Source organism: Sorex araneus, chromosome 6 (assembly GCF_027595985.1).
Source record: "Sorex araneus isolate mSorAra2 chromosome 6, mSorAra2.pri, whole genome shotgun sequence".
Taxonomy (NCBI): Eukaryota; Metazoa; Chordata; class Mammalia; order Eulipotyphla; family Soricidae; genus Sorex; species Sorex araneus.
The window spans coordinates 4,819,187-4,888,013 of record NC_073307.1 but is presented as its reverse complement, the minus strand read 5'-3'; the positions used below and the strand labels follow the sequence as shown (position 1 = coordinate 4,888,013).

The following is a 68,827-nucleotide window of genomic DNA, read 5'->3' as shown; positions in this document are numbered from 1 at the left end:
GTAGCTTTATTGGGGGTAACGGGGGACAGTGTTGGCCCACCCCGACTGGACAACACGCAGCGGGGGGGCTGCACCAGGCAAGCGCCTTCCCCTGCGCCATCCCCGTCTGGCTGACCCCTTCCAACCTGGCCTCCTCCCTGGGATCCCCTGTCCTACTGGGTCTTACTTGGGGGCCCCTGTTGACGCAAACGTCCTTGACTGCCGCTTCGGAATGCCCCTTCTTCCTCCCAAGCCGCCCCCCGTTTGTCTGACGCCTGGCTGGGAGGTAAGTTCCCAAGACGGGAAACGCTCAGGAAAAAAAATGACCAAAGGAGAAGAGGGAGGAAAGACAGGGGGGAAGGCGAGGAGGGAGCGTCAACACTGCACGCGTAGCTGAGGAACGACACATCACTATGGTTACGCTACAGCTGATGCGGCTCGGACACAAGCGTTTAAAAATCCAAGTTGGCATCTCGCGTGTTGGCGTTTCTCCTCCGTGGTACTGGAGAGCTCGGATGAGAACGCCTGCAGGCTCTCACCTCCGGGGCGTGAGCAGGGCGGCGGGGTGCTGGCCCATGGCGGCCCCAGGATGCCATCGCCAGTCCCGTGGCACTTGTCCTGTCCACACCGCTGCCCGGCCGAGCGTGGCCAGGACACCGGGGCGTCGTAAAGTCCATGAGCACCTCAGACTGCACAGGGGGTTGGCCCGAGTCTCAGACCCCCAGTGGCGGAGAGACCAAGTCCACACACGATAATGCAAAAGTAAAGGAACTTTATGGCTACCTCGAGCCAGGGTCCGAGTCTCACCAACGCAGTGGAGTCTTGACAAGGACCCTGACTCCAAGTCACAAGCCTTTACATAGGCTTCAGAGTTAAGAGCGGTTTATATACTGGGTTATTATTTTTTTTTCTTTTTGGGTCACACCTGGCAGTGCACAGAGGTTACTCCTGGCTCTGCACTTAAGAATTACTCCTGGCGGTGCTCAGGGGATCATAATGGGATGCTGGGAATCGAACCCGGGTTGGCCTTGAGCAAGGCAAACGACCTCCCCGCTGTGCTATCGCTCCAGCCCCAGATATACTGCGTTATTTTTAGCATTGGCCTGATTACCAAATCAGTGGTCAGCAACCAGACAGCAGGACCAGTCACAGCTGGGGGTCCCTTCCAAGAAGGCTGCGGCGACCCTTAGGACCGGCCAAATCCAACCGCCCGGTTCCTTACCGAGGCGAATTACTCAATCGGGAGTTTACCAGAGACTGCAAGTCCTGCCCCGGGGAAACAGAAACGGAGGCCCAGCCGAGACGTAACGTTAGCTGCAGCCTGTCATGGCATCAAGCTCAAGCTCGCTCTCACCGGGGAAGTTCTGATGCCCCTTCAGCTCTGCCTCCCCAGCTCTGGCCTCGGGGCGAGCGGCGAGGAAATAGATTTGAAGATGAAACGCTTCCCCAGCAAGCTGAGAAAACTACTCTAAGGCAGAGGCCAGCGGCCCCGGACGTCTGAAACGGGACGATTGCCAAGCCCCAGAGACACGGAAGCTTTCATCTGTATGACCACACGTGTGGTCGCTAAAGCAGTCAGATGGTCCCACGGAGTCTGTTCGCTGCCAAGACCCACGCCGTGCGCTGCCTCTTCTCCCTGCGTCTCCCCAGGTCTTCCAAGGGCCTGACAAGTCCTGCAAACCGCGTGACGGACGGACCAGGGGATCTCTCTGCCAAACCCATTGCCCACGGCTGCCTGGGAGGGACTCTCAGCGTGCAGTTGTTGTTGTTTTGGACAGATGCACAAGTGAACAGATCAACTCGCCTGGAGGCGGGCTGGGAGTCCACACTGCAGCCTCCTATAGCAGGGAAAGACAGAGGAGCAGCAGGACTTGGGAATTCTCTAGTAGCTGCTCAGTGAATGAGGTGAATGATGGGGAAGAGAACTTCTTGCCACACTGACCCCCGGTGACACATATTTATTCAAAACCCCGAGGCCAAATCGGCCAGATTCTATGCGTGTCTGATGTTTTTATTATAATACATATCGGGGCCCGAGCGATAGACCAGCGGGGAGGGTGTTTGCCTTGCGTGCTGTGATCGGGCTTTGATCCCCGACATCCCAGAGGGTCCCCCGAGCACCACCAGGAGTAATTCCTGAGTGCAGAGCCAGGAGGAACCACTGAGCTTCACCAGGTGTGACCCAAAAGCCAAAGAAAAAAGAAAAAAAAATCTATCCGGGGTCCTGCAGGAAGTATTTCTGCAGATCTCTACACTGATATCACACCGATACGTAAGAGGAAAAGACCAGATTTGATGAGATGCAAAGACGAAATTGCACGGCTGTCAGTTCTAGAATAAAGGGACCAGCGAAGGCGGGGCTGGGGTGTCGAGGGACGAGGGGCTCACACCCATCCTGCCTGGAGGAGGGGTTCTCTCAGGCGAAGTTCTTTCTGGAGCGGACCCTACGTCTGGCGATCCACTTCCTTCTTTTTTTTTTAATTGAATAACCATGAGATACAGTTACAATTCTTACAAAGCTTTCCTATTTGAGTTTCAGTCATACAATGATTGGGCATCCATCCCTCCACCAGTACACATTCTCCCCCACCAGTGTCCTCAGTTTCCCCCCTCTCCCTCCCCCTGTCTCTGTGGCAGACAATTTCCCCCACACTCTCTCTCTACTTTGGGGCATTATGGTTTGCAGTACAGATACTGAGAGGCCATCACATTTGGTCCTTTATCTACTTTCAGCACACGTCCCTTATCCTGATTGATCCCTCCAACCATCACCGACTTAGTGACCCCTTCTCTGTCCCAGCTGCCTTCTCCCCAGCTCATGAGGGGGGCTGCCAACCATGGAGCAATCTTCCTGGCCCTTGTCTCTACTGTCCTTGGGTATCTGTATCATATTATGTTATTTTACATTCCACAAATGAGTGCAGTTGTTCTGGCGATCCCCTTTCTTGCTGACTGTGTAACTGTCTCCCGGGGCCTCGGGGCACTGTTGACTTTATCTCCACAAGCACCTGAAGGAAAATCCCTTCTCTGGATAGCCAGGGGGCCCACAGGAACATCTGGGTGGGGAAAGAAATCTGTGTTTGGAGACAGGACAGAAATAAAGGGGCTTCAGGGTCCGAGAGTCCCAGGGGAAGACACGGGGTACTTGCCTTGCATACAGCCTGCCTGGGTTCTATCCCCAGCATCCCATAAGGTCCTCTGAGCCCACCAGGAGTAATTCCTGAGCACAGACCCAGGAGTAACCCCTAAGTATCGCTGGGTATGTCCACACACACAAGGGGAGGGGGAGTAAAACAAGGAAGGGCAGAATACCTCAGTAGCACCTCAGGCACTTTTTATTAAGGTGGGGGGGGATGTCTTACCAGTATACACACATATATACACATACATGCATACATATGTATTTTGAATCACAGTGAGATACACAGTTACAAAGTTGTTCATGATGGGTTTCATTGTATAATGTCCCAGTGTCCATCCCTTCACCAGTGCACATTCCCCACCACCACTGTCCTATTTTCCCTCTCCCACGCACCTCCCCCCCACTCTCTCTCTCTCTCTCTCTCTATGTCTCTCTATCTCTCACTCTGTTTCTCTCTTTCTGTCTCTCTGTCTCTGTCTCTCTCTGTCTCCTTTTGCACCTTATGGCCTGCAGCACAGACACTGAAAGGTTACCAGGTACAGCCCTTTCCTCGGGCACTTTGCATGCTGCCTAAGTCTCAGCTTTATTCAGTTCTTCCCAAACCACATATTCTCTGGTTCATTCATTTATTCATTCATTCATTTATCCAATAGATATTCATTCGAATTATTTAATTTATTCATTCGATAGGTATTTACCTGAATACCTAGCTGCTCATCCTAACAGTAATAGGCACATAATCAATTCTTGACTATCAAGCCACTCCATGTATGAACATCTCTGGACTGACTATTTCCCTGCATGCTTTAGTTTATGAATCAGTGAAGTGAGTATAATGAGCCTTTGCTTCATAGACACATGATCAGTAAATATAACTCAGACATGGACTGTGCTAAGAAGAATGCTGGGAAACTCGTAAGCTCTCAGTAAACACTTCTTATTAATAAAAGGCCATATGGGTGTTATACTAGGAATGCTAATTTTTGGAAATGACCAATTATTTCCATTACTTACCCGAATCTCACACACACACACACACACACACGCACACACATGCACATGTGCGTGCAGAATGCAGTTTGGGATCATTTGATATCAGGTCAGCTCAGGTTTCCCAGAATTCACCATTTCTGAGTCTCTTTTTCCTTTTCCGTCAATCGTGAATTTTCATCCCTTTCCTTTCGCCACTCGAAACTCCCTGGCTTGGCTGAGAGCTTCCCCCCCCCCCCCCCACCAACTCGTCGATCCCGGTCATGAGCCCCTGTGTCTCGAGCACAGTTGGAGACAATTTTAACAGAGCATGCTCGAGAGGTTTCCTTTCTCTTCCCTCCACTCTCCGTTTCATCCCACGTGACTTCCTAGTCTGCAGAACGGTGGCGCGGGTTAGAAATGACAGTTTCATCCCAAGGTGATGAATAGACTTCAATTCATGGCGGGGCCCTAAACTGATGACTCTCGCAGGACTCAAGACAAGACTGACTTATGCCTGAGCTCTGTCTACAATTTCTTCAAATCTTCCTGTCTCCGTTCGCCACCACAGAGAATGGAAATCTCATCAAATTCCTGCGACCCCACAGGGTGTTATAAAGGTTAATGAGGCGATTTTCCAGCAGTTCTCTGAGTGCTGAGAGGGGGTGACTATTATTATTGCAGGATTATTGAGGTCTTTCCATGCTTACAAATGGCAGGCGATCTCCTTAAGCTCTAAGATAAGAAGACTTAGTTTTGTTTTTTTTTTTTTGTTTTTTTTTTTTGCTTTTTGGGTCACACCTGGCGATGCACAGGGGTTACTCCTGGCTCTGCACTCAGGAATTACCCCTGGCGGTGCTCAGGGGACCATATGGGATGCTGGGATTCGAACCCGGGTTGGCCGCGTGCAAGGCAAACGCCCTACCTGCTTTGCTATCACTCCAGCCCCAGAAGACTTAGTTTTAATTGTTCAAATTTTAGTGCACTCACTGACTTTCATCCTTTGGGTTTTATTGAGCATGTTATTAATATTTCGATGAGGTGAATTTCTGAAAGGCTTATGCCAATTAGAATATGTGTGTGTATAATGCAAATACGTATGTGTATTTATGAGTACATGCATAAATGCATCCATTTCTATACCACAACAATAATTCTATTATGCAAAAAAAAAAATCAGGCTGGAGAGATAGTGTAGTGGGTAAGATGCTTGCCTTGCACATGGTCGACCTGGCTTTGATCCCCAGCATCCACATGTTTCCCTGAGCACCTCCAGGAGTGGTTCCTGAGTGGGGAGCCAGGGGTGACCCATGAGATGAATCACTCTGTGTGGCCCCGAAACAAACAAACAGAAAAGTCTTTCCAGGGATAGAGCAATAATACAGCAGGTAGGGCATTTGCCTTGCACGCGGCCGACGCAGTTTCGATTCCCAGCATCCCATAAGGTCCTCCCAGCACTGCCAAGAGTAATTCTTTTATATATATATATAGATAGATATAGATAGATAGATAGATAGATAGATAGATATTTTATTGATTCACCATGTGGAAAGTTACAAGGCTTTCAGGCTTAAGTCTCAGTTACACGATGCTCAAACACCCATCCCTTCACCAGTGCACATATTCTACCACCAAGAACCACAGTAAACTTCCCCCCCAACCCCCTACCCCCCACCTCCCCAGCCCTCCACCCCACCTGTGTAGCTGATAAATTTCACTTTACTTTCTCTTTACTTTGATTACATTCAATATTTCAACAAAAAAACTCACTATTATTGCTTGGAGTTCCTCCTGCCCGCACCCCCCCCCCCCGCAAAGTCAGACCTGCTGGAAAGGAAGCATTTGATAATTTGTTTTCCATTGCTGAGAATGAAGAGATGTGAGGTCGTGTGGCCACAATAGCGGCCTCCAGGTTGAGTGCAGAGCCAGGAGTAACCCCTGAGTGTCACCAGGTGTGACCCAAAGAGAAAAAAAAGGAAAGATAAGAAACGTCTTTCCTGGGGCTAGAGACCGTCCAGCCCCTAGGGCACTCCCTGCTTGCTGCTGACCCCTGTCCAACCTCCTGCATCCACATCCCCCCCCGCCCCAGCACCACAGCGTCAAGCTCGAGAACAGGGTCAGGGACAGCCCCTGACTGTCCCGGTGTGCCCCCCTCCCGGCCCAAACCCAGACAAACCTTTCCCTGTGTGAGTTTCTGAAACAGGAGCACCTTGAGAAAGGACCCTTCGCCGGCACAGCACCTTTGCTGCATCCCCGGGCCCCGCGTCCCCGAGTGTCCTGGCCCAGCTGGACTCAGGCCTGCCGTGCCCGCCGCCTCCTTCCCGGGAGCCCCCCGACTGGTCAGCCTCCTCCTGTCCCAGGAACTGTCCTTCCGGGCCTCTGGGTGCCCCCCTCTCGCTGGGGACCTCCCTCCTCCCCCACTCACTTGGTGGGCTCGTTTCTAGCTTTGCTGAAGAAAATCAGAGCACTCAAAAAAGAGCAACGCCAATCTCTCATCCCCATGGGGGGTCTCCTTCTCTCCTCCTCCTGGAAAGTGAAGTACACACTGAGCGGACACGTCATTTCCTGGGCTCTTCCCTCACCTAACTAGGGCATCTCTCTCTCTCTCTCTCTCTCTCTCTCTCTCTCTCTCTCTCTCTCTCTCTCTCTCTTTCTCTTTATATTTCTTTATCTATCTCTCCCTCCCACCTCCCTCCCTCATTCTCTCCCTCCCTCTCTCTTCCTCTCTCTGTCTCTCTCTGTCTCTCTGTCTCTTTCTGTCTCTCTGTCTCTGTCTCTCTTTCTCTCTCTGTCTCTCTCTGTGTCTCTTTCTCTCTCTCTTATATTTCTTTATCTATCTCTCTCCCTCCCACCTCCCTCCCTCATTCTCTCCCTCCCTCTCTCTTCCTCTCTCTGTCTCTCTCTGTCTCTCTGTCTCTTTCTGTCTCTCTGTCTCTGTCTCTCTTTCTCTCTCTGTCTCTCTCTGTGTCTCTTTCTCTCTCTCTTTATATTTCTTTATCTATCTCTCTCCCTCCCACCTCCCTCCCTCATTCTCTCCCTCCCTCTCTCTTTCTCTCTGTTTCTTTCTGTTTCTCTGACTCTCTGTCTCTCTCTTTCTGTCTGTCTGTCTGTCTGTCTGTCTGTCTCTCTCTCTCTCTCTCTCTCTCTCTGTCTCTCTCTCCCCCTCCCTTCTCTGCCTTCTTCTCCGTCTCGCCCCAGGCCCCTTCCTTCTTCATGGCGCCCAGTCCCGAATAGGCGGCAGTTACCTTACCCCTGTGATTGCCCGCCCCATGCCCGGGTGTCTGCAAAAGCTCTTGCAAAATGCCCTCCCGACAGCAGCCAGCTGGGCCGCCCAGCTATGTCCGTTGGCATTGCCCTTCGGCGTCTAACACCCCATGTTCTCCTGCCCTTCTGTCCCCTCCGGGCCCCGTGCTGGCGGTGTAGGGACGCAAACCCAGCAAGGCAGGTGCTGTGCCACCGCCAGGCGTGCCGGCCCGTCCTGCAGCCAAGCGGGATCTGTCCTAACGGGCCCTCGTGCCCTCTCCTGTCGCTCTCCCTGGCTCCCGGCCCTCGCGCCCATTTCTGGGCCAGAGCAGGAGCACCGTGGGAAGGGCCTTTGCCTGCAACGCAGCCCACCCGGCACCCCATGGGGTCCCCCAACCCTGCCAGGAGGAAGCGCTGAGCACTGACAGGTGTGCCCCAACCCCAGCAGACCGACCACGCTCTGATTTTGGAACAGATGTTTGCTGTCACCGGCCCCTGTGAGACACGGCCAGGGCTGGGCTCCCCTGGACTCGGCCATCCCGGCAGCGATCTGACAAGCAGGTTTGGCCGACTCTGAGCTCCCCCAAGCACACTGGGGACACGTCTCTCCGCAGGAACTAACGTGGACACAGTGGGCCTCGCAGCTCCTCTCAGCAGTCCCTTGCTGTGGCCTCTGTGTCATGCCCTGCAGGTCACACCTGCCGGGCGGGCGGGCGGACACGCCCCTGCATCTCAGCTCACCCCAGGCCCCAAACTCTGCTGCACAGCCTGAGAGTTTGACCGCGAGAACTGCTCCACTTGGGGCTGGAGCAATAGCACAGCGGGGAGGGCATTTGCCTTGCACGCGGCAGAGCCAGGTTTGATCCCGGCATCCCATATGGTCCCCGAGCACCGCCAGGAGTAACTCCTGAGGAACCCCTGGGCATCGCCGGGTGTGACCCAAAAAGAAAAAAAAAAACACAAAAAACCTCCTTCAGGCTTTTGGACCCGGCTGTGGAAGGAGCATGATGGAGGGGCCCGAGGGGGCGCCCTCGGACCCCAAGCAGCCCACTGAACTAATTCCGGCATGGGACCAGAGACCCCACGGCGTGCTGAAGCTGTGGGACCCGGGCATCCCCCAATTCTTTTAACCTGTCTCTCTCTCAACTCCTCCCTCCTGAACACAGCGCAGGGGCCGCGGTTTTCCTGAGCGCAAAACGGAGACGCCGAGCCTCTCTCTAGGTTTCTCCATCTTATGAGCACCATAAAAGGGTAAAAGTTTATAGTGATGTTATTTCTGGTTGTACTTTCCCTGGACTTTATACAGAAACCCAAAACCGCGCGGCCGCGGCAGCGGCCGCGCGACTTAATGTCATCTTAGTATGAGCAATATGTAATGGTTCCTTTCTAATGGGGCGGACTTTTGTGGGAGATCCTAATAGTAAGTCTGTTGCTGAAATATTAAAGGCAATCAAAGTGGTAGCCATCTCACTAGACTGAACTAAGCTATATCCCCACGCCGGCTGAGAAGAAATTTTCTTCTTTCTCGGGAAGAAACGCGGTGTGTCATCAACTACAGTGTGATGCCCATTAAGCAAACAGACCTGGTGGCGTGGGAATGGGATATAAGGGGAAAAATTATGTACAAGGAACAGCGGGACGCTGGTGGAATCTCGAGCCGGAGCCAACACCAGCGCAAGACCGTCGGTTCCAGAGACTGCTTGCAGATACTCTACTAGACTATCAACTAAGCCAGAGCCCCACGCCTGCTGATGACGGGAAATAACCATCCTTTTCGGTTTTTTTTTCCCTTGTCAGGCAGCGTGGCGATTACTAAAACAGGCGTGAACTCGGTGGCGCGGGGCAAGGGGGAAAAAGAAAAACTATGTAACAAACAGCGGGACTTAATATCTCTATATTCTTAGCAATGGAGAACTATCAAATGCCTCCTTGGCAATAGGACTGCTTTTCTTTTTTGGGGGAAACCCCAACAATGGTAGTGAGTTGTATGTTGAAACATGGAATGTAATCGAAATAAGGCGTAAACGAAGTGAAACATGTCATGTGCAAGGGTTGGGACTGGGGAGGTGGGAGGGGGCGGCAGGTATACTGGGGGGGTTGGTGATGGAAGATGGGCACTGGTGAAGTGAAGGGTGTTTGAGAACTGTATAACCGACATAATCCTGAGAACTATGTAACCCTCCACATGGTGATTCAATAAAATTAAAAAAAAAAAAAAAAAAAAAAAACCTCCTTCAGGGGCTGGAGTGATAGCACAGCGGGGAGGGCATTTGCCTTGCACGCGGCCGACCCGGGTTCAAATCCCAGCATCCCATATGGTCCCCTGAGCACCGCCAGGAGTGATTCCTGAGTGCATGAGCCAGGAGTGACCCCTGTGCATTGCTGGGTGTGACCCAAAAAGCAAAAAAAAAAACCAAAAAAAACAAAAAAAACACACCTCCTTCACTCTCCTTCCTAACACTCCACTCTCGGGCAGCACCTGCTCGCTGGGTCTGGCCAGGGGCTGAGGGCAGAGCCAGGCAGTGTCAGGGATGGAGCCGGACAGTGCCGAGGACGGAGTTGGGCGGTGTTGGGGAGGGGCGGGCTGTGCTGGGATCCACCCCAGCGCCTCACACTGTGCTCAGTCTCCAGAGTTTCACACAATGAGACCAACATCGCTGAGGGCTGGAAGCACAACCCCACCCCCCACCAGGGAGGGAAAAGCCCCTTGCCCAGGGTGCGAGCTGGCCTCACTGCCCGGGCACCTGCTGCCCGGAAGATGAGCCCCTCGGAAGCCCGCCCTCCCCATGGATGCCAGGGCTGGCGGGAGCTGCCTCAGGGTCTCCGAGCCTGTGTCCGGCCACTGCCCGCTGACGCAGGCCTGCAGAGAGCGCCAGGAGGAGGCAGGGCCACAGGACGGGTCGAGAAAAGACTGGTGCGAGGCAGGGCTTAGATAGGAGCAGAGTTAGTGACAGTGGTGATGGGGTCGGAGACCAGGGACGGTGACGCCCAGGGTCCCTCTCAGCTATGCTTGGCCATGCTGGTCAGTGGCCCAGTGCCAGGGCCCCGGGTCACTGTGGGATTTTCTCTCTCCGTCTTCTAAAGTACTTGGGGTTTGCGTTAGCCGCCCTGGGCCGAGCTTCGGCTCCCAGGGGCAGATGCTGGGTTTGGTTCTGGTTTGGGTGCTCGGGGGCGACTCTGGCTCTGCACTCCTGGCGGTGCCACGGGCTTCTCAGGCCACCCCAGAGGGGCCTGGGGGTCTCCAGGGCTGCGCCTGGAGTGCTCAGGCGACCCTCGTGGGCCAGGGGCAGAACCGGGTCTGGTGCGTGTAGGACAAGCTCCTTAACCCTCCCCGCGCCATCTCTGGCAAGGGGGCCGGTGGTGGAGCTAGATTTCCACCCGGGATCTTCCTCTCACAACCATGTGTGAACTGAGATGGACAGACAGCGACTCTCTGAGCCGTGTTGCAGCTCTGGCCTCTCAGCTATGTGCCAGGGCACGATTTCTAAAAGATGGTTTGCGTGCAGACAGGAATCTCTCTTTATCTGATTCCCTTCCACTTCATGGAGAGGTGCTCGCGCCTCGGCGGTGGATGCTGATAGGCCAAGACCAGCTTCGGGTTCCTAGCAGGTGAGTTCAGTAAGAGTCAGGGAGACTTTGCTTACTTCTCACTTGGGGTGTGCGTGTGTGTGTGTGTGTGTGTGTGTGTGTGTGTGTGTGTGTATCTGTGTCTGTGTCTGTGTTCAGTAAGAGTGAGGAAGACTTTGCATACTTCTCACTTGGGGGGTGTGTGTGTGTCTGTGTGTGTGTTTAGTAAGAGTGAAGAAGACTTTGCATACTACTCACTTGGTGTGTGTGTGTGTGTGTGTGTGTGTGTGTGTGTTTAGTAAGAGTGAAGAAGACTTTGCATATTTCTCACTTGGGGTGTGTGTGTATATGTGTTCAGTACGAGTGAGGAAGACTTTGCATACTACTCACTTGGTGTGTGTGTGTGTGTGTGTGTGTGTGTGTGTGTGTGTGTGTGTTTTCTATGTAGCAGCTGAAAACCTCCAGAACCCAACCACCGCCACACTCAAGGCCACTCCCCACGTGCTCGGGCCGAGCCTCACCCGTGAGGGAACCTTTTCCTGGACTGCGACACTTCACAGGACACGCCCTACCCATACTCCAAGAGCACTGCACCACCTTTGATGGGATTCAAAGTAGGAGGCAACCAAGCTTAGAGGGAAATATTGTATTACTTCGATTCTGCTTTGGGGCAGGGGTTGGGGTTCAGGATGGAAACTCCTGAAACAGGGTGGTGGGAAGGTGTCATGGTGGGATTGGTGTTTGGATATTAAATGTAATCAAATATTGTGAGCTACTTTATAAAATAAGAAGATTAAGAAAAAGAAGAAGAGTTCCCTCATGCTCCATTCCCCGTTGCTAACAGCTCACCTCCCAGCGAAAGCCTGCCCCGCCGCCCGGTGGTCCAGCCCAGAGATGGGCGGGCTCCGGAAGCCACAAAAGGAGCCGAGGTGCTCGCCCGGAACTCCCCCCATGGAATTTGTATGTAGGAATAAGCCAACATGCTCTCAAAGAAAAATTACGAAAGCTTCACACCAGCCCACGAAGACCGTGCTAAATGCCCAGAAATAAGCGGAACCAGGCGTGTGTCTTTCGTGGACTTCAAAGCATTCTTCAGGGGGCGCTTCCAGTTGAGTCCCCCACGTAAATGAGGCTCCCGGGATAGACCACACTCATGGCTGTTTCCCAGATGAAAGTGAGTGAGAGTGCTTGTTCCAACAGGTGAACGTGTCGCCAGAACCCACGTTCTGTGCAGACACCCCTACTCGTCAGAGCCTGGGCTCAAGCGAGTTCCCATCCAGTGGGGGAGTCGGGTGGCTCATGTGAAGTGGAGGAGAAAGACGGTCACTTCCTCCCCGTCCGCCTTCTGCCATCCAGGACCCAGGGTTACTGGATTCTTGTCACACTTCGCAGAAAAGAATTTCAGGAGTAGACAAGCAGTGAAGGGAAAGAGATTTTATTTGGAGGGTTTTTGAAGGGAAGGAGGGGGGGGGAGAGAGAGAGAGAGAGAGAGAGAGAGAGAGAGAAACGTGCTCAAGAGAGAACCCGGGCTTCTCCAAGGGTGAATAACGCCCCTGCACACACCCCAGCATTAGACAGAAAAGCATGAAAGTCCACATGTCAAGAGGGGAGATGCGGGCGACACATGTGCTCAGCCACATGGGCACAAGCAACAAGTGGGCTCAGGTAGCATATGCACGAGCTCCTTCGGTCACGGTGGCCTCTATAGGATTCTTCCAACCTGCCCCCACGTGGGGCTTCTGCCTTGGTCAAAGTCTGTTCGTTGCTAAGGAGGTAGCCTGAAGGGGGGTAGGGGTGTCCAGACTCCTGAGGGTCCGTTGCTGGCGCCAGGTGAGGGTCTCATCAGGTCTTGGTTCCTGTTTTCTGCAAGGTTGGCCTTGGCAACCTCAGAGCTATAACTTCCCGGGACATTCACTGCCATCCCCTGGGGCGGGGGCGTCCCTCTCTGCCGCCTGCCAACATCAAGTGGACTGGCCTGCCAGGGCCCCGGGGCTGCTCTTCCTCTGAGGACGAACCAGGGCCCGTTCCTGGACCTTCCGTCCCGATTCTGTGACAGCAAATGACGGCTCTGCCCTGATCCATTTTCTCATCAGACCTGCTCGCAGATTGCTCCGAGCATAAGTGAGGAAGAAGCTCGGTCCGGAGGGGAGACGGACATGACAGGCTTGTCCTGCCCGCGGCCGCGCCAGTGGCCACGGGCCCGAGCCAGGAGTGGCCCCTAAACAGAGAAATGTGCCCATAATCCCAAGCACTGGCTGTTTTCAGCGCCTACCATTTGGTGACAGTGTGACAGTGTGACAGTGCTTCCCGGGGCGAGGGGTCCTCTGAGGGCTGGAGAGCAGAGTGGAGGGGGGTGACAGCAGGGCTGGTGAGTCAGCGCTTTTCTTACGTCCGGCTCAGAAATGCTAATTGATGTGCACAGAGGACTCCTGGCAGCTCCGAATGACAAGAAGGACAATGGGCCTTCCTGAACCGGGTATTTCCTTATTCTTGTTTCACTTCAGCAAAACCTGGTTCCAGGACATTTTAAGGGGTGATGAGGGGACAAAGGAGGGCCAGAGAGTGGAGGGGGTCAGGTATCTGCCCGCTCGCGTCACCCAGGCCGGGCCCCTCTCCCTGCCCAGGGTCCACTGAGCAGAGCCAGGACTGGCGCCTGGCCTCTCTCTCCGGCCCATTTTCAGACTGTTCTTAAGTAGGACTGTTAAACTACCTGTAATGACAGTGACACTTCACTGTAGCAATGTAGCACTGTTGTCCCGTTGTTCATCAATTTGCTCGAGCGGGCACCAGTAATGTCTCATTGTGAGACTTGTTACTGCTTTTGGCATATTGAATACGCCACAGGGAGCTTGCCAGGCTCTGCTGTGTGGGCGGGATACTCTCGGTAGCTCTCCAAGAGGAATGGAGGAACCAAACCCCGTTTGACCATGTGCAAAGCAAACACCCTACCCACTGTGCTATTGCTCCAGTCCCTTAGCTCCCTAAGGGATTTTATTTATTTTCAATAGTGAAGTGACACTTCATAAAATAATAATATTGGAAAGCCATAAAAGACTTGGAGAAAAACAGAAATTAAGTTTCAGAAACAATTAGATTTTTTTTTTGCTTTTTGGGCCACACCTGTGCAGGGTTCCTCCTGGTTGTGCACTCAGGACTCATTCCTGGCAGTGCTCCGGGGACCATGTGGGATGCCGGATTTGCCAGGTGTCCTCCCCACTGTCCTATTGCTCCGGCCTCACATCCAGATCTTTCTAGTTTTCAGGTTTGAAGTCGCGTTTACTTGGCGTGGGGTGGGGGAGGGATACTAGTGTTAAAGCCCGAGAGACAGCGAGTGGGTAAGGTGCCGCCTTCCTCGCAGCTGACCCGGATTCAACCTCTGGCACCATATAAGGTCCCCCAAGCCCTGCTAGGATTGATTCCTGAGCACAGGGCCGGGAGTAAGCCCTGAGCACTGCTGGGTGTGGCCCCAAACCCCTCCCCAAAAGATATATTCGTGTTAGTGTCTCTGTGTAGACAAAAATCACTGAACATATAGATTAACCTTCCCATGGCTCTTGTGCCACATTCCAATGCCATCAGCCTTAGTCAGATGCACCGCCCAGCCCGGGGTCCTGGAGGACATCTCGAGTCCAGGGGACTGGACACAGCAGCTCCACCAATGAGCTGGTCACTCTTCAAGTCACGTGATTCGGACCTCACACCCCACGCATTCACTCTGCCTCGCTGACAAACGTCTTCCTGGCAAGATGGTTGTCGCTGTGTGGACCCTTCCCGTAGCTCTGGCCAGCCTCAGCCCCGTGCCATCCCCCGAGTGCCAGCAGGACCGGGCCAGGCTGGGCCCAGGGCAGGGCAGTGCCAACGTGGCCGCCTATTGGTTTGTCAAGGGCTCCCTCTGCTGGGAAGTGGCGTAATTGCAGACTGATAAGAAAACCCCAGAAATCAGAAACGGAATTGAAAAAGTGAGATGAGACCACTGAATACCACCCTTTCATTTTGTGAATTAAGGAACTTCCTACAAAACACGTATATGCAGAACTGCAGGAGGGTCGAGCCCAGGGAGACAGCGGTGTTACCGCTCACGTGGTTGGTCTGGAAGTACAGATAAGACATGGAGTAGGAAATGTGATAAGGTGCACTGTCGCACGGTCACACTGTTGTCCCCTTTGCTCATCGATTTGCTCGAGCGGGCACCAGTAACGTCTCCATTGTGAGACTTGTTGTTACTGCTTTTGGCATATCCAATACGCCAGGTAGTGTATTGGATATGCCAAATAAGTAGAGAGCCAGGTAGCTTGCCAGGCTCTGCCATGCAGGCAGGATACTCTCGGTAGCTTCCTGGGCTCTCCGAGAGAGACGAAGGAATCGAACCCAGGTCAGCCGCATGCAAGACAAACGCCCTACCCACGGTGCTAGTCATCTACATACTGAAGCTGCCTTCTGGTTTAAAATTGCTCCCTTTGTTTTGGCTCTTTTTTGGGTCTCACCTGGTGATGCTCAGGGGTCACTCCAGGCTCCGCACTCAGGAATTACTCCTGGCGGTGCTCCGGGGAACCATATGGGATGCTGGGGATCAAACCCGGGTGGGCCACATGCAAGGCAAACGCCCTCCCCGCTGTGCTATGGCTCCAGCCTTTAACACTGCCCCCTTCTTCCCTCAGGGAAACGGGGAGCCGAGGCCGGCAGACCAGGGTCACACTCAGCTCTCACCCTGTCCTGTTCCAGTGCTCAGACTTAGCTCTGGATTCAAGCTCTTCGGGCTGGAGCGACAGCACAGCGGTTGGGCATTCGCCTCTCACTCGGCCGACCTGAGTTCGATTCCTCCGCCCCTCTCGGAGAGCCCGGCAGGCTACCGAGAGTATCGAGCCCACACGGCAGAGCCTGGATTCAAGCTCTTCGTCCTGAAAGCAGGAGCTTGCGCTGAAGATTCTGGAACAACTCTGCAAGGGCCCCAGGGAGGCGCAGGCAGTGGCCAGCCCGAGGCTAGAATGACGAGAGCTCCTAGCAAGCCAACTACTCCGACACCAACAGCAAGTTGCTCCAGTGTTCACGCCAGGTGCGTAGAATCACACTGAACCTGGGAGAGACCAAGTGCCCGGTGAGGCCATAGCGGTAGCAGTGGGCTTGGCGCCTGCTGCGCGTGGGGCCGACCTGGGTTCAATCCCCGGCACCCCATGCGGTCCCGAGTCCACCTGGAGTGACCCCTGAGAGCCGAGGCAGGGAGAAGCCCAGGGCACTGCTGGGTACGGCCCCAAACCGAAGAAAAAAAATAGTGCTTATGATTGGATTTTTATTTCTTCAACGTTGAGAACTTAACATTGGTCCCAGACCCAAGATGGGGCCGCGCTCCTAGAGGTTACCCTTGCCCGGACCCTGAACTTCTTTTTTTTTTTTTTTTTTTTTTTTTTTAATTTTTTATTGTGGAAAGTTACAAAGTTACAAAGTTTTCAGGTTTAAATCTCAGTTATACAATGCTCGAATACCCATCCCTTCACCAGTGCTCATATTCCACCACCAAGAATCCCAGTATAGCTCCACCCCGCCCCCTCACACCCCAAACACCCCCACGCCCCTAGCCCCCCCACCCTAAGCCCCCCCTGCCTGTGTAACTAATAAATTTCACTTTACTTTCACTTTGATTGCATACAATATTTCAACAAAACTCACTATTATTGTTTGGAGAGTCTCTCCCCTAAAGTCAGACCTGCTGAAAAGGAAGCATTAGGTAATTTGTTTTCCATTGCTGAGGATGAAGAAGTGTGAGGTCGAGTGACCACACTTAGCGGCCTCTCAGTTTTGGGTTTCTGTAATTTAGTATTTTAGTAACTAAGTCCAGAGAGATATCTGCCAGAAGTTGCATCGTTGCCAACTTGTACTTCTCAGTTACATTATATTCCCTGAACTTCTGATGCTCGGTCACTCTTCAGTCTGAGGGGGGAGACTGGTCAGTCAGTGGCCTGAGCACAGACTCCATCTGCAGGAGGCCCGGGTTCGATCCCTGGCACCAAACAGGTGCTTGAGCACTGCCGAGAGTCTCTGGGCAGAGCTGGGTGTCTCCCCAGCGCCAGAGGATGTAGGACCAACTGCTAAAGGTGGTGAGAAACCTTCAGAGCTTCAGAACAAACTCGTCTTCCACACCGGTCACCCCTGGAGTGCAGACCAGGAACTTTTGAGTTTTCTTCGTGGCATTTACTGGTCTATGACATTTGATAGATCTATTTTATCTTTTGACTACCTGGTTTGCCTGCAAGAACAGAAGCCCTCTGACCTCCCTACGGGGTCCTGCTCACCCTCTGGCCCAGAGCTGCCTGCCCCAACGAGCACTCAAAGTTCTAGAGACGCACCTTACTCTAATTTGGCGACGGGGCCAGAGCAATAGCAGTGGGTCGGGCGCTCACCCAGGCTGGGACTGATCTCCAGAACCCTGGGGTCCCCGGCACCCGAAAAGAACCCTGGGCACACCCAGTGTAGCCCCCAGCAAAGCCAAAAAGAAAAAAGACATTGAGAAAAACAAATAAAACTTCATGACTAGCCACATTTAGAGAAAGAAAATACCTGCGGGGGAAATACTGTATTCTAAACTTAAGGTCTCAGACAAAGAACTGAGTCACGAGGGAAATAAAGCACAAAGCGCCATGGAAAACCCCAAGGCCTGGCGAGAAGTTACGGGGAAACCAGGTGGGTCTAGATGTGCTTTTGACTTGGGGCCACACCTGGTGCTCGGGGATTACTCTTAACTCGGTGCTCAGGAATCACTCCTGGCAGGGCTCGGGGACCATCTGGGATGCCAGGGATCAAGCCCAGGCGGCTTCGTGCACTGCAATGCCCGACCCCGGAACCATCTCTCCGGCCTGGGGACGCTTTTCCACGTGCTCCAAACAAAACGCCCCAAAGAACCCGCAGCCCAAAGGCCAGTGTCAAGGACTCCCCTCACGAGCAGCCGCCTCCCGAGGCACCTGCCCACAGCCCCGAGCCCTGGCCAGGTACCTGCCAGGGCCCCGAGCCCCGGGCGCAGGGACACTGGCCTGTCACAGGCTGGAGCCGAGTGTGAGACCGAGCGACGCCATCAGGCGGTGGGACGGAAACAGACAGAGGAGGGATTAGTCAGCAAAAGTTCTTTATTTCTGCTCCTTTCGGGCCGGGACTGTTCCAGAGTGCTCTGCACACAGCCCCAGGGGGCGCTGCCCCCACGGCTCAGGGGGCGCGGGTGGGCGTCTGGCCTCTGCTGTAGAACTCGTCTCCCAGAATCAGAAACAGCGTCTCCAAAAGAGCAGGGGGGGTTGTTAAAAAACCATCACTTTATTCAATAGTACAGTCGCAGAATCAAGTGTGATTTCTTAAAAAAGGGGAAACCACGAACAGCGTGGGCTGCGGGCACGGCCGGCGGGGGCCGTGACGACGGTGGCCCGACCCAGCCCCGCCAGCCGCTGCCTGCGCCCCGCTGCCCTCGCCAGGTGCTTCTCCGCTTCCGTCCCCGCCGCGTGTAGGTAGAAGACTGGGGCCGCCGTTCAGCTTCACGACAGGAGCAAACCCGGTGTCCACGGCCTCTCACGGCCCTCTAGCCCATCAGGTAGCCCCTGGGAACCAAACCGCACAGTGAGAAGCCAGCAAGACCCCCAAGTGCCCTCCTAATGTTCAGGACAGATCACACCACATCGTGGTCAAACAGGAGATCCTCTGACCCAGTGTACAAGGCCTGACACCCTGAAACGCCCCCTCGGAGGAGAGGCTCGTGTTTGGTTACTGACGTTCCAGCCTAGCCTAAGTTAAAGGGCTTGGGGCCACAGAGACAGGACAGCGCGGAGGGCACTTGTCTTGTGACCCGGGCTTGATCCCGGCACCCCGTATGGTTCCCTGAACACTGCCAAGAGGGACCCCTGCGTGCAGGGCAAGCCCTCACAGCACCAGGTGGGGCCCCACACATTAAAAATTCACTGTATCACTGTCATCCCGTTGATCATCGATTTGCTCAAGCGAATAACCAATGGTGCCAGTAACGTCTCCATTCGTCCTAGCCCTGAGATTTTAGCAGCCTCTCTTTACTCGTTCTTCCCAGCGGTGCCCCATTGGAGGCTCTTTCAGGGTCAGGGGAATGAGACCCTGCATTGTTACTGTATTTGGCATATCGAATACGCCACGGAGAGCTTGCCAGGCTCTGCTGTGCAGGCAGGATGCCCTCCGTACCTTGCCAGGCTCTCCGAGAGGGAGAACTAGGCTATAAGAGGTCGTGTGGCCGCAAATGCTGGAGCTTTGTTTTATAGTCTCTGGATCTTTAACGAATTAAAAATTTAATTAAAAAATTAAAAAAAAAAAACCCTAGACTTACACATAACCTTTTCAGTATCTATCTGTATTACAAACCATACTGCCCAAAAGAAGAGGGAGGGAGGGAAGGGGAGGGATAGAGGGGGAGAGAGTGTGTGAGAGAGCGAGGGAGAAAGTGCCTGCCACAGAGACAGACTGGGGGGGTGGCGGGGGGAAACTGGGGACACTGGTGGTGGGGAATGGGCGCCGGTGTTGAGGGACGGGTGTCGGAACACTGATGACTGACACCGTCATGAACAACTTTACAACTATATCTCACTGATTCAATTAAAAGGTTAAAAAAAAAAAACCAAAAAGCACAGAACCCAGACTCTGAGGAAGTAACTGTCACTATCTGGGCAGTGCAAGTGACCGGCAGCGGACACTCTGAAAGACGCCTCGGGGACAGCCAGTCTCCGCGAGCAGTGCAGGTAGGATGCGTCTCGACAGATCTCTTCTAAACCGCACCTCCACACAGCGGTGAGCGTCTAACCGTGTGACCTTCGCGTGCTATAACCTACATCTGTGACTGTCAGCCTCCGCTCAGATGGAAAGAATTAACCGAAATGGATACGGTTCTTGCTCAGCCACGTCCAAATCCTTAATTCAGCCCCACCTTAGGAAAAACTGGGGGATACTGAGAAAAACGACAACACCACGGAGCCAGGGCACCAGCTCAAAGGGCTGGCGGGCGCGGCTGGCATGCAGGAGCGCCAGGGCGCGACCCCCGGCCCCGTGTGGCCTGCACGTCGCCAAGGACGCCTGGCAGCCACGCAAGGCCAAGAGCTCCGCGGAAAGCACCCTCGGTGCTTGGCACAGTTCCTAAGCAACCGGCGCCCCGAGCTGCTCTCCGCGTGGCGTTGCTCTCCGGAAGCACTGTAGGGACCCGGGCGCCCAGGGGTGAAACCGGAGCACTGGGGAATGCGAGCTGCCGGGTCTGCGTCTCCAGCAGACGAGCTCGAGTGCGAGTCTAACAGTCGCCAGAGAGCTCTCTAGGGGCCGCAGGGCCGGTGCCGGAGGTGACACACTCGCGACCACTGCCAGCACCCGGGCCCTGGGCACAGAGACGGGGACACCCCAGCCCCCTCACTGGCGTGGCCTCCAAAAAGGGCTGATTTTTGTTTTAAAGATTCTGTAATCGGGTCCAGAGCAATAGCGCAGTGGGAAGGGCACTCGCCTGGCACACGGCCGGCCTGGGTTCGATTTCCGGCATCCCACAGGGCCCCCCGAGCAGCACCCCTGGGTGTGACTGACCTCCCCCCACAAAAAGAAAAGAAAGATACTGCAATCTTTCTGAATCAAATAATGTTACATATGCCCTCACCTAGGAAGTCACACGCATTTCTACCCAGTGGACATAATAAAGTCTACACAGCCCGAAGCTCAATTTCCCACCTTTCCCACTTATTCTGAGCCACTCTGCGGCACTCGGGGACGACAGGCCGGGCAGGCGTCAGCTGCTGGGCGGCATCTCCCGTCACGAGTCCCCACCCCTGGAGGAGCTGTGACCTTCCTTCCTAGTCTCAGCTCAGTGCTCGTCAAACACTATGGCTGCTGGCACCGACATCACCCCCATCACCCAGAAAGCACTGAGGAATCCACACCCCCCCCCCCCCGCAGGGCTCAGTGACTCGAAAGCGAAATCCCTTCCTTCCCCTGGGGCTGGGCAGGGGGCGGCCAGGGCGGCCGGTGGTCTCGACCTCACACTCCCGGCCTCAACCTGCACCTCCCTTTGGGTCTCGGGACGTCCATCTGTTCCGGCGACTACATGGGCTGTGCGGTTTCACCGAGATGCGCAGGAAGTGAGCCTGCTCACACGAGGGGCTCGGTCACTTACGGCAGCTTCATCCGCATGAACACGCGCGCCATGAAGAAGCTCAGCAGGACGCAGACGAAGCCGATGAACAGGAGAAGGAACCGGTTGAGCTTTGGAATGTTGGGGGCATTGGAGCGGTCCAGGATTATGAAGCCTAAACCGCCCATTGTAAACAGGAAGCTGGAGGCGAGTCCTTCCATGATATACTGTCCGTTTACTCTGAGGAAGAAAAGACCAGGACAGTAGGTGAAAAGCGTCTAGAAAAAGTCTCTTAAGAACATTTTCCCTTTAGATCGAAATTTCTATTTCAGCTGGAACCTTTTTGTGCTTCTGTCTTATTCCAGCCCTTCCACCTGCTTCGTTAGTGTACCTGAGTGTTCACCTTCTGCTCGGGAGACCTGTATTGGGTCCGTTATGCAGGAGGCATTATTTCAGGATCAGGGGTACAAAGAATAAAGAGACAAAAATCTGGGGCTGGAGCGATAGCACAGCGGGTAGGGCGTTTGCCTTGCACGCGACTGACCCGGGTTCGATTCCCAGCATCCCATATGGTCCCCTGAGCACCGCCAGGAGTAATTCCTGAGTGCAGAGCCAGGAGTGACTCCTGTGTATCCCAAGGTGTGACCCAAAAAGAAAAAAAAAAAGAGAGACAAAAATCTGTCTTTACAGAGCTTATTTAAAAACAAAACAAAAAACTTTACTCGGTTCAATGTAAAATCAACACTTTTAGCTGTTGTTTCTGTTTTTTGTTTGGGAGAGCCACAGCCAGCCGCGGTGTCGAGGGAACCGTGGGGCCCTGGGACCACCGTGGCTGGCTGTGGGTCGGCTGTGGACACGGCAAACACCCCGCCCGCTAGACCCTCTCTCCAGACCCAGCACTTGTTTTTCTAATAACTTTTAAAAACCATGTTACTTACATTTCTATTGTTAACTGCAAAATAATTTAGAATTATTTTGAAAACTAGAGATGTCGCCTTCTCCAGGTGGAATCCCGGCGACCATGAGCTTCTACAAACACGGCTCTGCTATGTGGGGACCAGGACTATTTCTCCAAACCGCGCGGCTGCTTATGCGGCCTCGCAACCTTTCCTGATATACAAAAAAACGCTCAGGAACAGCTCCCCCGCCCCTGAGCGGCCATGACCCCAGAGGCACAAACCAACCTCGGGACGCTGCGGCTGCTGGCAGAAATGCGCCTGGACTGTGAACTAAGCTACGGCCCCGTGCCGCCCCGGGAGGGGAAGGGTTTTTGTCCCCTGGAATATTCCCCTCTGCGGCAGCATGGACAGAGGTAGGAGCCTGCAGTGATGGGGCGGGAAATCTCACAACCCGGGGGGGGGGGGGGGGGAGGAGGAGGGGGCGGAACCAGCCCTGCTCCCTGCCCAGACGAGACCCCAAAAGCAGCCCACAAACGGCTCCTCCGCTCCTGAACAGCCATGACCCCAGAGACAAACCAATCTCGGAACGCAGGGGCTGCAGGCAGAAATACCTCTGGGCTTAATTACTAAAATACCAAATTCCAAAACCGCACGGCCGCTGTTGCAGCCGCGTGACATCATATGCTCTTCATTACCGGCAATAGAAAACAAATTATCTAATGATGCTTTTTCAGCAGATCTGATTGTTGGGGGGAAATTCCAAATAATAATAGTGGGTTTTCTGTCGAAAATTGAATGTAATCAAAGTAAAGAGAGAGTAAAGTGAAAAATCATCAGCCACACAGGCAGGGTGGGGGCTGGGATGGGGGTATACTGGGGTTCTTGGTGGTGGAACATGTGCACTGGTGAAGGGATGGGTGTTTGATCATTGTATGACTGAGACTTAAACCTGAAAGCCTTGTAACTGTCCTCACGGTGATTCCATTAAGCACTGTAGCACTGTCCCGTTGTTCATGGATTTGCTTGAGCGGGCACCAGTAATGTCTCCGTTGTGAGACTTTTATTTTTTTTTAATTGAATCTTGCCAACAAGAGCCTGGCAAGAGTCAATTAATAAAAAAAAAAAAGAAAGAAAGAAAGAAAACTGGAGTTGTGGTTTTGTGGGGCTTTTTTGGGGGTGTCTAAGATCGAACCCCGGGCCTCCTACATGCAAAGCAAAGGTCCACCATGAACTATATCCACGCCCTTCCTGAAAGCTCTGCAGTGGCCAACAGTCTCACTTCAAAGGGAAAGGAAATCACCAGGTTTCTGAGACCCAGCCCGGCAGTGCAGAGGCCAGTGGGGCACGGGTCACACCTGGGGCTCCTCACGCCCCGCGTCCACCCTGGCTTCTCAGGGGATAGCGGGAGGGCCCGAAGTTAGCTCTCAGGCCAGAGGACCTGCTCTGGCACGGGCGAGACCCTCGAAGAGCACTAGCAACAGGCCCCAAACAGAAGATTTGTCAACGGGGAAAGCGCTACCGGAAGTGTTCTTAACCAAGGCCCCGGAGGTGTGAAAGGATTTCTGGGTATCTGCAAGTCCTAATGGTTCTATGTAAACTTGTGTTTCTACTACGTATCTCACTTTTCTAGGACGTGGAGCGTTCATCAAATACTGGGTTTCCACGTCTGTATTAAGGGATCAATCATTGACCGTCTGTGCGGAGGTAGTGTATCTCCGGCGACTGCTTTCACTGCACACAAACCACACCCAAGCTCAAAGTCCTCGGGGCGTCAAGACAGGGAAAGGCCGTCCATGCTGTGACGCTCACCTGCCATTTCCGCTCTGGGCAATTCACAAACATCTGTCCAGGGGCTGGGGAGATGGTTCAGGAGGCAGACCCACGTGTGCACACCTGATCTGGTTCCATCCCCCGCACTGTACTGTCCCTTGAGCACTGCTCGAGGGGTCATCCCTGAGCACGGAGCCAGGAATAGTCACTGGGCACTGCTGGGGTGTGGCCCCAAGCCATCTCTACCCTCGACATCTTCCCAAGAATATTCTTTGGGGAGCTGGAGCAACAGTGCCTTGCACGCGGCCAACCTGGGTTCGATTCCCAGCATCCCATATGGTCCCCCAAGCACCGCCAGGAGGAATTCCTGAGTGCAGAGCCAGGAGCAACCCCTGAGCATCGCTGGGTGTGACCCAAAAAGAAAAAAAAAAAAAATAATAATAATATTTTGGGGGACCAGAGAGATAAGGCACTTGCCTTGCACGTGGCCGATCTGGGTTCGATTCCCTGGTACCCCACTAAGTCCTCTGAGCCCAGCAGGAGTGAGTGACCTCTGAGCACAGAGCCAGCTGTGGCCCAAAACCAAAGATAATTCTATGCAAATAATGTCTGCATATATGCGGGTACCAGGCACAAACGGCACCGGGTTGCGGCTACATTAAGGAGTCGGTTTCTTTCTTGTTTCTGTACCCCACCCGACAGTGCTCGGGACTGACTCCTGGCTCTGTGCTCAGGGCTCACTCCTGGCGCTGCTCGGGGCAGGGGGCCCACATGGCGCCAGGGCTGAAGCCAGGTCAGCTGCGTGCCAGGCAAGTGCCCACCCGCTGCCCCATCACTCTGGGCTGGGGAGTCTGTTTGCTGGGGTGGATTTTTTGGGACAAGGGGGGACTCCCAAATGGTGCTCCGGACACCCAGGGGGCCTTTCCAGCAGAATCTGGCCCACCAGGCAGGTGGTCTCATGACGTCCCAAGGCGCAGTGCTGTGCGGGCTCTGGAGGCTGGGACACCCCGCAGTGCCCGGTGATGCGGAGGGACCGAGGGGTGCTGGGGGTGAAACCAGGCCAGCCACAAGCACGGCACAGTGAGCTCTGACTCCTGCACGACGAGGCTCTCGGCCCGCCACGCTCCGCAGGCCACACCAGCAGAGCGAGGGCGGACTCCCGGTTCTGTGCTCAGGAGTCATTTTGGACAGAGTTTAGGTGATTGTACAGAGCCAGAATCGGACCAGGGTCCAAGCCAGGGAGTGCTGCATCCCAGGCAAGCCCATTACCCCCTGCATTCTCTCTACGGCCCCTCAGAAGCATCTTTAACAGAAAAGCATGGCTCAGGCCAACCAAACTACACAGCAAGGGTGTGTAGTGCCGAAACCGAGAAACCCAACTCTCAAAAACTATTCTTATTTGGGGCCAGAGTCATAGTACAACAGGGAAGGCGTCTGCCTGGCACACGGCCAACCCGGGTTTGATCTCCGGCATCCCATATGGTCCCCGAGCACTGCCAGGAGTGATTCCTGAGTGCAGAGGCAGCAGGAGCCCTGAGCATCGCTGGGTGTGACCCAAAAAGCCAAAACCAAAACAAATTATTCTTATTTAATAGGGTAGTCCAGATGAGTTTTCTTTCCCCCCTTTTAAAATCCCACAGTGCCAGGAACTGAACCAAGGGTCTCATCCATGCAAGGCAGACTCTCAGCCCAAACCTTCCTTTCCTTTGGTCTCAGACTACTCCCAGTGGCATGCAGGGGCTCCACCAGCTCAGTGCTTGGGGTATGTACCACCAGTGCTGAGGACGGAGCCCAGGGCAAAGAATATAATGCCAGCTGGCCTTGAGACCGATGGCTACTTTAAATAGGTGATTATGTCAAGCACGGTGAAACATTCTATTCCCGAATGAATTACATACGCTTCTTATTTAATACGGTAGTATTAAATTAGATTTAATTCAATTAATTTAATTTAATTCAATTCAATTCCTGCTACCTCTGAACTTACCATTGTAAAGCAGCTATTGTCCAAACCCAGATGGACCCACGTTTCACGATGGTTTAAAATATGCAGCGATGCCCTGGCAACCTTCTCTGCCTCCACCAAATTGCTCAAGAACTAGCTCTCACCTGTAGGCCAAGAACGCTACTGGTCTCTGGTGCCCGTGTTCGTCGGTCATAGAGCCGACACTTGGAGGCTCAACAATAACGTCATAAATTATTCCTGTCAAAGAAAAAATACGGATCAGACGGGACTCCTGACTTTTTAAGATAACTTGAATTTTTCCCTGCCGCTAAAGATTCATCACTGTTTAAACAGGCCCACTCTGACTAGAACTTTATACTCAAATGAGCCCAGCTAGCGTTCTCGATTCAGCCAAGCCATTCGGAATTTAATGCCATGTATTAGGATGACTTGGGAAATGGCTCTAAAACAGGAGTAACCATAAGAGAAACATAACCGATGGCCCCTCCTCTACCTTTTGTTTTAGGGTGACATCTGGTTGTGTTTAGGGGGTCACACCTGGCTCAGTTTTCGGAGCGGAACATGCAACTCTCTCTGGCCCCTAGACCTGTTTTTGAAAGATTATTAAAGACTAAAAAAAGGTACTTGACACAGGTAAGTACCACTCAAAAGAAATGGAAATGATCTCCCATAAAACCTCCCCCTCAGCACTGAATTGTTACCTGTATCCAACTGTGCCAGGTCATTTTCCCTTATAAACTGACAGGCGAGCGTGAACCTGACGCCTTCCTGGACTCTGCTTAAGAATCCCGACTCTGGGAGGTGGAGAGATGCGGCAGGGCTGGGCTTCATGCCCGGCACCCTGTCCATCCCCCAGAGCACTGCCAGAAGGAACTCCTGGCTGGGTGTGGCCCCCAAACAAAAAGCAAGCGAGGGGCTGGAGTGATAGCACAGCGGGTAGGGCGTTTGCCTTGCACACGGCCGACCCGGGTTCAAATCCCAGCATCCCATATGGTCCCCTGAGCACCGCCAGGAGTAATTCCTGAGTGCAGAGCCAGGAGTAACCCCTGAGCATCGCCGGGTGTGACCCAAAGACCAAAAAACAAAAAAGCAAGCGAAAAGAACTCCTACTTTTTTTTTTTTTTTTTTAGAACTCCTACTTTTAAGTTCTGGTGCTGAGCGAGGACACAGCGTGGTGGCAGGCAGCCCACCCGCCGTGCGTGAACCCTGCGTGACCTCTGTGTCACACCCATCAGATAATGTAAACAGTCATAAAACTTGATTTTTTTTTTTTAAGTTTTCAGGCTGCACCCAGTGGTGCGCAGGGACCACTCCTGCCGTGGCCCAGCGCAGGTCAGGGGTCTGCAAGGCAAATGCTCTGCCCACTGGACTATCTCTCCGGCCCCCACTGTTCGCACTGTTCGAACTGGACGTAACTCCTCACGAACAGAGTCCACACAGGCACCGACGCTCACCAACATCAGTCTGAGCTCAGGAGCCTGGTCCCACCACCCGCCAGCCTCACCCAGACCTGCCTCTCTCAACTCGACTCCCACCAGCAGCATCCCCCAGGAGCTGGCCACACCCACTTCATAGTCGTGGTCGCTGGTACTTTGGGGGCCACACCTGGCAGTGCTGGGGACTTGTCCAGTGAAGCTGGGGGCGGCCAGCCTGGGCCAGCGGCAGCCAGGAAAGGGCCTTCACCCCCGCGCTGCCTCCCGGGCCCCGATCTGACGTGCTAGGGGATCTCAAGTTCACTCGCTGCCCGAAACGCTTCTGTCTTCCATCTCAGCAAACGGACCTCCACCTTCGCAGAGGCCCGAAGCAGCCGCCCGCGAGTTTCCCGTGTTCACGCGTGGGCTTCCTCCTACGGCCATCCACGTGACCAGAGAGGGTCCACGTCCACAGGATCTCTCCCTGCGCTTCCTGCATCTCCCGCCTGGCCCGGCCCGGGTGGCGACCGAGCTTCCTCCCCGCCTGGCCGCCACGCCTTCCTCCCAACCCTCAGAGCAGGATCTGCCCTTCCTCGGGATCCCGCGCTAAGGTAAACGCTACTCCCAGCCCCGCGGTCCCGCAGAGCGTCTCGTTCTTCTCCTTCAAGACTCCTGGCTCTGAGGGGATCGTGATTGACTAGGGCAGGGGGAACCATCTGTGATGTTTCTGCATGTCACAGCCGTGACACCCTAAGCTTCGGGGAGCCGGGCCCCCACCTCCTTCTGTCCACTGCTGTCGCTGGAACCCCAGAGGCTGTTGCTTAGCCCCTCTCTGCTGAGTCTCAGCCACAAATACCATTGACTGGGGCTGGAGCGATAGCTCAGTGGGGAGGGCGTTCGCCTTGCACGCGGCCGACCCGGGTTTGAATCCCAGCATCCCATAGGGTCCCCTGAGCACCGCCAGGAGTGATTCCTGAGTGCAGAGCCAGGAGTGACCCCTGAGCATGGCGCGGTGTGACCCCCCACCCAAAAACACCCTTGACTGATGAACACACACTCCGGGTTTGGGAAGAGACTCCGCTGCAGGGCAACCGCTCCCCTGCAGGGGCAGATCTCGCAGCGGGGCCACTGAAGGTGCCCTGGCCACCTCCCCACGGGCGGGCACCATCTGCCCATCACAACCACCACTGCGGTGGGGATGGGGAGAAAGTTTCCTGCAGGAAAACCCAGGCAGGTCTGGACACGTCCCTGAGTGGCCCTAAGGGCGCCTGCACGGGGACGCGATGATGCTCTTCCCGCCCCAGGCGCTGACCAGGGCGAGGGTCCCGGGGTCGCTGCCGGGGGTCCCGCCGACCTCCTGCCCACGGACTCCGGCTGCAACTCCTCGCCCGGCGCCCGCTCCGGGTGGGAGGCAGGGCAAAATGAGAAGGGGGGGGCTGTCTGCAGCGAAGGCCCTCCCGCGGCCCCCACGACCCCAGACCCACCGCTGGGCACCCGCTGGGCACCCCCCGGGCTGCGCTGCCACCTCATCCCTGCACCAGCCCGGCTGCCACCTCGCCCCTGCACCAGCCCGGGTCTCCCTCCCGCGCAGGGGGCCGCCCCCGGGGTGTCCGGGCAGCGCTGGCCCCCCCGGGGGGCTGCCCCCTGCACCCCGCGCTTGCACCCCCCTCCCGGCCCCCAGGCCCCGAGCCCCCTTTGAGCACGGGGGAGGCGATCCCGGCCGTTCCTGAGGTGGCCGCGGTGGGAGGACGCGGCCCCCGGACGGGCGGGGACCCCCGCTGCCCCCCGGGCCCCCCCGCACCTCCGGTGATGAGGAAGTAGGACACCACCACCAGCGCGTACACCGTCATGGCCGACGGCATGTGCACCCAGGGCGGCTTCTTGAGCTTCAGGTTGGGGCACTCGAGCACCAGGAACGGGACCCGGTAGAGAGTCTCCATGGCGGCGCCGGCCCGGGCAGCCTCGGCCTCCCGCCCCGCTGGCCCCGGCACACTGCCCGGAAGCCGCGCCGCCTGCGCGCATGCGCGGGGCCGGGACCGCCCCCCCAGAGGGTCCGCCACGCTCCGAGAGGACGCAGGGCCACTGCGGGAAATTAAAAACAAGGAGCAGCTCCAGAAAAGGGATCCACAGTATGATTTTGATTAAGATATTATTTAGTATTCTTCGTAGTAAATCTGGTAAAGAAGCGTTTTACTGCTTGTGGAGAAGATGTGTTCTTACACACCTTCCAGGGCCCGTCTCCCTTCGGACGTGGCCTATCCCGAGAGGCGGAGGAGCCCGCCGAGCCCCGCCCACCTGCGCCTGGAAGCTGATTGGACGCGGGACCTTCTGGGTACCGGCGCTGCGGGATGAATGGGCTCGGAGCCCCACAGCCCTAACCCGCACAGGTGGGTTTGGGGGCTGTTGGTTTTGGTTTTGCTTTTTGTGTTTTTCTTTTCCCCGCAAAGCACTCGCGCATGTCCTAGGTTTCTGAGCTCTTAGTTTCCAATGTCGTCGTACTGATGAGAATGATAATAATTGTTATTAATAATTTGGGGGAGGGGGCGTTTTCACACCTGACGGTGCTCAGGGAACCATAAGTGGTACCGGGGGTTGAACCCAAGTTAGCATCATGCAAAGCAAGCATCTGACTCGCCGTACTGTCCTCCGGCCCCTCCTGAGTAAACCTTAATGACCAGAGACCAACAGGTTGTTCTGGCTGTACTATGAAAATTCTGAATGTGCCAATTCTCTCCGTTCCACCGCTGTCCTCTAGTGATGACGTCTCTTGGGCTACGTTTACAATCCAAGTGGAAGAAAATTGTGGAATAAAGATTCAGTCTTTAGGGTTGGACAGGAAGACCTCAAGGTTTATTGCTTGTTTATTTTTAATAAATTTTTTCCTCTCTTGGGGGCTGGAGTGATAGCACAGCGGGTAGGGCGTTTGCCTTGCACGCGACCGACCCGGGTTCGAATCTCAGCATCCCATATGGTCCCCTGAGCACCGCCAGAGGTGATTCCTGAGTGCATGAGCCAGGAGTGACCCCTGTGCATTGCCGGGTGTGACCCAAAAAGCAAAAAATAAATAAATAAATAAATAAATTTTTTTTCCTCTCTTCTTTTTCTGTAACTCCTTAAGATTTGACAAATGTCAGTGTCCTTTTGGAGTAAGAGTTGAAAGTGACTGATTATATAAATCCATTCACATTAAGACATATGTATCTTTATTGCTAAACCAAATCTTAAAAGTTTCCTGGTGCTAGGGGTCAAACTCAGATCTTCATGCTTGTAAAGGCATAAGTTAACCACTAAATCACATCCCTGATCCCTTAAAAAAAAAAATTGTTTCTGAGACCACAGGTTTGTACTTGAGGCCATGAATTGGTTCTGCACCTGGAGTTTAATGTCTAATTTTTGTACTTGTTGCCACACTCAGCAGGGTTCAGGACTTACTCCCAGCTCGCTGCTTGGTGGAGTAATCACCCCTGGGGGTGCTCTGGGGACCATTTATGATGCCAGGCCCAGAATCAGGCTTGGCAGCATGTGAGATAAGTGCCTTGACCCCGATGCTGTCTTTGCAGCGTTCTGCCCAAGGGCTAGACCCAGCAGGATTCTGGCTCCCGGCCAAGTTTCCTGGCACTGGAAGAGGAGACTCGGGAACTGCAGGCGTCACACAGTGCTCCAGAGGAGTCCACGCACGCGTCAGGGCTCAGGGTTCCCGGCCACACGCCCGCCAGCTGCCTCAGAGCACGCCGCGCCCGCACGCCTGCCTGGCGCTCTGTGAGGTGCGGGGAGGCCATGTCCTTCTGTAAGAACAGCTGTTCCGGGGGACGGGAGCTGGCCACTGAGCCTTGAGAGTGTGGCCACCATCAGGAGCACCTGGGCGTGTGACAGTCACACTGCACGGGGTTGTGCTCGGCAGGATCACAGATCTCCTTGTGGCACTTGTGGCCTGGTGGCACTTGAGCTCTCTTCCCCCTCGAAAATGCCCACAGATCCCCACCGCGTCGAGCTGTCACTTGGGGCAGCGGTAGAGTTAAGAGCAGGAAGAGGCTGGAGACTTAAGGACAGCGGGGAGGGCTCTTGCCTTGCATGTGGCCGACTCAGGTCTGATCCCCAGCACCCCATGTGGTCCCCCAAGCCTGCCTGGAGTGATCCCTGAATGCAGAGCCAGGAGGAAGCCCTGAGCACCGCTAGAAGGCCACCCCCCAACCCCCGCCCCGCCCCTGCTCAATAATAAGAGGGTGTGGTCATATTGGAACATTGCATGCATGAAATTCCTTTTATTACCCATATTATAAGTCATGGTGCTTAAAATTTGTTTAGTGAGAGAGAAGGGCCTGGAGAGATAGTACAGGGGTTTGGGCGCTTGCCTCGCGTGCAGCCAGCCAGCCCTGGTTCAATCCTGGCACCATCCAGGGCTCCCCGAGCACACTCAGACGTGAACCCTGGGGGCGGGAGCAAGAACACAGTGGGTAGGGAGTTTGCCTTGCACACGGCCGGCCCAGGTTCAATCCCTGGCATCCCATATGGTCCCCCAAGCACCGCCAGGAGTGATTCTTGAGTGCAGAGCCAGGAGGAACCCCTGAGCATCGCTGGGTGTGACCCAAAAAGCAAGAAAAAAGAAAGTGAGCCCTGAGCATAGCCAGGTGGGGCCCAGTCCTGCACCTCACCCACAAAGGGGCCGAGAGCTAACGGTGGGCGTCTCTGGCTTCAGCCTCATGATGAAAAAACGGCAACAAGGCAGGAGCAGCGCGATGGGGGAAGTGAGAGGGCCCTGGGTGGACAGTGACCGGCGAGTCCAAGGGCGACTGTTGGGAGCCCCGTGGCCTGGCAGCCGGCTGTGTCCCCAGGAGAGCCAGCAGGTGTGGTCCGTGCGGTGTTAGGACGGCGGGACTGTGGCTCTGACCGTGGCGTGGTGACCGTTGCTGTAAGCGTTTGGTGAGTTGGTCTGTTCATCTCGGCAGCAGAAGCTCCATGACAGACGGGGACGTGGGTGGAAATGGAAAAGAGAACAGTAGCGAGGGGCAGGGGAGGCGGCGTATGCCGAGACCCCAAGCTTAGCCCCCACCCCAGCACTGTGTGTGTGTGTGGGGGGGGGGGGGGTCCTGGCCCGAGCAGGCCCACGGCCCCAAGCTGAGAGGCCGGGAGGGATGTGCAGGTGCCTGGGAAAGTGGGAGAGGGGCGGCGGGAACGGAGTGGGCGGGAAGACCCGGGTGTCCGGGGAGACATCCAGCAGCAAAGGGGGAGGCCCCAGGCCCGCTGCCCGCCCCGACTCTCCCCTCTCCCCGGAGAGGCTGGAGACTCGCTGCAGCGTCAGCCCCAGCCAAGAAAGGGGAGTTTCTTTCCTTCTTTCTGTTGTGTTAAATCGCTGGAAATAGACCCTACATTTGCCACAAGCACCAGCGTCCCCCAACTGCCTTCCCATCACCCCCACCCCGCCCCACCCAGCCCCCCCCTCTCTCTCCCCTTCTGGGCATTGTGTTTGCAATACAGACATGAAAGGTCGTCGTACCTTTACCTCCTTGTAACACTCAGTTCTTGGCCAGCTCGATCGTTTCCAGCTTGGACAGGGGAGTTTAGAAGTTTGTGCCTGGAACCACAGCGCTAGTTGCAAGCAGCCAACTCGGGTCTGATCCCGGGCATCCCCTATGGTTCCCCGAGCACTGCCAGGAATAACCCCTGAGCATCACCGGGTGTGACCCCCTCCCCAAAAGAAGTCTGTGCCTGGCGGGCTCTAGATGTGTTGGCCGGAGGAGAGGGCAGGAGGGAGACCGCTGCGGTGAAGCCGGGGCCCGTGGGGCGGGGGGCAGCAGGTGTTCCTTTAGGGGCCACACCCGGCATCTCGTGGGGGGTTGTCCCCAGTGTGCTAAGGGAACTGTGCTGTGCCAGGGATTGAACCCGGGGCTCAATGTAAAACAAACCGTCTCTCTGGCTCCAGAGTTCAGATTTATAAATTTTATGTACAGAGATACAATCATCATCATCATCATCCTGTTGATTGTCGAATTTCTCGAGCGGGCTCAGCAACCTCTCCATTCGTCCTAGCCCTGAGATTTTAGGAGCCTCTCTCTACTCGGCCTTCCAAACAGTGCCGCACTGGAGGCTCTTTCAGGGTCAGGGGAGTGAGACCCAGCTGGTTACTGGCTTTGGCATTTGAATACACCATGGGAAGCTTGCGAGGCTGTCCCTTGTGGGCAGGAAACTCTCAGTAACTTGCCAGTTTCTCCCAGAGGGGGAAGTATGTTATAAGATATTGCTTCTGGGAGCTTGCTTTTAAGTCTCTGGATGTTGGCCATTGATGGGATTACACACACCTGGGTTCCTTTGCCGGTACCTTCATGCGTGAGGCCTGTCCGAACGTGTGGAAAGGGGCCTCGGGCATGGCTGTGGCTAGGCTCCAGTGGTCTTCGGCCGCCGGGAGCTCTGCTCAGGGTGGGGAGGGAAGCTGGAGCCCATCCCCTCCGAGGGGCCCCGGGGAAGACAGCCAGGCGTGCTGGCAAGAGACTCTCTGTCACAGATACAATATTATATAAAATTATACATGACCCAAAGCACACATACAGCTAGAGATACAAATCATTTACATGCATAGACAAGAAACTTTTCAAGGAACCTGAGGATAGGCACTTGTGTTCCACCTTTCCTGAAACACTTGGAATTCTTGTGTGCGGGGGTCCCACAGGGAGGGCATTTATTTGCCTGGCATGCGGCCGACGCGGGTTCGATCCCCAGCATCCCTTAGCATCCCCGAGCACCACCAGGAGTAATTTCTGAGTGCAGAGCCGGGAGTAACCCTGAGCGACGCCAGCTGTGGCCCCCAAACAAGCAGTGAAGCACTTGGGACTGACCCCGGGCGCCTTCCTCCGGCTTGGCCGGGTGCAGTTCCTGGCGGTGGCCGCGGAGGGGCAGCACTTCTCTTCTGTAGCACCCGCGGCGCCGCGTCATTCTTCCCGGCCACAGACTGCGGTGTCCAAAGGACACGCGCGGGCTCCTGCACCAGGCAACGGATCTCAGAGATGCCCGCCTGCGCGCTCCGATCAGGTGAGCGCAGTGGACAGCACAGGCACGGGGGGACGCTGCCCCCGGCGCCAGCCCCTCTTCAAGGCGCAGACGGTTTAGTCTTCCAGTAACGAAGGAAAACTCACGTGAAAGCAACACTTTCAGATGAATAAAACACCAAACCCAGGATATTTTCTTTTAGAGCTAGTTGCAAGTTGCATCGCTAATCATACCGACTTAGAAAATTTCTACATGTATGTGTCTGACAAAGTTTATATATATATATATATATATATATATATATATATCACTGTCACTATATCACTGTTGTCCTGTTGCTCATCGATTTGCTCGAGCGGGCACCAGTAACGTCTCCATTGTGAGACTTGTTGTTACTGTTTTTGGCATATCGAATACGCCACGGGGAGCTTGCCAGGCTCTGCCGTGGGATACTCTCGGTAGCCTGCTGGGCTGTCCAAGAGGGATGGAGGAATCAAACCCGGGTCAGCCACGTGCAAGGCAAACGCCCTACCTGCTGTGCTATATATATATATATATATATATATATATATATATATGTGTGTGTGTGTGTGTGTGTGTGTGTGTGTGTGTTTGTGTGTGTGTGTGTATAGTTAAGTCTATATATATAGTTAAGTCTTTAAAATCTGTATACAGGGGTTGGAGAGAGAATACAGCAGGACACTTGCTTTGTGTGTGTCTGACACAGGTCTGATCCCCAGCATCCCATATGGTTCCCTGAGCACAGCCAGGAGTAATTTTTTTTTTTTAACTTTTGGTGTCACACCTCTCTGTGCTCAGAGGTTACTCAGGAATTACTCCTGGTGGTGCTCAGGGGCCATATGGGATGCCGGGGGTGGAACCCAGGCACGCTGTGTAGAAGGCAAATGGAGTAATCCCTGAGAGCAGAGCCAGGAGTAACCCCTGAGCATCGCCAGGTGCGGGGGGGGGGGGGGGCAAGTAAACAAATCTCCGTGTCCCAAGGGGCTGGGGAGGTAGCGCCAAGCAGCCAAGCATGCAGATCCGCAGGCGGTCTCTGGCCCTCATGGCTGAGGGGGCCACAGCCCAAGCAGCACCGCAGGCTTCTCAGGCCCAGGGTTGGGGTGTGGACCTCCGAGAGGGGCCCCGAGCCCCCTGGGCACTGCTGCCAGGCTTCCCCATCCCCAAAACTCTAGCTAAACTTTTTCTGCATTTGTCTGGGTGCCACACCAGGCAGTTCTCGGGCTCCTCCTGGATGAGTGTTTGGGGGTCTCTCACGGAGGGGCTGGAGCTGGGGGCCCTCCCCCAGTGCCTCCTTTTCAACCCGGGGCTGCAAGTGCTCCAGCCATTCCAGCTCTCTCCCAGGTCCCTTGCTGAGCTTTTTAATAAAATATGAACATTTCTGACTGGCTAGCTTTCTTTCTTCTCTCTGTCTCTCTGTCTCTGTCTCTCTGTCTCTGTCTCTCTGACTCTGTCTCTGTCTCTCTGTCTCTTTCCTTCTTTCTTTCCTTCTTTCTTTCCTTCTTTCTTTCTTTCTTTCTTTCTTTCTTTCTTTCTTTCTTTCTTTCTTTCTTTCTTTCTTTCTTTCTTTCTTTCTTTCTTTTCTCTCTTCTGGCCCCAGTGTTTCCTTTCAAAGTTTCATTCTTGTGTGGGGGCCACACCCAACAGTGCTCAGGGCTTCCTCTTGGCTCTGTGCTCAGGGACCATATGGGTGCCAGGGACTGAGCTCTGGCCACGACTTGCAAGGCAAGAGCCAAATCTGCTCTGGCCTAGTTTTCATTTTTCAATATCAAAAACTTATAGGGAATAAATGTCAATAAACGAGTCTAAAATGCTTTCGCTGGGCTGATTCTTGTATTTTTATGTTTTAAAAATGAGATGGTATTGGGGCTGGAGCAGTAGCACAGCAGGGAGGGTGTTTGCCTTGCACGTGGCCGACCCGAGTTCGATTCCCAGCATCCCATATGGTCCCCCGAGCACCGCTAGGAGGAATTCCTGAGTGCAGAGCCTGGAGTGACCCCTGAGCATCACTGGATGTGAACCCCCCGCCAAAAAAAAAAAAGATGGTGTTGGGGGCAGAGATGCGGCTCGAGGAGCATCAGCCTCGCGCAGATGAGGTCCTGGGCCGATGTTCCGCCCAGCACGACCTCCAGCCTCCCTGGGAGCGACCCCCGAGCACTGCCCAGCACTGTGATGATAATGGACACAGCCAGGGCTATAAAATTCAGAGCACAAAGGACCGAAAGAGAAAAGCAAAGCAAGGCAGGGGTCAGAGAGATAGTGCACCAGGTGACACCCGGGGTTCAACCCCCAGCTCCACATATGGCCCCTTGAGCACAGAGCCAGGAGTAGCCCCTGAGCACTGGAGGGTGTGGCCCAAGCCCTGACCCCGCAGGACATTGAAGAGCAAATGCCACCTTCCCTCCTCTCTCCTTCCTTCTCTGTCCGCCTGAGAGTCACACTACTCATGTGTGAGGTGGAAGACGATTTTCCCAGGAAACGTTTCTCCCCGGGGTTGAGAGCAGCGTTTCCAAGAACAGACTTCTCCCTTTCCAGGGAATTTGAACCAGGATCCACACTGCCATTCGGCTGCTTATGTTAAGCGTGGCGAGGGCTCGGGGTCAACGATGCCTTGACACCTTCCCGAGCGAAGAAGGGACCCAAGTGCTTCTAGCTTCCAGAGAACACTCCAGGCCCGCTGGCTGCCCTTCGGACCCACGGAGGCCCGTTTAAGAAAACCAAACTCGGCCCCGCAATGCCAGGGGACCCCTTAAGACATTGACTTCTCCGTCCTCGCACACATTGAAGAGTATGTTACCCATATAGGTCTCTATACTGAAGAAAATATCTAACTTTTGAAGAATGTCCTAAAATATTTCCATATGTACATTCTATCAAAGTGCTTCTCCCCCGAACACGGTTGAAAGGAAATACCCAGGGCATTAGGCCCATCAGCGTAGATGGCTCCAGTTGTGGTTTTCAGATGCCCTAACAAGCTTCTGCCCAGAACTAATGGGATCCAGCTTGGCACTGCTGGCCGTGCGGGGCTGCTCACAAAGAGAGGGGCTTCTGTGGGGCAGAACTTAATATAGGAGCAGAGATCAGTTAACCGTGGGCCTTATTGCCCACATTATCGCTTGTCTTTAATCATTCGGAACGAGAGGCCGCGGCCGTCTCCCTGCACTTGGCCTCTCGGGGGACGCAGGAGGGGTCTGTCTGCGGGGACAGCCCGCGGCATTTCAGGGGACCCTGCAGGCCTCTGGGCTCCGGGCAGGGGACCGAGGCCTTTATTTATATTTTTCTGCTTTCTGTATTGGGGGCCATCTCGGGGTCCACCCCTGGTGATTACGAGGCCCATCTGGAGAGCTGGCCGGCCACTGCAGGGCAAATGCCTTTCACTGGACTCTTCAGCCCAAGGACTCACCTGTTCTTTCTTTCTGTCTTTTCTTTTCTTTCTTTCTTTCTTTCTTTCTTTCTTTCTTTCTTTCTTTCTTTCTTTCTTTCTTTCTTTCTTTCTTTCTTTCTTTCTTTCTTTCATTCTTTCTTTCCTTTCTTTCTTTCTCTCTCTCTCTTTCTTCCTTCCTTCCTTCCTTCCTTCCTTCCTTCCTTCCTTCCTTCCTTCCTTCCTTCCTTCCTTCCTTCCTTCCTTCCTTTCTTTCCTTTCTTTCCTTTATTTCCTTTATTGAATCACTGTGAGATAGTTACAAGCGCTCATGTTTGGGTTACAATCTCACAATGATCAAACACCCACCCCTCCACCAGTGCACATTCCTCACCACCAATATCCCGGGTATACCCTCCCTTTCCCACCCTCCCCCTGCCTCCATGGCAGACAATAGTCCCAATACTCTCTCTCTACTTTTGGGCATCATGTTTGCAACACAGACACTGAGAGGCCATCATGTTTGGTCCGTTATCTACTTTCGGCATGCATCTCCCATCCCAACTGGTTCCTCCAGCCATCATTTTCTTAGCGATCCCTTCTCTATTCCATCTGCCTTCTCCCATCAGCTCATGAAGCAGGCTTCCAGCTATGGGGAAATCCTTCTGATTCTTGTATCTACTGTCCTTGGGTGTCAGCCTCATGTGATGTTATTCTATACTCCATAAATGAGTGCAGTCCCTCTATGTCTGTCCCTCTCTTTCTGACTCATTTCACTTAGCATGATACTCTCCATGTATATCCATTTATAAGCAAATTCCATGATTTCATCTCTCCTAACAGCTGCATAGTATTCCATTGGGTAGATGTACCAAAGTTTCTTTAACGAGTCATCTGTTCTAGGGCACTTGGGTTGTTTCCAGATTTTGGCTATTGTGAACAGTGCTGCAATGAACATACAGGCACAGATGTCATTTCTACTGTGCTTTTTTGCATCCTCAGGATATATTCCCAGAAGTGGTATTGCGGGGTCATATGGAAGCTCAATTTCTAGCTTTTGGAGGACTGTCCATATTGTTTTCCAGAAAGGCTGGACCAGTCGGCATTCCCACCAACAGTGAAAGAGCGTCCCTTTTCCCCACATCCACGCCAGCACTGGTTGCTTTTGCTCTTTTGAATTGGACTCACACCTTTTCCAGGCGAGGTGACAGACTTGGAAAGGTTCAAGCCTGCTGCCACCTGGTTAGGTGACCATGGATCCACAATTTAGACCTATACTTTCCTAATATCCAGTTGCCCTGACTTTTAGCACTTTTAGTTTGTGAAAAGGCAGTCCAAGCTCCATCTGTGAGAGCCAGCCAGGGGATCTGGTTAAACTGCAAGTTCTGGGGGCCAGAGAGAAGAGTGGGTCGGGTGCTCACCTTGCACACAGCCAACCCGGGGTTGATCCCTGGCACCCTGTATGTTCTCCTGAGCACCACCAGGAGTGATTCCTGAATGCAGAGCCAGGAGGAACCCTGAGCATCCCCGGATGGCACCCACAAAACAAAACAAAAGCAATTTCTTGGTCTTTCAGAGACTCTGATTGTGCAAGTCTTCAGGGGGGCTCAGAAATCTGCCCCTGAATCATTTTCCTGGCAGATTCCCGGGTGAAGGTGGAGTGTGAGACGCACCCAGAGACCCCTCTCTCTTTCCCGTCACTTCCTGAGGCCACCTTAGCTCAGGAGGAGTGAGGCGGGGGCTGCCGAGCACAGGGCAGCGCACGTGCCTTATCTGGACTCAGCCCCAGCACCCCGCATGGTCCTCTGAGTGCCCCCAGGAGAGACCCCTGAGAACAGAGCCACGAGTAGTTTTAGATGCCATCAGAAAAATAACGGCATTTTCAAGAGTCTAAAAGGAAAAATATAAACTTTCTGTTGTTCAAAGAACCAAATCCTGCCTTGCAGTGTCTGAGGCGGGGGCGGAGATATAGGGTAAGATATACAGGGTAAGGTGCTTGCCTTGCATGTGGCTGACCTGGGTTCGATCCCCGCACCCCATATGGTCCCCAAGGACCACCAGGAGATATTCTTGAGCATGGAGCCTAGAATAAGCCTCAGCAGTCGGGTATGGCCCCCGAACCAAAGGCTAGCATCTGTGCGGTTGCTATGCTCCCATTTACTGTATTTTACAAGTGATAGGACAGCCTTTCAGTGTGAGTGTGTGTGTGTGGGGGGGGGGAGTGGGAGAGGGGAACACACCAAGCTATACTCAGGGCTCATGCCCAGTGGGGCTTGGGGACCATATGTGGTACTGGGCGTCAAACCCAGGTTGACTTCATGCAAACAACTGCATGATAATCTTGGGTGATTAGCACTTTTTTTTTGCTTTGCTTTTTGAGTCACACCAGGCGATGCACAGGGGTTACTCCTGGCTCTGCACTCAGGAATCACCCCTGGCAGTGCTCAGGGGACAATATGGGATGTTGGAAATCGAACCCAGGTTGGCCGCGTGCAAGGCCGAGTGCTCCTCCCTGTGCAACCGCTCCAGCCCCATCACTTCCTTGAAAGAGCCTCCCCTAAACTCCATGAGGTTCCCTTTCTTAGTCCCCTAGCTCTGTATACTTTCTTATCCCAATTGTGCAATTCGAAACATTTGTGTCCTCATTGGTTTTCCTCTAACCAATTTCCTTGAAACAGGGAAATTCTGCTTTATTGGTTATTGTATTAACATTAGCAGTTTCTGGAACAATAGTGTCTAATAAATACCGGTTGGGTCAATTGCTGAAAGCAAACTATAGAATGCATAGTAAAATTACTTACACCTTTCAACTTAATCAGGAAAATTAAAGATGTTCTTAAATGAAGGGGCCAGAGATACCACAGCAGAGAGAGCACTTGCCTTGCACGCTGCTGGCCCAGGTCCTGTCCCCAGCATTCTTTGTGGTCCCCCAGGCACCACTAGGAGTAATTTCTAAGTGCAGAGCCAGGAGTTACCCCTGAGCATCACCCCAAAACAAAACCTAAAAAAACACCTCATTTTCCAAGGAATACTGATGTGAGGGCTCATGGAACCAACAGTATCATAGTTAGGGGCTAAGATGTAGCTCGGTGGTGAACTGCATCCCTTCAGTGATTGAGGCCTGAACCTGACCCCACCAAAAAGCTAATGTTCTATTAAGTTGTGATAAGTTATTAACACTTAGCTGCCTGGGAGAAAGCGGTTTTCATAGGTTTTGCTTGGTTATAGGTTATAAACATTATCACCAAGTCAAATTTCAAGTACCAATATGGCATCATTGGGGACACACACACACACAGGGAAGCAGGGTCTATCCCTCAACCCCTCCAAGATTCTTTTTCTCAGTCAAGATGGCTCCACAATTTAATAATTATAGAAACTCTTCCCAGAAATTAACTTACAGAAAACCCCAAATATACAGCCCTGCTTCCCAGTGTGACTCCATCGTGCAGTTTAATTAGGAAATACAGTTCAGATCGATCTGCACACAGCTTCCACCACCAATATTCTGGGAGCCCAAGCTGTAAATCATTAGCCACATGCTCTAAGTATGTTATTACGCTGCTGAAACTTGATTCTCGTATTTAAACATATGGAGTTTCTGCTTCTAAGGGCCAAAGACCCCTCCTCCCCACCAATCTAATAGAATTTATAAGCAATTCAATGCAAGGAGAAATACTAGACTTGAAAGAGAAACCACTGACTACATTCACATGTCTTTTAGGAGCTTGTCAAGACTTTTAAGTCATACAGAGAACTGGATCCAATAAGTTTCATCTTTTTTTCTGAACAGTCAAAATGCAGAAGTAACAGGATCCATTTTGGTCTGTTGGCCAGTTCTGCGTTCGCATCCATCGAAGCTCTTCTGGACTCCCGCTGGCACCGGGGCTCTGTGCAGGGAACTGGCTGGGCCTTGTGAGGGTGGAGAGGACTCGCCGGGGCGGGGGCAGGTACATCAGCTGGTGGAGGGCACCAAATCACATGGCAGACCCTCCTCAGGGCTGCCTGGCCACCAGCGCCTTTCTCTACCTGAGGAGCAAGACAACGCTGAGACAGGAAGGAGCCTCACGGAGAACGGAGCAATGTGAGAGCCAACAATGAGAATTTGTCACAGTGCAGTAGACCGAGACACTTGGGAAACACCATAACTCCAGTAATTCAATTTAACAAGGGCTATACTTCAATATGCAGTTACTCAAAATCATCTTTCAAAAGAAATGTTCATCATAAGAGGATGTTCTCCATTTTGATTGGAAATGACTACCTTGATGGAAAGTCATCCCAGATAGAGAGGGGAACACCAAGTAAAATGTGATTGGAGATCCTGCGCGGGGAGATGCACGCTGAAAGTAGACCAGAGACTGAACATGATGGTCACTCAATACCCCTGTTGCAAACCACAACACCCAAAAGGAGAGAGCGAGAACAAATTGGAATGCCCTGCCACAGAGGTGGGGTGGGGTGAGGGAGATTAGATTGGGGGGTGGGAGGGATACTGGGTTCGTTGGTGGTGGAGAATGGACACTGGTGAAGGGATGGGGTCTCGTACATTGCATGAGGGAAAAACAAACATGAAAATGTGTGAATCTGTAACTACCCTCACTGTGACTCACTAAAAAAAAATAAAAACTGAGAGTGCAGTGGGTAGGGCATTTGCCTCGCCAACCCGGATTCCACCAGGGACCCCTGGGCCCCTTGAGCCCGCCAGGAGTAACTGTTACCCATTAACAAAAACACCAAAATCTACCTCATGCTAGAAAATGGGTTAAAATGATCATCTGTGAACTGAAATAAATGTTTGCATTCTATCTTCCTGTAATCTTCAAATTGTCTACAAAGATTTTAACATTTCAAATTCAAAAACAAAACATTCAACTTCTTGCATGTAAAAAAGTATTCAACTTTTGTTTTCTTCATTACATCAGTTCACCTGTAATCAAGAGGTCACAAATATGGCATTTGCCTTACACACAGTCAACCTGGGTTAGATCCCTGACATCCCATATGGTCCCGAGCACTGCCAGGCATAACCCCTGAGCCCGAGCATCACTGGGTGTGACACAAGAAATAAAATAAACTCACAGGTTGGAACAGGACTAAAGGATGTGAAGTCTCAAGTACAGGCAAACCTAGTATTAATTTAGCAGTAGAGATGGTATCAAATAGTATTAAAAACAAATTCTGAACTGCCTAAACTCAAATGTCAATTCATTTGCGAGGCCTTTCCTCCCCTGGCAAAAAAACAAAAACAAACAAACAAACAAACAAAAAAAACAGAATTACTTAAGTTTTGTTTATCAAGAACAGGTTAGGGGATGGAGTGATCGCACAGCGGGTAGGGCGTTTGCCTTGCACGCGGCTGACCCGGGTTTGAATCCCAATCCCCCAAGCACTGCCAGGAGTAATTCCTGAGTGCATGAGCCAGGAGTAACCTCTGTGCATAGCCGGGTGTGACCCCCTGCCCCCCCCCACAAAAAAAGAACAGGTTAGCTGGCAGTGTGGGACAACAGAAAGTTAAGAGCCCAGGAACTCCTTAACTTCCTAAGAACAAACACTTGCTTCAGACACCAAGGTTTTACCACGCCTGAAGAGTGGGATGAGGCCTACATCGAGGGAAGGGATTGATTAGATCCCGATAACCAACCACCGTCAATTACTCAGGAAAAGATTTAAAACCACAGGGTCTCCAAATATTACAGAAACAACCAATCAATATACCAACGAATTACAACAGAAATAACAGAACAAGCCTTTTGGTTTTATTCTTCAAAACAGCGTCATGAGTTTATTTTGCTTTCTGGCTCTGTGCCTGTGCCTTCAACACTTTCACCACGATTTTCTGCTCCTCAATAAGGAAAGCGCGCTTGATCCTAGGAGAAAGAAAATTAACTGTAAAAAAGTGAACTTCACAGACTTAACAGAACAGACACAGTACTGTAAAAACAACTTATTCTGATTCCTTTATTGTGATCTAACATTAATAGTATGTGATGCATAAAATGTCTTAAAGTTGTAACCACTTAGCTGACAACTCTCAGTGAAAGGCCCCTGCTCTACATACAGGAGTGATTCCAGTTTCACAGAGTTGAAAGGTGTCCACTTTCTGGACCGGGAACCACCACACTGAGGAACTGCACCTTAAAGCCCCCTGCACTTCAGCAGCAACGTTTCCAGTCATTAATACCCAGCAAGTGCTCATTAGCATCTGCCAAAATCAAAGCTCCTTCCAGAGATGAGAAATGACCCCGGGGCACCTCCAGGTTTGGTCCCAAACCAAACCAGTGCCCTACACCAGGGCCAGGGCAAATAGCACAGTGGGTCGGGTGCTTGCCTTGCCTTGCACAGGGCCAGCCAGGGTTGGATCCTGGGCAACCTCTATGCCCCCCCCCCCCCCCCCATTGATCTAAGCACAGAGCCAGGATCTGAGCACCACCTTGAGCCCAAACCAAACCACGACAACAAAATCAAAGCCCGGGCAGGAGGGCCAGTGCTCCAGCACAATGCCCCTTGTACACAGCCAACCTGGATCTGACCCCCCACCCCCACCCCCACCCCCAGCCAAGCAGTGCTCTGCGTGCGGGCGGGTGAAGCTTAACCCGGCGCCTGGGATCTGATGGGCCCGAGAACAAAGCCAGCAGGGGTGACCCTAAAACCAAGGCAACCGCCCTAAACTTTTAAAAGACCAGACCCTCCTACCATAGCTGTCTCCCTAGCTTACCCTGCGGGGTCAAACCCAAGGAAAGCTGCACCCAAGGCCAACTCAGCGGGGTTGAAAGCCATGACGTTTCACCCGGGACACCCCACTCACTCCCTTCCCCCGCCTTCCCTAGTTCACACCCGCAAAGGGTCCGCAAAGGGTCCTGAAGCACCCCCACCTCAACCTTTCATTCGACTTGCTCATCCTTTGGCCAGCTTCCACTCAAACACAATTACCAGCCACCTCAAAGAAATCTCTCCTCGGGACTTTTTAATCTATTTCCCAGAATTTCCCTTGCCTCGGTAGCCATGTAATATGTCCCAGTCCTACCGCTTCCTGGAGAGGGAGTGAACCTCCAGCTCTGCTGCCCCGTTAGGCAGGAGAAACCATGCTCGCCCTCGTCTTTAGTTAACAGGATGTCACCGCCCGGCCGGCCCTGCCCACCAAGTGTTCCTACGACCCGCCCGCCACGGCCTCGCAAGCTCCTACCCACGCCACCAGACTACGCAGAACCATCCCGGCCCGTCCCGGTCACGCTCTCCCTCACCAGCTGCTCCGCGGGGCCGAGCTCTAGCACGTTACCCGCTTCCCGACAAGTCCAAGTTCTTTTAATTCCTCAATCTGGCATAAAGATGCTCATCATCACTGTCATCCCATTGTTCACCGATTTACTCGAACAAGCGCCAGTAACGTCTCCATTCGCCCCAGCCCTGAGATTTTAGCAGCCTCTCCTTACTCGTCTTTCCCAACGATTGGTGGCTTCTTTCAGGGTCAAGGGAATGAGACCTGTTATTGTTACTGTTTTTGGCATATCAAATACGCCAAAGGGAGCTTGCCAGGCTCAGCTGTGAGTTTCAAATATATGAAAATATATTTTGAACTCACAGCAAAAGCATGCGAATTTATACTGAAATATTTTCCATCAATTTGTATAATCTTGTATTTTGTAGTAACTAGAAATATCCCCACTTATGCTTATACATGCTCATAGAGCCAGTCTTGTATTCCCCATGAAGATATTTGGTCGCATGGGCCACAATTACAAATTAGCCTCTGACACAGTAAGTTTACTTCTAGAATATTATCCTACAAGTGCACCTGTCTAGACAAAACAAAAAAATGTTCATTTTTAAAAGTAAGGGTCAGAGAATACAGAGATTACGGTAATCATATTTTAGGAAAATTAATGTGAACCGTAGTTGGCAGGACTGGAGCGATAGCACAGCGGGCAGGGTATTTACATTGCACTCGGCCAACGCGGGTTCGATTCCTCCGTCCCTCTCAGAGAGCCCGGCAAGCTCCCCGTGGCGTATTCAATAGGCCAAAAACAGTCACGAGTCTCACAATGGAGACGTTACTGGTGCCCGCTTGAGCAAATCAGTGAACAGCAGAACGGTGCTAATATGAACCAATGCCATTTTTTCCAAGCCTACACTGCGCCAACTATTCCTAGCCAAGGAGTCTCTTGGAATGTTTTGCGGGTAGACAGACACGCAGAGACAGCATGCACTGGGCAAGAGAAGCAGAGCCCAACCCTCAGAACAACACAAGTTACACGTCTGGTCCAACAGCTGCAGTACCTGTCTCGGACGCACTTGGCACACATGGAGCCGCCGTAGGCGCGGCTGACGTGCTTCTTTGTTTTAGACAGCCGCTTCAGAACTTTGGGCCGCACCGCCCGGACCTGCAGAAGGGAAATGCTAAGGTTACTTCGTGATGCTGCAACAGGAAAGACAAACTCAGGATGCCTGCCTGCCTGCCCGCCCGCGCCCAAGCGCAAACATCAGTACCCGAGGAGTGGGAGTCTGATTTCTCAGACACCCCGTTACTTCTCACTCCATGGTGCAGAGCGGGGGATGGAGCCCGGGGAAGGCTCCTTTGCACCTCTGGGCAGGATCACCCGGACCTTTCATGGACCTGGGCGATGGCTAAGGGCAAACAGCAGGTGGGCAAGGTCAGAGCCCAAAAGGCTGAGCACAAGCTCTGCAGGAGGGCCAGGCTCCCTCTGGCTAGGAGCAGCACAGGGCGGGGCCCCAGGAAGCAGATGCTGGAGACAGAACCCACCTTGGCCTCGTGCTGTAGCACAGCCCCCGCTCCCCAAAACACCTGCTTTCCTGATCCGGTTCATGAATGCAATCATTCACTCAGCCCCAGGGGGACCTCCCCGGCTCTCACTACCCCATCGAGCTAAGTCCGTGCATTACTACGCCCAGCTGAAGAAATCACTTACTCCTCGAAGCCGGCCGGGGCACACACCGCACGCGGACTTCGGCGCCTTCCCAACCTTCTTGGTATACAGGTAAACGATTCTATTTCCTGGGGTTCGGGACCTGCACAAGGGGGACAACGAGGAGGTGCCGGTGAATCGGTGAGCACCGTGCGGAGGAGCAAACAGCCACGTACTTCAAAACGGCAGGAACACTCACAGGCGGGTTTTGTTGGAGGCGGTGTTGTAGGAGAGCCGCCGGCGGTATGTCAGGCGCTGCACCATCCTGAAGGCCTGCACCCGGGGAGGGAAAGGAACGGCCTCTTAGTGTTTCTCAGACGGAAAAGTGGCACCGCATCATTTATGCATCATCCGGACATACACGGGTGACATGTACGTACATGCACGCACACGCACACGCACACGCGCGCACACACACACACACACACACACACACACACACACACGGCCTCCCATAAAGGGCCATACACAAGCGATTCCACGTAGGGAGATACACACACACACACACACACACACACACACACACACACACACACACGGCCTCCCAGAAAGGGCCGTACACAAGCGATTCCACGTAGGGGAGTAAACTACCCATCACGAGCTGGGCGCCTAGTAGAAAAATGGCTCCGCATCACTCATGCATCACCCACACATGTGGATGACACGCACACACGCACGCGCGCGCACACACACACGCACACACGCGCCCTTCCACAGAGACCGTGCACAAACACTGCACTTAGGGAAGGAGACCACGCATGACGGGCTGGGCGCCCGGTGGGAGAGCGGCACCGCATCATGTGTGCACCACGCATGCATGCAGGTAGCTCTCGGCCCCCGCCCCGACTTCGGGGACTCCGGGGGCTCCCCCGGCCCCGGCTCCGAGAAACACGCTGGTCTCGTCCAGATCCCGGGCTGCGGGCGGCGGCCGCCACGGCCACCCCCAGGGCCCGTCCCGCGCCCCCAAGCCCCGCGTCCAGCCCCCGGGCCCCGGGCCGAGCGCGGCGCCGTGCGCCTGTCCCCGAGCGCCAGAGCCCGGGCCCGGCTGCCGAGCCCCCTCGGGGGTGCCCGGCGCCATCGGCCAGGGGGCGGCTCCCCACTAACCCGCGCCTGGAACCTCCACCCCTGGCCGCCTCAACGCCGACGTCCCCGAGCGGCCGGCGCCCGCCAGGCTGCGGATGGCGGCCGATTGGGAAGGGAAGCGCAGAGGAGAAGGAGGAGAGCCGCCATACCTCGACGACACCGTCCCGGAAGAGGAAGGAGAAGGCGTTTCCGAGTTCAGAAGTCAACGGCGCCTGCGCGAGGCCGGAAGCGCCCTCCGCAGGCGGCCCTTTGCCGGAGCGCGCGCCGCCATGTTGTACGGAAGCCTCGCGGCGGGCGGGGACGCAGGGCGCCGCCACGTTGTACGGAAGCCTCGTGCCGTCTCTCAGGGCCCCGGGAGCGCGCCGCGCGCCGCCGCGCCCGCTGAGAACCTGTGCGGTGACGAGGAGCCGCCCGGTCACAGGCGCCGCCGAGCCGGCCCGTCATCGCGCGCGCGCGGACGTCACGTGGCCGGAAGCGCGCCGGGCCGGCCTGGCGGGGGACGGAGTGAACCCGGGCGGCCTCGCCGCGTTGGGCGCCGTGTATTGCCGCGTGGCCGGTGCTTCAGGGCGGGTGGCGAGCCCGTCGGCGGGGCACGGGCCACGGCCCCTGGAGTGGGGGGCTCTGGGATCGGAGGGGGCCCCGGGGTGAGAGGGTCTCGAGTGAGGGGTCCTGGGGTGGGGAGATCTCTGGGGTGAGGGGGTCTCTGGAAGGAGAGGGGGTCTCGGGTGAGGGGGTCTCTGGAAGGAGAGGGAGTCTCTGGGATGAGGGGTTCTCTGGAAGGAGAGGGGGTCTCTGGGGTGAGGGGGTCTCTGGAAGGAGAGGGGGTCTCTGGGGTGAGGGGGTCTCTGGAAGGAGAGGGGGTCTCTGGGGTGAGGGGGTCTCTGGAAGGAGAGGGGGTCTCTGGGGTGAGGGGGTCTCTGGAAAGAGAGAGGGTCTCTGGGGTGAGGGGGTCTCTGGGGTGAGAGGGGTCTCTGGAAGGAGAGGGGTTCTCGGGTGAGGGGGTCTCTGGAAGGAGAGGGAGTCTCGGGTGAGGGGGTCTCTGGAAGGAGAGGGGGTCTCTAGGGTGAGGGGGTCTCTGGAAGGAGAGGGGGTCTCGGGTGAGGAGGTCTCTGGAAGGAGAGGGGGTCTTGGGCGTGAGGGGGTCTCGGGCGTGAGGAGATCTCTGGAATGACGGGGTCTCGGGTGAGGGGGTCTCTGAAATGAGGGGGTCTCCGTTTTCCTGCCGCAACCTCGCCCTTGAGAGGGTGAGACTAGATTCCTCTCAAATTTCCTCCTGAAGCTCCCAGACCTCCACGAGCCACCCGCCTCCTGCTGCATCCGTGTCTGGGTGCCTTCTGGAAGGTTCTGGCGCCCGCACGGCTCCCGTCTGGAAGGTTCTGGTGTTTGCGTTGTTGTCTTCAGAAAAGTTGTGGTGGTTGTTTGGTTGTTTTCTAGAAGGTTCTGGCATCTTCAGGGGTCGCTCCTGGAGGAGTGTGGGTGCCAGGTGGCAGATGGGTCTTAGAGGCGCCGGCTCAGAGGAAGTACTGAAAACTAAATAAACAAATACTAAAATTTTAAAAATCATATATGTACTTTTTATTTAAGCAGCGTCTAAGAAGTAAACTAAGACAGGGCCTCTTAATTTTTTTCTTTAATGTATCAAATAGGCATATGTGGACTGGAGCAATAATATAGCAGACCAGATAGGAGCGTGCCTTACCCTCTGCCGACCAGGATCAGTACCAGTCACCAAATATGGTTTCCCCTAGCCCCACCAGGAAGGGTCCCTGAGCACAACTGGGTAATGCTCCTCTTCAAACTCCCACCTCACACTCCCCCCCCCAAAAAAAAAAACAAGAAAAGGGAAAAGTCAAATATTTGCCAATAATCATAAGTAAAGTTATTTAAAGACAAAAATGTTAATGAAGCAGTTGAACAAGCTAGTTTCTAATCTGAGCAGAAATTGCGTGCTCTTTTTCATCTGCCACGAACTCAAATAGCACTTTGCCATATTCTGTTCATCAAAGCTCCCACAGACCTACCTAGATTCAAAGACAGGCATATATCCTCACCTCATGAAGGACGGAACACTAGGTTTTGAGGGCTGGAGAGGTCTCCCAAGCAGTGCTTAGTGGGCTTTGGGGCCACTCCCTGATTTGATCAATCAGGCATCATAGTATTCCTATTACGCTATTTCTGGAATGTTCTGGATAGCTACACGGTTCATTCTCACTTTCTTGCTTCTTTGCCTAAAGTCAGTTTTTCAGTGGGTCGCTCCTGATTTCCCCGTTTGATTACACACTCCTGTCCAACATTTGCATTCCTCATTCCCACTATCTAGTTTTGTTTTGTTTTGTTTACTGTATTACACTCTGCTGTGTATTATTTATGTACTTGCTTATTTGTTGTTTGTATCCATTATAACTGTGCTTTACAAGTAGGGAGTTTTGTCTGTGTATGTGTGTGTGTGCATGTATGATTGATAGATTTTTGCTTCCTAGCACATTTGTGGACTGGAGCAATAACACAGTGGGTAGGGCATTTGCCTTGCACGCAGCCCGACCCGGGTTCGATTCCTCTGTCCCTCTCAGAGAGCCCGGCAAGCTACTGAGAGTATCCCGCCACATGGCAGAGCCTGGCAAGCTACCTGTGGCGTATTCGATATGCCAAAAACAATAACAAGAAGTCACACAATGGAGACATTACAGGCGCCCGCTGGGGCAAATCGATGAACAATGGGACGACAGTGCTACTGTGCTACAGCACACTTGTGCCCACCACATGTGCGTGTGAATAGGATCATATCCAGTGGTGCTCAGGGGACCCATGCAGTGCTGGAGACCATGCACAGGAATACCATGATGCCTGGTTGGTCTTGCACATGAATACGTTGTATCCTTGGCTTTCCCCCACCCTAGTTTTTTTTTAAGTGAATGAATGAGATTGGAGTCTTACACAGAAAGATAAGAGGCAGCATTTATATTTGAGCCTCTTATTCAAGAAGAGCTTTAATTTAAGATTTTATTAGTTGAGAGTTGGGTCGCACCTGGTGCTGTTCAAGGCTTATTCCTGGCTTTGTGCTGAGTTTATTCCTGGAGGTGCTCATGAGATCATACACATTGTCAAGGATTGAACCGGGGGCGGGGGGGGCTGCAGGCAGGGCAAGTGACTTCATCCTTGTATGATCTCTCTGGTCCCTGAAATGAAGAATTTTGACATTATTTCCAGAGGAGATACAGGGAAGGTATTGAAGAAATCCTACTGTAGACTTGAACACTTTCTCCCTTTATTAGGTCTTAGCTTACACTGCACTGTGAACTAATTCATCTTACTAATCCTGTGATTTCTTGTAAACAGCTCAATTATGATGCACTGCATGGTGTAAGCATTCATTGACCCAATGTAAACATTTAAAATGTGGTATAAGGACTTGCTTTGGCATGCTTTCAATTGAAAATTTTTACTGAGATTCTCAAGAAAGAATCAGAAGAATGGGCGCTGATGGAAGTCCACTCCTTACTTGGCACAGTAGTTCCTGTGTTATAGCTATTGCTGAACCCTGTGTGTGACGTGACACATTTTAGACACATCTGCCGGTTTGAGCTACAACTTAGAATTGTTTGTTATAAAGGGTTAAAAAACACCAGAGCATTTTCTCATTCTGAATTTTAGAAATAAGAATTTGAGACAAATTAGATTTTTCTAATAGAATGTTCAGAGCCTACAGCCCTCGAGGAGAGTAAGAAAACCAATTAACTTTAATTTAAATAATCATGTCTTAAGTAGCAAATGAACCAAGTTCTATTGTTAAAGAACAACTGCATTAAATCCCTGAAAAGTTAACTAACTTCAAAATGGCATTAATGTAGTGGTTTCATGTTTTATTGATGAAATAAGTTTCTACTTATTCACTGTAACCTCTATTTGTCAACTGGGCATTGTTACTGAGAGCTGAGAAGGGGAAAGATTCAAACAACAAGGACAGGAAAATTGTGTGAAATTCCCATTTGAATTCCTATTATTAGTAACTTTAAAAAAAAAAGAGAGAAAAGCTTTGACTTTTATTCCTGGGAAAAAATAATCAAGTAAATGTAAGAAAAGTTTATTCTTATTCTGTTATACTTGCTATTTAGAAATATTGTGTCCATGATTATTATATTTTGACTTTTAAATTTTTTTTTTTTTGCTTTTTGGGTCACACCCAGCGTTGCTCAGGGGTTACTCCTGGCTTTGCACTCAGAAATTACTCCTGGCAGTGCTTGGGGGACCATATGGGATGCCGGGGATCGAACCCGGGTCGGCCTCATGCAAGGCAAACGCCCTACCCGCTGTGCTATCGCTCCGGCCCCTGACTTTTAAATTTTTTGTTAGTTTTTGAGCAACACCTGGCAGTGTTCAGGGCTTACTCCTGGTGCTGCACTCAGGGACACTCCTGGCAGGGCTCTGGGACCATGCTGGGTGCCAGAGAGTGACCCTGGGTCAGCTATGTGCAAGGCAAGCGCCTTACCTGCTGTCCTGTCCAACCCTTGTCTCTATGATTATTGAAATCATTATAAATGACTCCGTTTCAATCAGTGTCTATATAATGGTGGCCATTAACAGTTTGGGGGATTTTTTTTCTTTTTCTATTTTTGTGTTTTGGGTCATACCCATCTGTGCTCAGGCCTTTCTCCTGGCTCTGCTCTCAGGTATCACTCCTGGTGAGCTCAGAGGGCCATATGGTGTGCCGGGGATGGAGCCCGAGGAATGCAAGCGCCTTACTCACTGGACTATCTCTCTGGCCCCCAGTTAATGTCATTCCATGTTTTGTAGTACTGAAGAGCAAACTCAGGGCCGTGTGCATCCAAGGCCATCACTCAACTGCTGAACTATGTCCCAACCCCGCCATCAATAATGTATAATTAGTATATATGTAATTTGTATATGTATACATTTGTATATACTTAGGCCCTGAGAAAACAGGATGAGAACGCTGTTCGGGTCACCCAAAGAGGAATCGAAAGAGCTATGCTTGAAGTATCATGTTCTACTCAGGTGAGAGAAGGAATCCAGAGTTCTGACCTCCGTTGATGACCAAGAATCAGGGACGCTGTCTCATTTGCCAAGGCATCGAAAATCAGATGGGCCGGACACGTAATGCAATTCAGAGATGACTGCTGGATGAGAGCTGTTACAGACTGGATTCCACGGGACGTCAAGAGACCGAGTGGTCGCCCACCTACAAGATGGTCAGACTTCTTCACCAAGACCCTGAATAAATGGTTTGAGGCTCTTCATGTTCCTGGAGTGAGCAGACACCATTGGGCTACACTAGCACGTGACAGGGATGAATGGGAACGTTACTGGCGCCTGCTCCAGCAAGTCGATGAATAACAGGATGTCAAGTGATACAAGTGATAATTTGTATGAATTATATACTATGTGAAATCTTGTATGGATCAATGCCTGTCAGTATTTTTAATGAATATGTAATAAAGAAAAAAGGATATGAATTTAGCATATAGATCTTTTGGTTTTGTGTTTTTCTCTTTAACGTGGGGTCATCCGCAGCAGCGCTCAGGAGTTACCAGGGCCACTCTGGGGCCACTGGAGATGCAACCAACAGTCCCCGAGGAACATGTGGTGCCAGGCATCAGATTCAGGGCTTTACTCGTATAGGCTAACCATGTGAGCTCTCTCCAGCTCTGCTACACAGATAGTTTTGTTTGTTTTGTTTTGGGGTCCCTGGCAAAGCTTGGGGGTTTCTTGACTCATGGTTCTTGGGGTCACTCTCAGAGGTTCTTAGATATCTGTGCCTGCACTCCAGCTCCTTGAATGATCCCCTCACAGGTGGTTTGGACATGTTTCATGGGAAACTTAAATGGCATTCTGTGGGCTGGAGATGTGGCTCAGTGGTAAAGTACATGTATACATCCATTAGACCTGGGCTCAATCCCCAGCACTACAAAAAAAAAAAAGGTGTGTGGGAAGAATAAGCACTATAGCACTGTAGCCCTGTTCATCAATTTGCTCGAGCGGGCACCAGTAACATCTCCATTGTAAGACTTGTTACTGTTTTTGGCATATTGAATGCCCACAGGTAGCTTGCCAGGCTCTGCCGTGCGGGTGGGATTCTCTCAGTAGCTTGCTGGGCTCTCCAAGAGGGGCGGAGGAATCAAACCCAGGTCAGCCTCGTGCAAAGTAAATGCCCTATCTGCTGTGCTATCACTCCAGTCCGCTGCCTTACTGTACTGATACATTTCTTAAGCTCATTTTCATTGAGATGAAGGTAAAACAAAAGCAACGAAAGATTTAAAAGTTCTGAAGTTTCACCCACGTGACGTTTGGATAATATTACTTAAAAGTAGGGAAACGATTTCCTTTGTGGGATTATTCTATTTTTCTTTTTGAGCCACACAAGTATTTCTTTTTTTTGTTTTGTTTTTGGGTCACACCCGGCGATGCACAGGGGTTACTCCTGGCTCTTGCACTCAGGAATTACTCCTGGTGGTGCTCGGGGGACCATATGGGATGCTGGGATTCGAATCTGGGTCTGCCTCGTGCAAGGCAAACGCCCTACCCACTGTGCTATCACTCCAGCCCCACACACAAGTATTTCTTAAAAATGTAATTTATAAGTAGAACAAGGACCAAACATGGGAGGAATAAATTAATTAAAAAGCTATGCTCAGGGCTACAGCGGGTAGATTATTTGCCCTGCACACGGATGACCTGGATTTGATCCCTAGCATCCCATATGGTGCCCTAGCACCGCCAGGAGTGATCCCTGAGCATAGAGCCAGGAGTAATCCTGAGCATTTCCGGTGTGGCCCTAAAACAACATTTTTTTTAATGCTATGCTCAAAGTCTTAAGCTCCTTTGCCTTCTCCATTTCTTTGTCCTCTTCTGCCTTTCTGACCGTAGGAGAGTAAGTTAACCATACTGAGACTGTCTTTCCGGTCTGTGGCACAGGAGTGCTAGTTTGGTCTCTCGGAGCCTGCCAGGGCATGAGCAGAGGGAAAGCATGTTTCTGAGGCTGCCACACAGTGGAAGCTGAAATACTCATCTGTGTTTTAGAAAAGAAATGCCGCCTACTGCACTGCCTTAGAAGCAGCTTTTGTACAGCAGTGTCAGAATTTGTGCTTTAGTGTGTTTGCCATTCTTTATTACTATGGGGGAGATCTGTTCTGTTTTCTTCTATTTTATTTTTTTTAATTATTTTTTATTTATTTATTTATTTAATTTTTTGCTTTTTGGGTCACACCTGGCGATGCACAGGGGTTACTCCTGGCTCTGCACTCAGGAATTACCCCTGGCGGTGCTCAGGGGACCATATGGGATGCTGGGATTTGAACCCGGGTCGGCCGCGTGCAAGGCAAACGCCCTACCCGCTGTGCTATCTCTCCAGCCCCTTCTTCTATTTTAGAAGTCTAAAGAAACCATGGTCAAATTTATCAAAATGGAAAATAGCTTGAATTGACAGAAAGGGGTTACTACAATAAAAACTCGAATTTTTTTTTTTTTTTTTGGCCACACCTGGTGATGTACAGGGGTTACTCGTGGCGGTGCTCAGGGGACCATATGAAATGCTGGGAATCGAACCCGGGTTTGCCACATGCAAGGCAAACGCCCTACCCTCTGTGCTATCTCTCGAGCCCCAAAACCTTGATTTTTCTAGAGACACCCATTTTCTCTTATCCCCCCTTTCCAAAACATAGCTGCTACCTTTGCTGGTAACAGGATTTGTTTGCTTTGTTCAAATATGTGCAAATCAAGAGTTTTGTTTTTTCCTATGAAAGGCTTGGTGAAATGGTGGACTAGTAAAATTCAATGCATTTTCCTGTTTACTTATTTAATTAGCCTTTGGGGCCATACTCAGCGTGCTCAGGGGTTACTCCCAGCTTCGTGCGTGGGAATTTCTCCTGGCAGTGCTCAGGGGGAACAGAAGTATGGGGTGCTGGGATCTAGCCTGGGCCTCCCTCGTGCCAAATAGGCACTCAGTCCGTTTTACAGCCCACATTTTCATTACTGCCTGCTCAGCACCAATACTATTTTATAGCAAGAGGAAAATAATTTTGCAAAATGTTCCTCCACTCCACCCCCCCCGTGGAAAGTACATAATATCATGTTTGTGTTGAAACTTTTCCTTCCCAAATGTCATAACCCTATATGAAAGAGAATTAAAATCCCGTTATTTTAATTTACATCTAGCCACAAGATAAGTAAAGTTATCATTGAAATTCTAATTAAATGGGATGATTGACTAAGGTAGGACATCAAAGAAGAGAAGTGAATATGATAAGTCGAAGACTTATTAATTAGTCTGCGTGGAAGAAATTCCAGGGATGTCAAGCTGAGCCTGCTGCAAGGAGAAAAAAAGCAGGCAAGAAAACGTCCGTTTCTTTGAAGTTCGGAACTGAGATAGTGATGGAGGTAATTGTGTCTGACTGGCTCCAGTAATGAAGAGCTGTAAATCAGACCTCAGAATCGAAGGAAAGATTCAAGTAATGCATGTGTCTGGCCCCCCCCTGCTGCGAAGAAACAGAATGCAGAGTGCACTAATTGACCCAGCCTATTTCCCAGTAGTTCTCTGTTATTATTTATTAATTTTTAATTTCTGAATTATTTACGTCCTGGGAAATGATTCTTGACAGCCTGTTAGGCGTGCCAGAGTTAATGGAGGATGAAAGGACTGGTACCAGAATTAGCAGGGATGTAGTCACAGGCTACTGGATTTAATGATTTTGGAAAGAAAAATTGATTTCACACAGCGTGTCACTTTATACTACTTTAGGGATACATCAGCTATTTGATTAATTGAGGAACAACCAATTCAAAGTATATTTGAAGTGTAAATGAGCCACACAACTCAGCTGTTTACTTTTCTCCCTTTCTGGGGGATCGAGATTTTCTTGAAGCTGATGATAAAGCGCTGATGAAGACACACTTGCACGCTTTGATTGCACACCTGTTTGATTCCTATGAAACTCGGGAGGGAGGAAAACCCTGGAAGAGAGGAGATATTTTAAGAGTTTAGAGTTTACCTTGTCAATTATTCGTGTGGTTTATCAAACTTCAGTGTGTGGCCCAGCAGGGATTGCAACCTGAATCCTGTAAGAATGAAGCTCAGTGGAACTGGCGTGCTGGCGCAGTGGGCAGGGTGCTTGCCTTGCACGCAGCCAACCTGGGTTTAATCCCAGGTACCCCACATGGTCCTCCTGAGCACTGCCAAGAGTGATCCCTGAGCGCTGACCCTGCAGTAAGCTCTGAGCACTGCTGGGTATGGCTCAAAACAAAAGCCAACAAAGAATTCTCTCTCTTTTTTTTTTTTTTTTGGTTTTTTGGGGTCACACCTGGCGATGCACAGGGGTTACTCCTGGCTCTGCACTCAGGAATTACTCCTGCGGTGCTCAGGGGACCATATGGGATGCTGGGATTTGAACCCAGGTCGGCCGCATGCAAGGCAAACGCCCTACCCGCTATGCTATCACTCCAGCCCCTCTCTCTTTTTTGTTGCCTGTGGATATAGTCAGAAAGGAGTGCTTGTCAATACATACAAAGAATAGAAGAAAATTGTGTTGAAAAACTGATTATAATAACACTGTCTGTAGCACTGTTGTCCCGTTTGTTCATCGATTTGCTCGAGCGGGCACCACTAATGTCTCCATTGTGAGACTTGTTGTTACCATTTTTGGCATATCAAATATGCCACAGGTAGCTTGCTAGGCTCTGCTATGCAGGCAGGATACTCGGTAGCTTGCCAGATTCTCTGAGAGGGAAGGAGGAATCGAACCCAGGTCAGCCGCATGCAAGGCAAACGCCCTACCCACTGTGCTATCACTCCACCCTTATAATAAGGATTAATGGATTAATCTTTTTTTTTTTTTTTTTGCTTTTTGGGTCACACCTGGTGATGCACAGGGGTTACTCCTGGCTCTGCACTCAGGAATCACCCCTGGCCGTGCTCAGGGGACCATATGGGATGCTGGGATTCGAACCCGGGTCGGCCACGTGCAAGGCAAACACCCTACCCGCTGTGCTATCGCTCCAGCCCCTGGATTAATCTTTAAGGAGAATTAGTGAGGCAGAAATGCCATCACCATTCAGCTTTAAAAATTGTTCCTGTTCTGGGAAAATGGCCCGCACATACCTGTTTGGCTGTGTCCTGGCTTTTTCCACTCTGGAGAAGCCTCTTGAGCAAGTATCTTTTTTATTTCTTTTTTGGGTCACACCCGGTGATGCTCAGGGGTTATTCCTGGCTCTGCACTCAGAAATCACTCCTGGAGGTGCTCAGGGGACCATATGGGATGCTGGGAATCGAACCCAGGTTGGCTGCATGCAAGCCAAAATCCCTACCCGCAGGGCTATCACTCCAGCCCCATTGAGCAAGTAACTATCTACCTCTCTCCTTCCTTATTTATTTCCCAAATAAACTTGTTTTACTTAAAGCAATCTGTGTGTTCCTGGTTTCTTTTTCTGCCCGACCTCAATCACATTAGTTGCCATCTTTGTTTGCTCCTCTTTTGATCTCTTGTCTTCCCAACTGCTTTCCTTAAGTTAGCTCTTCTTCTGCCCTAATCTGCACCAGTGCCGCTTCTCAAAAGCCAATGTGTGACCAGTCACCGGGGATCTCCCCGCTTACTGCTGGTTTAGATCAGTGTGTCCAGAAACGGTACTGAAGTTCTGCTTTCCTAACAAACTCCCAGGTATAGCTTGGGCTGCCGGTTACCGACCACTTTTTTTTTTTTTTGGTGGTGGTGCTCAGGACTCACCCTTGACTGTGCTCTGGGATCACTCCTGGCAGCCCTGGGAAACCCTATGGGGTGCAGGGTGTAGGTTACAAGCATTCTACTTGCTGTGCTGTCACTGGCAGTCACTTTTGAGCTGGAAAGTGCTACAAAATTCCAATCAACTCATTTCCTTGAAAACAATGTTTTAAATCTTATAATTCTCTTATTCAGATATCCCAGCGACTTCTGACACCTAAACCAACACACAATTCCTTTGCCTGGCATTCAGGATCTTCATGTCTGATCATAACCGGCCTGGTTGGGCGTTTCCTACATATCCCAGTTCTGTGTTTTTGTTTATGCTGTTCTTTGTTCTTGAAACGCCTCTCTTTGGAAATTTTCCTAATGCTACAAGGTACTAGGTATCATATTCAGATATCATATTCCCAAATCAAGTGTGATTCTTTCATCTTTCTGCCTAGTACATTAGTTGTTTCTTACTTTGTTAGAGTTACCTATTTTGCAGTACTTTTGCTTAATATTGTGATAATAATGTCCATATATTTTCCTTATTAGAGAATAACTCCTTGAGTTAGAAAGGTGGATAGCCACTTTCTGTATTTTGTTTTGGTTTTTGTTTTTGTGCCTCACCCTATGATGCTCAGGGCTTCCTCCTGGCGCTATCCTCAGAGATTACTCCTGATGGGGCTTAGGGTACTTGGGAATCAAGCCCAGGTTGGTTGCATGCAAGACGAGTGTCTCATCCACTGTATTATCTCTCTGACCCCGAGTTTTATCCTCTTGAAGTCCTCTCTTTGGAAAGAAACACGGCGTGAATGTATAAATAAAATGGATTTTTAACTTATCTTTGAAACTCACATGAATCTCACATATAGAAGATTATAATGAATGATTGTGTCTTAGCTGTTCGATATTTCAGAATGGCCTAACGATGAATGAAATACTTTTGAATCTACATGTTTATCATAGATGCTTTCATTTGCCTTTGAAAGCGCAGTTTCACATGCCTGGTTGAACCACTCAAAATAGTATAGTCAGAAGGCAGTCGATAAAGATGCAGAACTTCGTTAATGATCAAATCCCTGCACATCTTACCTATAAAGGTTATTATATTAGATTTTGAGTTATTTTGTTCAAGTAGTATCCAATTTATTCAGATTATGAGACAAGGTGGCACTGTTTAAAATGAAGACACAAATTTTTGCTCTATAGCAGTTCTAAAAAACCTCACTTTTAAAGAAAAGTAGTCAAAAGAAGATTCAACAGCTGTAGCTGATAAGATGAGGCAAAAATAAAGAAATTCTTTTAGTGGGATGTTTATAACTGATATAATAGGAATAAGGAATGATTTTAAAAAACAAAACAATATGCTTCTGGTGTAGGAAAAAAACATTTAAACAGAATAAAGAGTTAGAAATAGATCTTTTGTGTTTGAGAATTTTATACATGAGAACTAGATTTTTTTTTTCAGCAAAAGTGGTAAAGGTTGCCTTGTTTGGTATATGGTATTCGGAAAACTGGATCATTACTTGGAGATAAAGATGTGCTTTGTCTTCAATCCTACTCTAGGTGGGTTAAAAATACTACATGAGGGCCCAGTGGGGTAGCATAGTGGTTAGAGTTCTTGCCTTGCATGTGCCCAGTGGGGTTCAATCCTCAGAACCCAATGAAATGTCCCAGGAGTAATTTCTGAGCACAGAACCAGGAGTTAGCTTTGAGCACTGCCAGGTGTGGCTCAAAACCAGAAAACAAAACCAAAACCTAAGTGAGAAAGGTAAAAATATAGAAGCAGAGAAATAATGTGAATAATTTTTTGAGATTTATTGAACTGAAAAAAACATAGATTTTAAGTGGAAAGTACAATTTTGTTTTGTTTGGGGGCCATGCCCAGCAGTGTTTGGGGTTGGGCACTACTCTTGGCTCTGTGCTCAGGGCTTGGTCTCCACAGTGCATGGGGGACTATGTTAGGGATTGAACTCAGGCTTCTTCATCAGAGCATGAAATCCAGTGCTTAGAAATTTCTACTTGGCCCCCCAAATTGATGATTTAGCTATGCCAATATCAAAGCTCAATACCAGTGTTCAATATAGGAAACTCCAAAAGTAGAGTTAGTAGATAGAGCATTGAAATTCAGTAAGGAATGAATATGTATATTAATGCTATCGACTATAAATATGTGAGAAATGTAGAATTTAAAATATAGTAATCAGATTTAAAAGTAAAAATAGAACTGAAATTGAATTTAATAATACATTCTACACAATTTACCTAACATGAAATCCAATTCAAGATGTAACCCCAAAAGAAATACTAATAAGGTAAAAGTGAAATGTAGAATCTTTCATATTAGATAGTCGGCATCTGGTGTGAGTTTTGCACTTACAGAATGTCTCAATTTAGATAATAAAGTTTCATTGGAAATACATGATCTATATTTCATAAAATGGAGACTCACGTGCCCATTATTCCAAACATACTTAACAATTTTCCAATAAATATATTAAATTCTAAAAACTATTTTCCTTGAAGAGTTATGCACATGTTGACAGAATGGATTCATCACTTTTAGAAGAATGGATTTGATTTTGAAGCCAAAGCATATCAGTTTCAAAACGTCATTAATCAGTCCCTTCTGGCCGGGTAAGTGGTGGAGCTTTGGGGAGACTGAGGCGCCCCAGCTGGAGTGGAAACTGTCCTTGACTCAGCCCGTGCTCCGTGCTCCCCTTCTGTGACTATTCCGAGGGGCACACTTGGAGCTTGGGGTCCAGGGCTGCCCCAGGAATGATGTTTGGGAGCCGTGTGGCGTGAACTAAGGCCCCACGCACTGTCAGGCACGTGTGTACCTCTTGTGCCATCTCCCAGGCCCTACTGGAATCCACAGCCTTTCATTAAGTCATTGTTATCTACTGCCATTCATTGTAGAATTCCAGGAATCCAGTGTTCTACCCCCAGTCACACCACCAGTGTCCACGCCTCCCACCTATGGCCATGGAAGGTTTAAAAATTCTTAGCAAGTGCACGGAACGCTTGCTAGAACGCTGAGGTTGCTGGAATGCCGAGTTTGGCTCCATTTCCTGCCGGCCTTGGCAGCTGCCTTGGTGGCACTGTGGGCAATAGACGTCTTTCCTTTCTTTGGTGACCACAACAGCCGCTACCTGTGGCAAATCCCACAAAGCAACGTGGCCTAGAGGTGTCTCCACAACATAGCTCTGTTGAGGAGGGTGTGCGTGGAAGTGGCATCACCAGGCTAAAGGACGTTGGTCTTCTCTCTGAGCTCCGCAAATCGCAGCCACGTGGTCTGCATGACTTCAGGGTGGGGAGTGGTTGGTTCCAGGCAGTCACTTTTGCAGGAAGCTGCCAGCCTCCATGGGGAGGGAGAAGGCTTCTTCTAGTTTTCCCTCCCCTCCCCCCCCTCCGATTCTCTCCCCCCTCCCCCCACCTCTTCATGCTTCTTCCCTTCTCCTCCTCCCCTCCTGTTCCTTGCTTCCGCTTGCTCTCCCCTCCTTCCCAGTCCTTCCCTTTCCCTCCCCTCTCCTTCCTCTATTCCCCTCCCTCCTCTTCCCCTTCCTCCTTCCTCCCCTCTTCCTTTCCTTCCCATCTCCGCTCATCTCCTTACTTCCCCCTTCTTCTCTTGCTCCTTACCTTTCCCTTTTACGCTCCCATGACGGTGTTACATTCAAAAGAACAAAAGCAACCGCTGTTGGCGTGGATGTGGGGAGAAAGGGACCCTCCTACACTGCTGGTGGGAATGCCGACTGGTTCAGCCCTTTTGGAAAACAATATGGTCGCTTCTCAAAAAATTAGAAATTGAGCTCCCATTTGAGCCAGCAATACCACTGCTGGGAATATATGCTGGAGAGGCAAAAAAAGTATAGTCGAAATGACATCTGTACTTGTATGTTCATCGCAACACTGTTTACAATAGCCAGAATTTGAAAAAAACGTGAGTGCCCGAGAACAGATGACTGGTTAAAGAAACTTTGGTACATCTTCACAATGGAATACTATGCAGCTGTTAGAAAAGATGAAGTCATGAACTTTGCATATAAGTGGATCAACATGGAAAGTATCGTGCTAAGTGAAATGAGTCAGAAAGAGAGAGACGGACATAGAAAGACTGTACTCATCTGTGGAATATAAAACAACAGAATAGGAGACTAACACCCAGGAATAGTAGAAATAAGTACCAGGAGGTTTGCTCCACAGCTTGGAAACTGGCCTCACATGCTGGGGGAAAAGGCAGCAGTAAAGTGTGGTTGGAGGACCCGCTCGGGATGGGAGATGCATGCTGAAAGTAGACTACAGATTGAACATGATGGCCACTCAATACCCCCATGACAAATTACAATACCCGAAAGGAGAGAAAGAACAAAAGGGAATGCCCTGCCACAGAGGCGGGATGGGGTAGGGGGGAATACTGGGGTCATCGGTGGAGGAGAATGGACACTGGTGGAGGGATGGGTACTCGAGCATTATATGACTGAAACACAAGCATGAAAATACGTAAATCTGTAACTGTACCATCACGGTGATTCATTAATAAAAAAATAAAATAAAATGACGGTGCTATTGCATCACACCCGGCCTGAGGGGCACCGGTGAGGCCTGAACTTGTAGCCTTGTGCATGAGAGGCAGGCACGGGACCTTCCAGTGTGGAGGCCAACCTTCTTTCTGTCCAGCCACACACTCACATGGATACCTCTGTAGGCACTTTCTTCAGCCCATGTCACCAAGCAGGGCCTCACACAGACCACATGACACATCTACATGGACTTGACCCACGTAGGAGGATAGAGTTTGTGAGTCGGGTAGGGTCATGCCAGTGCAGACCCTCCCTTCCTCTCCACCTTGCAGGCCTTGAACCAGGCAGAGTGGGCGCGGGCTCCATGAAGGTCCTGGGAGTTGTCTTGCCGCTGATCTTCTTGAAATGGGTACCCACATCCTTGGTGATTTCCCAGAAGCACCTGCCTCTGGAGGGGCCTCAGTCGAGTCCATCTGCAGTGATGCCGAAAGCAACTCTTTCATGCCCATTCGCTTGCTTCAAACTTGCCCGTGTTCCCACCACCAAGAGCATTTGCCCTTGGCCTAGGACATGCTGGGGCTCATGGTTTTCACTGTTGTCATAGTATCTCTGCCCTTCTGGGCGAGCAGGATTGCCACGACCAAAGGGAGTGACTCCTGGGCTCCTAAACACTGCTCAGCACCCCCTGCCCCCCCCCAATTAAAGCAGGGGGCAAGGCTGGGGAGAGAGTAGAGCAGTTCCGGTGCTGGCCTTGCTGTGGACACCTGGGTCCAGTCCCAGCTCCATGTGTGGTCCCCTGGGCCCTCGCGGGTGACCAGAGCAAGCTCGGAGCACAGCCGGGGCTGGCCCACACCCCAGGGGAGGGTCTGGGGGCACTGGCAGAGATCACTGGAACCATTGTCCTTTTCTGTCTTCTCAGCAATTTTATACGATGGAAATGACTCAGAGCCATGACACATTTAGACCAAATGTCTCTTGTTTTGCTTTTTGCTGGGAAATGGATTCAGGAGCGGGTGCCTGAGGCTGGCGTTCTCACACTGGCCACACCGCAAGCCCCCGTCTTTGTTTGTTCACAGGCCACACATCTCGGCGCTCCTCTGCCACCTTGGAGCTCTAGCTCGCTCAGGCTGTTGGCGCTCAGGCTGTTGGCGCTCAGGCCTGCTGTTACTTGAGGGGCAGGGGCCTGGGGGGTGGGTGGGGCGGGGAGGAGAGGGCCTGGTACTCTGTGTTTGAGGAAACTGGTTTCAACTGTCTGAGCAACCACGTGTTTTGGGGTCAGACAGTCCTTTTGAGATGGACACGCTGCCTACTGCACTAGCACAGCGGTAGGGCATTTGCCTTGCACGTGGCCAACCCAGGTTCCATTCCTCCACCGCTCTCGGAGAGCCCAGGCAAGCTACTGAGAGTATCCTGCCCGCATGGCAGAGCCTGGCAAGCTCCCCGTGGCGTATTTGATATGCCCAAAACAGTAACAACAAGTCTCATAATGAGACGTTACTGGTGCCCGCTCGAGCAAATCGATGAGCAACGGGATGACAGTGACAGTGACAGTCATTTTAGAGGTCAGTCCATGACCATATCTGTTTAAGAATAGTAAACACCAGACCGGAGAGATGGTCCAGGGTTAAAGGTGCTTGTCTGCAGGCAACCAGCCCCAGTTGGAGTCCAGGGCACCATGCATGATCCTACGTCAGGGCTATTCTCTGAGCACAGAGCCGGGGGTAGCCCCTGAAAACCCTTGAGTGTAGCTCCACACACATCCCCGCCCAAAGAGCACACAACAAGTAGGCGTCACGTCAGGTGTGGCTGACTCAGATCACACCCAAACCCTTTTCTCTCATCGAGGGAATTTCGGCGTCTAAGTGTTTTCTCACAGACACATTTAATAGCAAGTTTAATTTCTGAACAAAAAGTTTTTCTTGTGTTAGTTATTATACAGCTACATGTGTTAATTATTGAAACACAAATATCTTCGGGGAAGGTACACTTGGGACTTAGTATGAAGTATAATAAAATGATGAAAAATATTCATTCCATTTGTTTTCCATAAAAAATCAGAAAAGGAAATTAACTGTACTTAGATTATGAATCCTTAGGAATATGAAAATGGGAATTTTGTCAAGGATCTCTGGGACCTTAGTGAATTTTATTTTTTAAAACTTTGAGCCACACCTAGCAGTGCTCAGGACTTACTCCTGACAAGCTTGGGGGATCATATGGGATGCTGGGGTTGAACCTGGTTTGCTGTGTGCAAGGCAAGAACCTTACCCATTGTACTATCTTTCGGGCCCCCTCAGCCCTTCATTAACTTTCACCTTTTCTTCCTTTTCCTTCTTCCTTCTTTCCCTCAAATGTATTTTTTCCTTTTCTTTTCTTTTGTAACTGAATCATTGTGAGTTACAGTTACAAAGATACTTCTGATTGGGTTTCAGGCATATATTGCTACAACGCCAATCCCTTCACTAGTGCCCTCTCCACCTTATCCCCAGTTTCCCACCCTTAAACATACTCCTTGATTCTCTGTACATGCAAACCTCTGGTGTGTTTTGGAACCCTTGCTGGGAATAAGGCAGACATTGTCCCCCTCCCCTCCTTGTAACTGTCCCCTGGCATAGGGACAGGTGTGATATAAGTCATTGCAACTGATTTATGTGATAAGAGTATAAAAGAGGGAGGAGCCCCTTAACTTTAGGGATTATAATGTTTGAGCTGAGATCTGAGAGGAATAAAAGATGTAAACCAGCAAATATTAAGCAGGGGTGGGGCCAGAGAGAGAGAGAGTACAGCAGGCAGGGTGTTTGTCTTGCATGGGGCCAACCCGTGTTCCATCTCAGCATCTCATGTGGTCCCCTGGGAACCACCAGGACTAATTCCTGTGTGCAGAGCCAGGAGGAACCCCCGAGCATTGCCGGGTGTGACCCAAAAAGCAAATCAAAACGAAGCAACCCCAAACGTTCAGCATAGACTTGGACAGAGATGCCTAAATATTTAGAGGGCTGGATTTAAACATCCTCTTTGTTTCAATCTCAAAATCTTTCTCAATTTGCCTTAAAAATGAAATCGAATCTTTCTGCAGAAGTAGAGCTGACCACAGACTTGTATGCAGATAGAGCAAGGAGCAGATAGAGGGGTCGCGGGAAAGCCTCTAAGGCAGAGTAAATACCCCAGCAGGGGTATCCCAGGTGGGCAGTCACAGGACTAAGACAGATGAGGAGGGAGAGAGACACACCCGCAGGGCTAAGGGGTGAGATGGGCAGAACACAGCATCCACGCCACCCCCTGTAATAGTACAGGAGAAGAAACCCACCCAGACCTCACAGCAGAAGCACCGGACAGCGTGTTTGCTTGCTCGCAGTTTGAATGCTCATTCGCACAGTACATTCAACAGAAACATTATATTGGAGACAGGATTTCAAAAGTATTTATGGATTTAGATAGCTTAGACATTTATTAGAATACATAATGGCTTTTCTAATTATGAACAAGAAGGGGATCTATTACGGGCACTCCACGCCACCTATTATGTTATTTGCTGATGTACCTACCCCCCAGTGATTTGTTTTGATCACAATTCAGTGTTTAAGAGATCAAGCTTTTTAAACATTCACTATTACTATAGCTGAATGCACGTGCTCGCCTAGATCATGAGGTTAGTGATGCTTATTTCAATATTAATAAAAGGATTTATTTTCATTGAAACAAGAAGGGAATTAAGCCTACAACTTCAATTACTGATAATTAATCTCCCACACTGGAGCCATAAAGTTTGCATTTAAACTCCCAATGCTCAATGAATAACAAAAATCTATTTTCATCACGTTTTATTTTCATCATTTAAGGAGTGCATCTTATTTCAATTAGGCACATGCAATCCAAGATTCTAAGAAAGAAATAATACCTCTCTAGAGAAACCAGGCCACTGGAATGGGGGAGATTTTTAAGCATGACAAAGAAATTCTGGGATCTTTTCATTTCTCTTGCTTTTATTTGAACGGGCGCTCAACAGTGTGTTAAATTAGTTTACTCTCCTGTCATTTACGTTCAGATGTATGATTTCCTTAAATTTGCTTTTCCTTATGCACTGAACTATTTTCAGGTGACTTTTTACCAGGCTTAAAAAAGCAACTGAACACATGATTTAAAATGAGGCAAAAAAAAAAAAACCCAAAAACCAAAAACAAGGCAAAGTGAGTCTCACTCCAGCCTCACCCCACCACCCTGGCAGCAAGCAAAAGGATCCAAAGAGCCCCTCAGCTGGGGAGGCTTGACCCAGAGATGAAGGAGGGACTGAGCTCATCAGGGTGTTCCACATTTTTCTAGACGAGTTTGAGCCACAAAAAGAAGCCAGCAGGGTTTGACCAAAGTCAAGACAGAATCAGAGCCAGAGCTCTTAGAGTTAAAAAGAGATGCTGGAAATTAGATTTTGCTGGAAGCAGGCAGACCTGTACAGCCTATAAAAAGTGATTCTTAAAAGTCACATATTTTAGGTTTTAAAGAACTGCTCCAAATAAATGTCACAATTCATATTAGGGTAAATATGAATATTTGTTGTTAGAAATATTTAAGTGAAACTAAATGACACAAAACTATAATTGGAATTAGCTTCTACACTTGTTTTTCTTTTTCTTTCTTTCTTTCTTTCTTTCTTTCTTTCTTTCTTTCTTTCTTTCTTTCTTTCTTTCTTTCTTTCTTTCTTTCTTTCTTTTTTTTTTTGCATTTTGGGTCACACCTGGCGATGCACAGGGGTTACTCCTGGCTCTACACTCAGGAATTACCCCTGGCGGTACTCAGGGGACTATATGGGATGCTGGGAATCGAATCCGGGTCGGCCGCGTGCAAGCCAAATGCCCTACCTGCTGTACTATTGCTGCAGCCCCTACACTTGTTTTTCAGAAAAACAAATGTACTGTCAATTATTTAATAAGCAGAAATAACTAATGGAAATTTCTTAAGTTAGTACATGTCCATTCCAACCTTCACTAGGTGGTGTACAATGTTTAAATTTGTCCAGAATATTGATTCTGGTATCTTACAAGATCCTTAATATAGTATCAGATTATTGAAAAGTTTAGGTTCAGTACATTATGAATAACATTTTAAGAAATTTGTTTCAAATATATTTTTAAATGATTCTATTAATAAGAATTGAGGTAAAAATGATTTTTTTGCTGAGTGAACCTTAATGATTAAAAATTTTAATAGCTATTCAGCCCAGTATTTGAACTTTCTGATTAGTCAATCAAAAAGCATGTTGTCATATAGAGAGAGACACGTCATATATATCACTGTCACTGTCACTATCATCCTGTTGTTCATCGATTTGTTTACGCGGGTACCAGTAATGTCTCCATTTGTCCCTGTCACATGCTAGTGTAGCCCGATGGTGTACTGGGGGCTCTTTCAGGATCAGAGGAATCAGGACCATCATTGTTACTGTTTTTGGTATATTGAGTACACCACGGGTAGCTTATCAGGCTCTGCTGTGATGTCATATATATATATATATATATATATATATATATATATATATATACATATAGGAAATCTGGGCAGAATAGGCCCAGTCCCAATCTGAGCAGGTTTGGAGGTCTCAGCCCCGGGTCCCACAAACCTGGGTGCCTCTGCTGGTACCTTCATGCATGAACGTGTGGAGAGGGGCCTTGAGCATGGCTGTGGCTAGGCTCCAGAGGTCTTTGGCCATGGGAGCTCTGCTCAAGGTGGAGAGGGAAGCTGGAGCCCACCCCCTCTGAGGAGCCCCAGGGAAGACAGCCAGAGACGCTCTGCGTCGCTCTCTTCCAGGAGCTTTTTTTAAGTCTCTGGATGTTGGCCGTTGATGGGATTACAGATTGCTTAAAAGCAAGCTCCCGAAAAACAGCAATATAGAGAGTCTCTTGCCCACGCGCCTGGCTATCTTCCCAGGGGCCCATCAGAGGGGATGGGCTCCAGCTTCCCTCCCCACCCTGAGCAGAGCTCCCTCGGCCGAAGACCTCCGGAGCCTTAGCCACAGCCATGCTCAAGACCCCTCTCCAAACGTTTGGACGAGTCTCATGCATGAAGGTACCAGCAGAGGAGCCCAGGTGTGTGGGACCTGAGGCTGAGATCTCCAAGCCTCCTCGGTTTGGGACTGGGCCTCTTCCGCCCAGATTTCCCATTTTCTAGTAGCTAGGCGGTCACACCCAGGGACT

The 68,827-nt window shown here is 51.3% G+C and overlaps 2 protein-coding genes across 3 annotated transcripts; both read right to left on the bottom strand.

Annotated features, from left to right (window-relative positions):
- Positions 1-17,997: 17,997 nt before the first annotated feature.
- OSTC (oligosaccharyltransferase complex non-catalytic subunit) lies at positions 17,998-29,066 on the bottom strand. Its single transcript, XM_004612707.2, has 4 exons — positions 28,845-29,066; positions 25,775-25,868; positions 21,039-21,236; positions 17,998-18,474 (listed from the first exon to the last, which is right to left on the bottom strand). The coding sequence occupies exons 1-4, from the start codon at positions 28,981-28,983 to the stop codon at positions 18,456-18,458; spliced, it is 450 nt and encodes a 149-aa protein (XP_004612764.1). The 5' UTR covers positions 28,984-29,066; the 3' UTR covers positions 17,998-18,455.
- Positions 29,067-43,140: 14,074 nt separating this feature from the next.
- Positions 43,141-47,625, bottom strand: RPL34 (ribosomal protein L34). 2 transcript variants are annotated; one of them, XM_055143942.1, is made up of 5 exons: positions 47,560-47,625; positions 46,527-46,600; positions 46,331-46,430; positions 45,681-45,784; positions 43,141-43,273 (listed from the first exon to the last, which is right to left on the bottom strand). In XM_055143942.1, the coding sequence occupies exons 2-5, from the start codon at positions 46,589-46,591 to the stop codon at positions 43,189-43,191; spliced, it is 354 nt and encodes a 117-aa protein (XP_054999917.1). In that variant the 5' UTR covers positions 46,592-46,600; positions 47,560-47,625; the 3' UTR covers positions 43,141-43,188. The 2 variants fall into 2 exon arrangements, with proteins under 2 accessions (XP_054999917.1, XP_054999916.1); XM_055143941.1 differs by having other exon boundaries at positions 47,432-47,570.
- Between the last annotated feature and the right edge of the window lie 21,202 nt (positions 47,626-68,827).

Excerpts from the sequence above, each read along its gene's own strand:
- OSTC (XM_004612707.2), bottom strand. The coding sequence starts at position 28,983 with ATGGAGACTCTCTACCGGGTCCCGTTCCTGGTGCTCGAGTGCCCCAAC. Across the intron at positions 25,869-28,844 it reads CTACTTCCTCATCACCGGAG|GAATAATTTATGACGTTATT; the intron begins GTGCGGGGGGGC and ends TTTCTTTGACAG. Across the intron at positions 21,237-25,774 it reads GTAGCGTTCTTGGCCTACAG|AGTAAACGGACAGTATATCA; the intron begins GTGAGAGCTAGT and ends TTTCTTCCTCAG.
- RPL34 (XM_055143942.1), bottom strand. The coding sequence starts at position 46,591 with ATGGTGCAGCGCCTGACATACCGCCGGCGGCTCTCCTACAACACCGCC. Across the intron at positions 46,431-46,526 it reads GCCTCCAACAAAACCCGCCT|GTCCCGAACCCCAGGAAATA; the intron begins GTGAGTGTTCCT and ends CCCCTTGTGCAG. Across the intron at positions 43,274-45,680 it reads GCCAAGTGCGTCCGAGACAG|GATCAAGCGCGCTTTCCTTA; the intron begins GTACTGCAGCTG and ends TCTTTCTCCTAG.